Raw genomic sequence first — 72,089 nt, 5'->3', positions numbered from 1 at the left:
AATGCTCATTTAACACTGTTTTGAACCCATTTTTATTTAGTTTGCCGTCACAGGTGTTTTGTTTTTTTCAATTTGAAAAGAAAAATTTTAAAGCCAGTTAGCTGTGAAGTCCCTCCCACAGGCAGCTTTAATTACCTGACAAATGTTTCCCATACTTATCATACCCTTCTACTGCTTAGAGAACAAGGTCCCCTTGAGAGCGGGAAGTACACTTCTGTGAGCGTGTGTGTTTGTGTGTGTGTTTAAGTCAAGGGAAAACCACTTCCGTGGTGTAGACAACCAACTTAATGTACACAACAAGAAATCTGTTTAGTTTGGTCAGATACTAAATTATAAATTACTATTATTGGTGTTTTCAGCACTTCGTATTTTAAAGAACCTAATTCAAATGTTCATTTTTTTCAGGATGTTTTCGTATGCTAAAATTCTCTCTGGTAACCAGATGTCATATTCCATTCTTTTAAAAATCTCATTAGGTGGCCTTGTTCTCATCTCCACTGCGCTGTCTTCCTTGGATATTTAGGAGAGGGCCAGGTGCTCAGAGAAGATCCAAAGGATGAGGTAATGAGACTTGTTCCTTACAAAACAGTACTGGATAGTTAGCTTACTAAAAATGTGGTTTAAAAAATTATACAGTGATCACACAAAGCACATTCAGAAGAAAAATAAAGAAATACACACACACACACTAAACTAGAATAGATATCAAAATGCTAAGATTGGGAATATGAAAGATGACTTTTTTTCTATCTTTCATCTTTCCTTTTATTTTCTTTAATGAATATGCATTTTCTTTAAATGGAAAGTGAAATTCTGAAAAGATTGTTTCTTTCCATCATAAAGAAAACTGCTATGTATTTATGGCCAGGTCACTTTTTTGACAAACAATTGCCACAAGTGCCTCCATGGACACCCTTTGGTTTTACTGACAGGTAGTAGTGATTTTTAGTTTCAAGTCTCTTCAAAGATTCAGAGCTTATTTATTCCAAGACTATAATTCCTTGCCCACAGCAATTTGGAGCCTATAAATTCATTCTATCAATAGAGATAAAATTAACCATTTCCGTCATCAACAACACATTTTCATAGGGAGCCTCCAAGGTAGAGATTAGTAATCTGTCCCTCCTTTGCATTTCTATGGAACTTATTGTCTGTAAAGCTTATTTGGCATTTAGCATTATTACTGACATATTTTATTATTTTTTCATGTACACATTTAATCTACCAATTAAGTAATACACTCCTTGAGAGAGCAGTGATTTTTCTTGCCCAAAGCTTCACAACATGGTGCCTTTGAAATGAGATTCACTCAGTGCTGGAGATGATGTATCAGCCTTATGCACATACCTAGACCAATCGATGGAGCAGGGGATGGAATGAGCATGATAGATTAGAAGCGCTCATGAGTCACCCCCTTGTAGCTGAGAAAGGGGTCGCTTTTCCTGAGCATATGGGAAAGGGAACACGAAACAAAACAGGGGATTCACCAGCGAGGGGCTGAGCTTGTCAGGGATAGCTGTACCTGCAGCAGCAGCTGCTGCTGATGATAGAATAACGGTGTTGACGACTTCAACAGTGATAGGATTAATTGATCAAACACTGGGATCTAAAACATGGAGAAAAAATGGGTAGCTTTGACTGGGAAGATAGTATAACTTCTAGTGCTATATGTAGATAACACAGTGTATATAAACACATACTGGTATGTACAATAAACAGCCACAATATAGGAAATATAGAAAGTCAAGTATGTGCCCTGAATGGTTTAATAATGCTGTGCTATTAAAAAATCCCTATGCCAGAAACTTATTTGTTTTGGACAATTCTTTTATTTTTCATGTGTGGAAGACCTAAGCAACAGAATAAGGAAGACTCCTGCTGTAAGTTTGACAATTATGATTTGATAAACCCAAGAATATAAACTGATTCATAATAGATTCCATTGATGTGTTTTGGTACATTCTAGTCTATTAAAAAAATATGGATTGTTTGTTTTTGGTCTTGTGTATATTTGCATCTTCCTTGGGGCCTTCACAGGCCCTTGCACATGATAAATACTAAATAAATATCTGATGAATGAATAAATTAACAATTTGTAGAAAGCACAGAACATAACTCTCCTGCTATCGTAGCATTAGCATTATGCTCCTGATGACACAATATTATTTTGCCGTCGTTTCAACCTATGAAAAATACACCAAGATTCAGGGAAGATGTGAGTGAGACTGCACAATCTAAAGTCAAGTCAGAGTATTTCCTTCCTTTTCCAAAAAAAGGCAGAGTAATTGAAAAGCATGTACTTCAGAAAACTATTTTTGAATGTAGAAAACTTTTTCTAACTGGCTTTAAGTAGTCTAAAAAGAGATCATTTTCACTTATTGTGTTGGATAAACAAAACAGTGGCATAATAACGACATCCAGGTTGACTAATCAGTGAACAGTTCATTCACAGAAAACACACACACACAAAAAGTAAATATATTTCAGATAAACATTTATGTTATGCTTCTGTACATTGCCAGGACAAGGGAGTGGATAGGAAAAGGGATTAAGGGAATTTCAGCAGAGCAGGTGCACACAAAAATAATACTCTCAAGTAATTTTACTGAAAAATACGGTCACTCAGGAGAGAAAGACCTGGCACCTCGAGAACTCTACAGGACCATTCTATAAGAAAGAGAAAAGTAATTGAAAATGTACATGCTATGTGAACTCTCAAAAGAATAAGTGATGAAACGTTTTTCTCTGGGGACAACTAGGGAATAGCATGTTTCCCTGAAATTGACACTAAAGGGAAACAAGATTTCTGATAACAATGTGCAGATGAAAATGCTTTCATTCAGGAAGTAGCATTGTATTGCGGTGTTCTGTGCAATAGGGACCATGACAACAGAAACGACATGACTAGGAGGTAACAAGACTACCTCCCTTAAGCCACGTTTATAGATGCATCTTGAGACTTTATGGTTATAGCCCATCTAGTCAATTCTTAAGGAAATTCAAAATTGGGCTTTTGGACGGCAGCTGCAGAAGGGTGTGTCAGGAATGTTACCAATTAACCATGGAGGCCATTCGTTTAACAAACTGTTGGCAAACTTTCTCTAAGCATGAAATGGGAATGAAGAAATGTCTCAGTGGAAAAGATGGGAATAAATGACATAATATAAATGAAAGGCTTAAGCCTTTAAAAGAAATGAACAGTAGAAACAGAAGGCAGGAGAATGTTGTAATAAAGAAGCAGGATTCCAGAGGCAAATTGCCTGGGTTCAAATCGTATCTCTACCACTTACTACCTGGGCAAGTTCCTTGAACTCTGAGACTCAGTTTATTCGTCTCTAAAATGAGAGATCAAGTAAACACTTACTTCATGGAGTTGTGAGAATTAAATGAAAACACCGAACCCAGTGCGTGCACATAGTAGTACTCAATAAATGTTAGGTTCTTCTTTCTACTACTACATTCATGAATATAAAAATATTGTGGAGGGACTGCTCTCTTATATGGATTATAAGTATATAGCACTTCTTCCCACATATTAAAATCAACCTCCTTCAGATGTGAATAAACTGATCCAAATTATTCCATATGTTTCAGCAGAATAAAGGAAATGGCTTTTTGTGAAGTAGCATTTCTATTGAATTTGGTAATTGCTCTACAACAAATTAATCTTTATGGCTTAGTGAGTTGTTTCATATGGAATTCCCTTTGAATCAGTGACAAAATATCAATATTCCCATTTAAAAATATTTTATTGGCCCATGTTCTTTAATCAAAAATCATAGACTGTGTGCTATAGCAACAGGAGCTGATTCTGACTATGAAGGTGACTAGAACAGAATTCACATAGACAAAGAGAATGGTATCAGCATCAGTAACATTTGTTCAGGTCCTTCATGTGACCCTAACAATAACATTGTTTAAGAGAAGGGACAAAAAACAACAGGAAAACTAGATGTAAGGATATGAGGAAAAGGAGAAACAAGAAAGAGTAAAACTAAATTTCTTGCATGGGAATATTTGTCAAATACTGTTCATCCCCTACCCTGCAACATACAGGCGCAAGCACACACACACATGCACATGCACACACACACGTTTCTGTTTACCACCCATCTCCAAATTTATATAATAGACAAATCTTTTGTGAGATACAGATACCCCCACCCAATAGCCACTCATTTCATTTATGTCAAATCTGTGCCTGCAAGATAAAAAACAATCAATTGCTCCTGGAAATGAGAAAGGTTAGTTGGAAAAAATGTGCCATCTATTAGTTACCTCATTCCCATTGACATTTAGTGATCTTTTTTGTATATGACTTGAGTCAGAAAATCTTCAATAAGATAAAAATAGAACAAATGAAGAGATAATAAAGCACACTGGTTAATGTGGAGATAATAAAGCATGGTGGTTAAATTAGACGGATACAGCCACTGTTGTGCTGGTAAATGGTGGGAGGGGCAAGAGGTCTGATTTATATCATTTGCCAATTTCCATGGTGTAAATACAACTACCATGCAAATTTCAAATTCCCGAAATATATCAACCATCTCCCAAAATTCTTGAAAATTTAACAATTGGCTCTCGCAAGCTAGTACAAGCTGGCCCCAGCACACCACTGATTGTACTTATATGACTATATGGCAAGTCACTTAATCTCCCCAGCTTCACTTTTCTGTAAATCCAAATCACCATAATTATTAGTATAGTATATTTATCATGATCGTGATCATCATCATCACCATCATCACTATTATTTCTATTATTTCAATCCCACCTACCGCCATAGCTTCTAATTCTCATGCCAACAGCATCCTAAATCACATACCAAAGTCTCTAAGAAATGCTATGGCTTTCCACCGCATGATTAGCAAAGATAGCATGGTCCAGTGTCAAAATCCAATATCAAAATCCAATCCACTACAAGTGCCTATTGCAGAGCATCTCCCGAAATGCCCCTCATTAATATAGTTTATCACTAACTAGAGAAAAGGGAGGAATATGGAAGTAAGAAGGAAAATGGACACATAGATCAATGGAACAGAATAGAGAGCCCAGAAATGAACCCACACTTATATGGGCAATTAATCTACAACAAAGGAGGCAAGAACATACAATGGGGAAAAGATAGCCTCTTCAATAAATGGTGTTGGAAAAACTGTACAGTTACATGCAAATGAGTCAGACTGGACTAATTCCTCACACCATATACAAAAATAAACTCAAAATGGACTTAAATGTAAGACTTGAAACCATAAAACTTTTAGAAGAAAACATGGGCGTACGCTTTTTGACATCAGTTTTAGCAATATTTTTTTGGATCTGTCTCCTCAGGCAAGGGAAACAAAAGCAAAAATAAACAAATGGGTCTACATCAAACTAAAAAACTTAGTGAAAGAAACCACCAATAAAATGAAAAGCCGACCTACTGAATGGGGTAAGATATTTGTAAACAATATACGTGATTAAGGGTTAATATCCAAAATACACAAAGAACTCAAACAACTCAACATCAAACAAACAACCCAACTGAAAAATGGGCAGTGGACCTGAGCAGATATTTCTCCAAAGAAGACATACAGATGGACAACAGGCATATAAAAAGATGCTCAATATCACTAATAATCAGGGAAATGCAAATCAAAACCATCATCTCACACCTGTTAGAATGGGCATCATCAGAAAAACTACAAATAACAAATGTTGGCAAGGACGTGGAGCAAAGGGAACTCTCGTGCACTGTTGGCAGGATTGTAAATTGGTGCATCCACTATAGAAAATAATATGGAGGTTCCTCAAGAAATGAAAAATAGAACTGCCATATGATCCAGCAGTATCACTTCTGAGTATTTACCAGAAGAAAATAGAAACATTAATTCAAAAATGTATATACTCCCCAATGTTCATTGTAGCATTATTTGCAATAGCCAAGATATGGAAGCAACCTAAGTGTCTATCCACAAAGGAATGCATAAATAATATGTGGTATATATACAATGGAATATTACTTGGCCATAAAAAAATAAAATCTTGCCATTTCCAACAACATGGATGAATCTAGAGGGTATCATGTTAAGTGAAATAAGTCAGCCAGAGAAAGATAAATACCTCATGCTCTCACTTATATGTGGAATCTAAAAAACAAAACAAACAAAATGAAAACAGACTCATAGAGAGGGGGTAGGTGGGTGGGTAAAATAGGACAATTGATTAAGAGGCACAAACCTTTCCAGTTATAATTAAATAAGTCCAGTTATAAATTAAATAAGTCATGGGGTTGTAATACACAGCATGAGGAATATGGTCAATAATATTGTATGGGAACAGGTGGTTACTAGACATGGTGGTAATTTCATAATGTATACAAATGTCATATCACTATGTAGTACACCTGAACCTAACATAATATAGTACGTCGACTATATTCGAATAAAAACAAAAAACAAGCCAAGAAAAGGAAGGACTTCAGAGTCAAACTGACATGGGTTCAAATCCTAGATTTGCTCTTTTCCAGTTGTGCTGCCTTCGAAAAATTATTTTAACTCGCTGTGCCTCGATCCTGCTGTCTACAAATGAGATATAGTACCTGTTATACAGTTGCTGTGAAAGTCAAATAAAATAATGCATGTTAAGTACGTAGCACGGTGTCTGGCAAGTAGTAATTGCTCAATAAATGGAAGTTAACTAAAGAAAACTACCACTGCAAGCCCTCTCCTTAACCCCATGCTAGTGAGTGGTCATGAGCCTAACCAAGTTCACCCCATGTCTTGTACTGGCATAACTGAAATCTAGTTGCTCTTTGGGTACCATTTATAAGCCTACCCAGCCACAGAGTACACAAGTGCTTGGTGATTAGGAGTATGGAGTAATTTTGTCACCAAAAGTTTGCTTCTCCCATTCTGCCAGCTTGTCAGGGTAGCAGCTCCAGCCATACACTACTCTGGCCATAACAACACTGCCAGACAGTTCAGACAACTCTAGTGCTGGGGGAGAGGTGGGAAAAGAAGTAATTGAAGACATTCCATTCTAGAACTTTTGGAAACAAATCTTTTACACTGTTACATTCACAATATACACAGTATTTTCAAAAGTACAATAAGAACCCATTTTCTATATATACATTTAGAGGGGAAAAACTGGAAATACTACACTGCAGGAATGTCACATACCAAAGTATTCAATCAAATCAATTTATTTTGTGATAGGACTATTCATCTATATTCTGAATTACAGTTAAGTACTTCAAAGGACAGAACTTGTTTGGAAAGTATGCACATCTTTACAGGATAAAATTAATGGAGCTGGCTTTGACCTATATATGCAGAAATTATAACTGTGCTGATAAAAAGTGCTGTTTTAGCTTCTGACTAAAAATCTAATATACGATTAAGGATAGGCTTTTAAATCACTCCATTAGAAGCATGAAGCTACCCAACAATGATAAACATAAACACAATACTGGGAATGAACTTCTTCTTCGATAGTGGTACCACCATGGTCTCAAATTTAACTCCTTCCCTTCCCCTATATTTTCTTACCTAGGTGCCTTCAAAAATGATTCCTATACAATTCCCTCTCCTTCATTTAATTCTCTCCTCCCTCCCCAGCTTTGTCTATGTCTCTTCACGTCAGCTTGTCTTACTGAAACAGTCTTTTAATAGGTATTTCTTTCTTCTTAGCAGCTCTTTCTTCCCATCTATGATGTTTTTCAGGGCCAGGTTAACCTTCCAAAACACTCTGTTCCTGGTGTTATGCTACTTATTGAGCCATACATGCATTCATTCTTATAATCAACATTTATTGAACTCCTACTATACGCAGGTAGTGTGATAAACTCTAGAGACAGAGGGGTGAAAAGGCCAAATCTCCAATTCAACGCATTCACAAGATGGTTGGGGTAAAGACTGTGGCCAGAATCCCAACATCATGATAAAAGTTCTTGGTCCAAAAAAATCAACACGACTGAAGAATCTTCTAACCACCAACCACTATGTTTCTAAATAAATGAACTATAACTGAACTACAAGGAGTTAAAGAAGAGAAGTTCAAGAAAGATTACAGAGCTAGAGAATTTCCTCTGGTATATATTTAAGAACTATCTATGTCTAGGATCTGGCTTAAGCGTAAACATGTTTTGGATATTTCTCCATGAACGTCTGGGAGTAGGGGACGGGCTATGGGAATATTAAGAAGTCCCTTCCAGAATTTTATGATTCTGAAACTCCTTAAGCAAAGCAAAGACAAATCAAAGGCTGATTTGGAGAGCTATTCGTGATTCATTAAATAACCTTGAGGCTTTCTAGATTGCAGAATGGGGGACCAGGTTATATTTTTGAACCAACTATGAAAATATAAAGTAATCCATTTCTAAATAAAATATTCCCAAGCATAGTCACAAGGCATTAAGTAGTGTTACTCTTAAAGAAGCCAATATGGAAAAAAGTAATAAAACTAAATGACAAATATCCAAAGAATTACAGTGGTCATCTAGGTTCTTCAAGGTCAACATTTCCTTCCAAGGAAGTAATGGCCTGACCTGCTTTGTGTTGTAAGTATTAAATTTCACATTTATTTTATGGTTGCCTGCGTATGTGTTCTAAAAGACACATGATCAAATTCAAATCCTAACAGAAGCAGAGCTTATATCTTCCTGACACATCTCCAGAAAATCATTATATGGCTAGCTCAATTGGATATTCAAGCACTGCATAATTTGGATGGATGAAGGAAATGGGAATGGTTGATCTCTTGCAATGAAACTAGAATTTTGAGAGTGGGATGTGAAAACCCTTCAACACAGAAGAACAGGCCAAGTGTGTGAGCTAGACCAGAATTTTGCTGCATCAAATATTTCTGGAAATAAGTGGATTCATCACTGACTGGGACTTAGATATTTTTTATAATATTATTATATAAAGAATTTTGTTGGAAAAGCATTTTTTGCAATGGGATTTAATGCCAAGACTAAAATTGATACATGCTTAATCAAATACTTAAAACTGACATATTTCTCACTATATTTGTTACCTGAGTCTTTCAATAAGATAATATAAGAACATCCTTGGTTCCATATGCCTGAGCTATGTTAGAATTTTGCAGCTTTAAGAACACCGCAAATATATAGCAGCTGCCCAAACTTAATTACTGTGGTGTTTCTCAAACCCAGTGAGGAATTCTATACAGCCTGTTTTCCACGGTTAAAATTTAGATATATATTCTGAAACTTTTCATGTAAAATCTAAGCTTGGAGAGATTTTTGCATATATGTGAGTATTAAATTTCTTTTAAATTACTACCTACAATTTTAAGACTACAGAGCCCTAAAAGTTAAAATTCTTTTTTTAACTACTCCAATTTATGGCAGGATGGGGAGAGGGAGAATTTACGTTGATATGAAATAGTACGACATATTGATAGTCTTGCATTTAGTAAATTTTTCATCAATATTTGTTGATTTGATTTTTACTCCTTATTACAATATAATATAAACTTAGAAAACTTTGCCAAGCAGAAATTTTTTTTTTTAATTTTATTTATTTATTTATTTATGGCTGTGTTGGGTCTTCGTTTCTGCGCGAGGGCTTTCTCCAGTTGCGGCGAGCGGGGGCCACCCTTCATCGTGGTGCGCGGGCCTCTCACTGTTGCGGCCTCTCTTGTTGCGGAGCACAGGCTCCAGACGCGCAGGCTCAGTAATTGTGGCACACGGGCTTAGTTGCTCCGCAGCATGTGGGATCTTCCCAGACCAGGGCTCGAACCCGTGTCCCCTGCATTGGCAGGCAGATTCTCAACCACTGCGCCACCAGGGAAGCTCAGCAATTTTAATCATTAGAAAAACTTGAAACATGAAATTGGATTTTTAAAACTTATGTCTTAAAATTACAGATCCGTATATACAATTTTTTTAGGGACGATAAAGAACAATGTGTTGTTATTAGAGTGTGCCTCCTGCTGTAAGCATCAGTCACCCAGAGCACAACCCAAAGTGCTTCCCAAAGAAACACAATAAACAAGTAGGTCACTGGTTCTGACTTTGTAACTTAGGATTTTCTCATAAGTCAATTCTGAGGTTTCTTTTTCTTTTCTAATAACCACTTATAACAATGAGATTAAAGTTGGCTGCCTAGTTCCAGACATAAAGGAGAACTTGCACAGGTTGATGGCTCCTTCTCCTGAGCCCAACCCTGGAAATGATCCAGAAGTGTGTCTGTGTTGAGGGGAAGGAGGTTGTAGATCCCAGAATCCAAAGTGAAAATTGTGACGAATTCCTAGGGACAGAGAAAGTGGTTGGATCCCACTGTCAAGGGTAGAGGGGATGGGGGTTCAGTCTAGAGCCACCTGTCACAGAGAGCTGAACATAACTTTCCAAAATGTTGGTAGGCTTTCCAGGCTCACCAACATTTTGCTGGGAAGATCTTTTCTGATCCTGGCATCACTGCAGAATAGGAAACAATAAGAACAGCACCAGTCAGAGGACGCAGGGTAACATCTGGGTAGCGCTCAAGCACAGCTGTCATCATGAGCAGATAACCATAGCCTTAGGAAGAGGCATTCCATTCCACTTCAACCTCGTGGGCTAATTATTCAAAACCCAGGGGAGAGTACATGGGGAGGGGGAATGTTAAGCTGGGACAAAGTGAGAGAGTGGCATGGACATATATACACTACCAAATGTAAAATAGCTAGTGGGAAGCAGCCGCATAGCACAGGGAGATCAGCTCGGTGCTTTGTGACCACCTAGAGGGATGGGATAGGGAGGGTGGGAGGGAGACGCAAGAGGGAGGGGATATGGGGACATACGTATATGTATAGCTGATTCACTTTGTTATACAGCAGAAACTAACACACCATTGTAAAGCAATTATACTCCAATAAAGATGTTAAAAAAAAAAAAAAAAAACACGGGAAAGAGCAATTCCCAGGATAGAGATATAGAGAGGTTTCTTGAGGGTCAGGGTCACTTGAGAGGGGGAGGCACAGGAAACAGAGAGAAAGTTCAAATTTTAACCCAGAGGTTATTATTTATAAACTTGGAGGTCTCCCCCGCCCCCCCGCCGCCAAGCACACAGGCACGCACACTCACACACACACTCACACACACACACACACACTCACACATTAATGGATAGTGGATGGTAGGAGTCAGGTGGTGAGGGAAGTTACAGATAAGCAAGAAAGAGTGGCTAAAATGACGCATGTAGTAATGGATTAGAGTTGGAGAAGTCACTGTAAACTCATGTTTACCTTAATAGAGATACTGATATTTATAGATATGTGGGTTAGTATACACAGATATATTTCCTGGTTCTATCAGCTGAGAGGGTCTAGAAGCAATGGCACTCCAATAGCAACGAGTATACCTAGACTCCAGATCTTGGTTTCTAGTATCATTTTCCAATAAAAGTAACCAGGACTCCTTGGAAAGCTGGTTCATTCTAGGGCTGGGGCAGGGAATATGCAAGATAAGCCTGGAGCATCTTGTAGTAACAAAAAGTAAGGAAGTGGTTAAAAAAAAAAAACAAACGCACAATCATTATGTCAAAGGGACACAGGAGCCAGCCGAAAGAGCTCCGAAAGGCCAAAGCTGGAACAATTTGAACAACAAAATCATGCACGAGTAAAAAATTTATTTAAAATGGTGAGTATTCCGATGGGTTTTAATGTAACAGAGTACATACATTTCATTAATATAATTTCAGACTCCACGATGCAACTTACCTTTAAGAAACTAACCCTTGTCAAGTTTTGGTATATTATCAAAGAAAAATATTCATCACTACCTAAAAAAGCTAAATAACCCTCCCTTTTCTACATCATTTCTGTGTGAGGCTGAATTATCTTCATATACCTTAACCAAACCATTTATTGCAACAGAGTGAATGTAGAGGCAGTTATGAGAATACAACTGTTTTGTATTAAGCCAAACAAAGAAATTTGCAAAAATATAAAACAATGCCACTTGTAGCACTAAATTATTTGCTTTGAGAAATTTGGTTATTTTTAATTTAAAAATGTTATTTTGTTGACATGTAATGGGCTTATAATTATTATATTTATCATGTATATTATAATTAATCAATACTTTAGAATTTTCTGTTTTAATTTCTAATACAATAAATATCAATTGATATAACCCACATGAACCAAAGCTCTCTTTTTCTTTTTCTTTATAAATTTATTTATTTATTTATTTTTGGCGTTGGGTCTTCATTGCTGCACGCGGGCTTTCTCTAGTTGCGGTGAGCAGGGCCTACTCTTCGTTGCGGTGCACGGGCTTCTCATTGCAGTGGCTTCTCTCGTTGCAGAGCATGGGCTCTAGGTGCACAGGCTTCAGTAGTTGTGGCATGCAGGCTCAGTAGTTGTGGCACACGGGCTTAGTTGCTCCACAGGCATGTGGGATCTTCCCGGACCAGAGCTTGAACCCGTGTCCCCTGAATTGGCGGGTGGGTTCTTAACCACTGCACCACCAGGGAAACCCCAAAGCTCTCTTGAGTGTTTGATAATTTTTAAGAGTATAAAGTAGTACTACAACCAAAAAGTTTGAGAACTGTTGCATTGCACCAAGCTGCTTCCCATAACGAATGATGGATATTTAAAAAAAGAAGAAGAGGTTGGCTTAACCGTACCACTGCCACAGTTTCAAAGAAAAAAATTACTTTATATATGCCGTGCAGTTGGTGCAAGTCGAACTTATGGACAGAGGCACACCTGTGCTCTTGAGAGCATACCTTACTCTCCCCAGTCCTTTCCTTCCTATGTATCATTCCCCTCTGCCATTAAGAAAGATGTACCGTTCTCAGCATTTTTACTTTACATCACCCCACCCTTCTCTCTCCAAAATTTAAGTAGCTCTGCCTGATAGTTCTATTTCTTTTATACTCTCCCAGCCTGCCCACATTCTAGCTTCCAGCCCCAACATTATATGGAAGCTGCTCTTTCAAAGATTGGGTATCACTTTTTTACTGCCAAATCTTTAATCTTTCATCTATTCTACTTTCTATTGACCTCACCGCAGTGCTAGATTTGCTACTGGTGGCACTGGGGGACCACCTTATCCTTCTTGAAAGTCCCTTACCATATTATTCCAGATGATGCCTATCTCTAAATGATCCTCTTCTGCTTCATTCACTGTCTTCCTCCTCGCTCTTGCCCAATCCTTAGCTATCAGCTCTTCTCTATGTATGCTTATTTCCTAAGACAGATTGCTACTCCCCATTTTCATCTATACTTTAGCACCTTTTAAATATCTTAGGCACTCTTATCTCAAAGGTCCCACCTTGTATCAGATCAGATATATTAAAATACACCCACATTCTATATTACATACCATGTATGTATTATATGAGTTGAGTAATGCTCATTTTGTCAAATGCTTTCTCTGTGTCAATTGATATGATCATATGGGTTAGTCTATTAATATGGTGGAATACATAGATGATTTTCAAATACTGAACCAGCCTTGCATTCCCAAAGTAGACTCTACTTGGTTGTGTTATTTTTATCATACATTGCAGTATTCTATCTGATAATATTTTGTTGAGTATTTTGCCCCTATATTTATGAGAGATATTGGTCTATAATTTTCTTTGCTTGTACTGTCTTTTTTTGGATTTGGCTACAGAGGAATGCTGGCCTCATAAAATGAGTTTGGAAAGGTTTCCTCCTTGAGCCTGCCACTAGGTCCATCAGTACCATTTTTCTAGATTCCATATACATGCGTCAGCATACGGTATTTGTTTTTCTCTTTCTGACTTACTTCATTCTGTATGACAGTCTCTAGAGTGAAGTAAGTCAGAAAGAGAAAAACAAATATCGTATGCTAACGCATATATATGGAATCCAGAAAAATGGTACTGATGGACATAGTGGCAGGGTAGGAATAAAGATGCAGACGTACAGAACGGACTTGAGGACACAGCGGGGGAAGGGGAGGCTGGGACATAGTGAGAGAGTAGCATTGACATATATACACTACCAAATGTAAAATAGATAGCTGGTGGGAAGCAGCAGCATAGCACAGGGAGATCAGCTCGGTGCTTTGTGACCACCTAGAAGGGTGCGATAAGGAGGGTGGTAGGGAGACGCAAGAGGGAGGGGATATGGGGATATACATATGCATATAGCTGATTCACTTTGTTATACAGCAGAAACTAACACAACATTGTAAAGCAATTATACTCCAATAAAGATGTTTAAAAAAAAAGAAAGAAAAAGGCATAAGATTTTTAAGAAGAGAAATCTTAATCTGATGAGATGAATTTAAGCAAATCAACTTAACATCCTTTACCCAAATTACACCCCTCCCTTTAAATTCCCACAAATAATAAATATAGTACCTTTACAGGATATAGGTGATAGGCTGAACATTTGCACATTAAAAAAAAGACTTAGGTATACTAAGAATCTATTTTAGTATAAGTCCACAGTTTAAATATAAATGTAGCACCCACTTGGACTGCCTTAATAGATACTTAGTATTTCGAATGAAGGATCCAGATATGGGGTTATATGTATACGTATAGCTGATTCACTTTGTTATACAACAGAAACTAACACAACAATGTAAAGCAATTATCCTCCATTAAAGATGTTAAATAAATACATAAATAAAATTTTAAAAAAAGAAACGAAATTGAGTTATTTGTAGTGAGGTGGATGGACCTAGAGTCTGTCATACAGAGTGAAGTCAGTCAGAGAGAGAAAAACAAATACCGTATGCTAACACATATATATGGAATCTAAAAAAAAAAAAAAAAAACGTTCTGAAGAACCTAGGGGCAGGACAGGAATAAAGACGCAGATGTAGAGAATGGACTTGAGGACATGGGGAGGGGGAAGGGTAAGCTGGGACAAAGTGAGAGAGTGGCATGGACATATATACACGACCAAATGTCAAATAGATAGCTAGTGGGAAGCAGCCGCATAGCACAGGGAGATCAGCTCGATGCTTTGTGACCACCTAGAGGGGTGGGAGGGAGGCTATTTGGGGTCTCCTGTGTTTCCATACACATTTTATTTAATAATAAGATTATCAAGTTATCTATTTCTTCCTGAGTAAGTTTTGATATTTTGAAAATTTTAAAGAATCGATCCATTACATCTAAGTAATCAAATTTATGTGCATAGTCATTTGTAGTATTCCCTTATTATTCATTTAACGTTGGTGATATCTGTAGTGACATTTCCTCTTTTATTCGTAATATTTATGCCTTCTCATTCTTTTTCTTTGTAAGCCTAGTTAGAGATTTGCCAATGTTATTCATCTTTTCATGAAAAAAAATAGCTTTTGGTTTTACTGTGTTTATTGCTTTTCTGTTTTCAATTTCAGTGATTTCTGCTATTATTCCCTTCCTTCTACTTTGAGTTTCTTTTTCTCTTCCTTCCTTTTCTAGTTTCATAAATTGAAAGTTTAGATTATTGATTTGAGAACTTTTTTCTTTTCCAACATAATCACTTAAAGCAATAATTTTTCCTCTAACCATTGTTTTAGGAACACAGCACAAATTTTGATATGTTGTATTTTTATTTTCATTTAATTCAAATTATTTTCTCATTTCCCCTGACTGCCTCTTTATCACATGGATTATTAAGAAGCATATGATTTAGTTTCTAATCAATTGGTGATTTTCCAGTTATCTTTATGTTATTGATTTCTTGTTTAATTCCATTAAGGTCAGTCAACATACTTTTTATTATTTTAATTATTTTAAACCTGTTACAATTTGTTTTATGACCCAGGATTTGGTCTATTTTGGTAAATGTTGCATTTGCAGCAGAAAAGAATGTGTATTCTGCCGTCATTGGGTAGACTGTTCTATAAACTCCAGTTAGATACTGTTGTCTGATGGTGTTGTTCAGTTCTATAGCCTTGTTGATAATATGTGTACTTATTCTATCAATTACTGAGAAAGGATTGTTTAGGTCTGTAACTATAATTGGGGATTCACCCAATTCTCCTCCCAGTTCTATCATTTTTTGCTTTACGTATTTTGAAGTTCTGTTTTAGTTGCATGCACATTTGGGATTTTATGTCTTCTTGGTGGTTTGATTCTTTTTTCATTATGTAATGTTGTTCTTTATCCTTGGTAATTTTCCTTGCTCTGACGTCCATTTCGTCTGATATTACTATAGTCACTCCAGTTTATTTTGATTAGTGACTGCATGATATATATCTTTTCCCATTCTTTCCTTTTACCTTGCCTATTTCATTACATAAAAAAGGTTTTCTTGTAGAAAGCATACCACTGAATCTTTTTTTAAAAAATCTATGCTGATAATCTGTGTCTTTTAATTAATGTGGTTAGATCATTTACATATATTTATCGACATGTTTGGATTTAAGTCTACTATTTTATTACTTGTTTTCTCTTTGTTCTGTTTGTCTTTCCTCTGTTTCTCTTTCTTACCTTCTTTTAGATTTATTAATCCAAATATATTTCTTATATTATAAATTAATTATATTAACTATAATAATATTATTTAGTATTCCATTTTAATTTATCCATTGAGTTTTTTAGTAAATCTCTTTGCATGTCTGCTTAAGTGGTTACTCTAGGGATTACCATATACATACTTAACTTAGCACTGTCTACTCAGAATCAATATTTTACTACTTCAAGTGAAATGTAGAAACTTTACCACTATATGACTTCCTTCAACCTCCTCACTTTATGTTGTACTTGTCTTACATATTTTATTTACATACATTGAAAATCGCATTAGGGACTTTCCTGGTGGTCCAGTGGCTAAGACTCCGCACTCCCAGTGCAGGGGGCCCAGGTTCGATCCCTGGTCAGGGAAATAGATCCCACATGCCGCAACTAAGAGTTCACACGCCACAGCTAAAAATCCCGCATTCTGCAACTAAGACCTGTGCAGCCAAATAAATAAATAAATATTTAAAAAAAAAAGAAAATCGCATTAGTCAATGTTATAATTTTTACTTTCCACCTTCATAATATTTTAAAGAACATAAATGAGAAGAATCATTTATTATATTTACCCATACAATTACCATTTCTGTTGCTCTTCCTCCATTCCTGATATTCCAAGTTTTCCTTTGGTATCCTTTTCCTTCCATCTGAAGAATTTCCTTTAGCATTTCTTTTGGAGCAGGTATTCTGGTGATAAATTCTTTCAGTTTTCCTTCATCTGAGAATATCTTTGTATTACCCTCATTCCAGAAGAATATTTTCATTGGATACAAAATTATGCGTTAACAATTCATCTTTAGAGTCATTTTTTTAATGTTACGACATGTCTTTCTTGCCTCCATAGTTTATGATGAGAAATCCACTATCATTGTATCACTATATGTAATGTGGTGTTTTTCTGGCTGCTTTCGATATTTTTCTTCATATTTAGTTTTATGTAGTGTGATTATGATGTGTCTACATGTGAATTTCCTTGAGTTTATCCTGGGTAGTGTTCCCTGAGCTTCTTGAACATGCAAATTCATGTCCTTTGCTAAATTTGGAAAGTTCTCATCAGTTATTTCTTCAAGTATTCTTTCTGTACCTCACTCTTTTTCTCTCTTCTGGGACTCTGATGAAACAAATATTTAATTTATATGTTTATGTTTATATCGTTTTACAGATCCCTGAGTCTCTGTTCATTCTTTTTCAATCATTTTTCGCTATTTTGTTCATTTTTAGATAATTTTTATTTTTATTTATTTATTTATTTATTTGGCCACACCACGCAGCATGCAGGATCTTAGTTCTCCGACCAGGGATTGAACCCATGCCCCCTGCAGTGGAAGCGCAGAGTCCTAACCACTGGACTGCCAAGGAATTCCCAGATAGTTTTTACTGATCTATGTTCAAGTACACTGAACTTTTCCTCTTAAAACTCCTTTCTGTTATCGACCACATCCAATGAATTTTTATTTCAATTATCGTATTTTTCAGTTCCATCCTTATATTTTCTATTTCTTTGCGGAAACTTTTTACCTTTCCATTTGTTTCAAGAGTATTTAAGTTTCTCAGGCAAACAGGAATTGAGGGAATTCATCACCAGTAGCACATATGGCAAGAAATTATAAAAGAAGTTTTTCAGAGAAAAGGTAAGTTATATAGGTCAGAACTCAGATCTATATAAAGAAAGGAAGAGTGTTAAAGAAGGAATAAGTGAAGGTTAAAAAAATCTTTTATTTTTCTCATTCTTAATTGCTATAACAGTTTGTTAAAATAAGTGTAGCAACAAGGTATTTGGTGATTATAGCTTATAGATAAGTGAAATGAATGACAATAATGTTATAAGGGATGGGAGGGAGGAATTGGGAATACTCTTTTATAAGGTACCATCACTACCTGTGAAGTTGTATAGTGTTATTTGAAATTGATGTAGTTGTAAATGTACGTTGCAAACTCTAGGGCAACCACTTTAAAAAGTTTTTTAAAAAAGAAGTATAATTGATATGTTAAGAGAGAAGAAAAAAATGGAATCACATAAAATGCTTAATTAAAACCAGAGAAGGCAGAAAAAGAGAGGAAGACAAAGAGTATTTGCCCTTATTTATTGAACCATGGTTATAATAGATGCTTCAAAGTATTGTCATAATTCCAACATCTGTGTCATCTTGGAGCTGGAATCTGATGATCATTTTGTTTTTTCCCTTGCAAGTTGAGGTTCCTGATTTTTCATATGCTGAGTAATTTTGGATTGCATCCTGCACATTTTGAATATGAGACTCTGGGTCTTGTATGATTTCTAAGGAAAATGTTGTGGTTTTGTGTTTGTTTTCTGCTGTTTTATTTTTGCTTTAGAAGTTAATAGACCTGGTGAGGTTCGGGCTACAAGTTTCAACCCAACTTCTCTGGGCTGTGGTTCCAATGTCAGTTTAGTTTTCAGAGCATTTGCAGTGTTATTTGGATCTGTCTTGCATATACACCACTCAATGGCCACTCTGAGACTAGGCAGTGGTCTAATGGTCTCTGGTATACAACTCAGAGGTGTGCCCAGGCGTTCACACACCACTTTACAGGATCTCTCTCCCTGACAAGTTTCTGCCTCTCTGGGGCCCTCTTCACAGTCCTCTGGGCAGAAAGCTGGGGAGTTCTGATGCAACACTTCCCATTGTCTGCATATGGTATGTAAGGGAAGAAAAATCTTTTCCTCTACCCTCCTAAGTAATAGCCGGCGGTCCCTGTAACCAAAAAGAAACTAACAAGAAGAAACCATACAGATTTATTAAATATAAGAAGTTTTACATGACATAGGAATCTTCATAAGGAAAGAAAGACCCAAAGAAGCAGTTAAACCTGAGTGTTTTTATGCTAGGTTTGATGAAGAGGGGAAAGTCCTGGAAAAATGTAAAAGGACAAAAAATAGTGTGAGCTAAATGTGGTAAACTGGGGGAAACAGCAAAATCTGTTCATTCAAATTCCTTTCAGCATCCCTCTGTCTTGGGAGATCAAGATGCTCCTTTCCACCAGGTATAGGGAGGTGACCTGTCACAGGAGGGTTTTATGACCTGCTTCAGGGGAAAGTCAGAAAATCCTTCCTGCACCTGCCATTTCTCAAATTCCTTCAGCTTGAAATATTCAAATGCCAAGGTGCCATATTTTGGGGGAGCACATCTGAACCCTTCAGGGGCTAAGAGGTAGGAGGGCAGAGAGAGAAATAATGTTTATTTACTCCACACTCTTGGGACCATAGTCCTTCCACATTGCCTGGTACAGGGCTGAACCTGGGCAATCTTCAAAACAGGCAAAGATGTCTTTGGCATCCTCCTGCCGTTCCACTAACACCTGTCTCTCTCTAGTTTATTTTAGATGACTTCTAAGGTCCCGTCCCACAGGGAGAGGCTCTTTGTTAAGTAATTCAAAGTTGTTAATAGCACAGTACCTGGTGTTCAGAATACCTTTGTTTGGATCCCATTTTTATTTGAATCCTGCTTACTAACTGGGTGACCTTAGAAAAATTACTTAAATTACCTGTACCTTGCTTTCCTCTTACTAGCACTTAACTCCTGAGGTTGCTGTGAGTTTTAAGGGAGATATTGCATATAAAGTACCTAGCATAGTGCCTGACACATAGAAATAGTAAATGCTTAATAAACGGAAGCTGTTACTTCTGTATCTTAAGGAGAAACTTTCCTATTCTGGGACAAATTTCAAATTTGTTTTATTATTATTTTTGTAGTCTTATCAAGCAAGAATATTATTTTTATGTGTTAAGTGCTTTTGAATTTTAGCACAAAAGTTCTAACATGGCTTTAAACAGCCACATGATACTTATACACACCAGCATACATACGTATCCTACTGAAGGTATGAATTTGAATTGTGTCAAATCAAAGGTACAGAGTCTGATTAGAGTAGGACTCTACTTTATTTGCATTCACTACTTTTCAAAGTATGAATTTTGGTGATAACCATTTATTTTTTTTATATTGAACATGATTATTGACATAATTACTCTGAACGTATTTAATTCTTGTTTAGGATTTATTCATATGTGTGTTTATTTTTTATTTTGAGGCAATATTCTTTTTAGCAAGGTACAAAGTCCAAAGAGATTTAAAGAAGATATACAGGCAATATCATGTTGATCTTCATGCTTCTGGAATACGGCTGAGTAATAGTAATAATAACTTGCATTTGAATATTGCTTTTAGGGCTTCCCTGGTGGCGCAGTGGTTGAGCATCTGCCTGCTAATGCAGGGGGCACGGGTTCGAGCCCTGGTCTGGGAAGATCCCACATGCCACGGAGCAACTAGGCCCGTGAGCCACAACTACTGAGCCTGCGCATCTGGAGCCTGTGCCCCGCAACAAGAGAGAGGCCGCAGGCTTCCCTGGTGGCGCAGTGGTTGAGAGTCTGCCTGCCAATGCAGGGGACACGGGTTCGGGCCCTGGTCTGGGAGGATCCCACATGCCGCGGAGCGGCTGGGCCCGTGAGCCACAACTACTGAGCCTGCGCGTCTGGAGCCTGTGCTCCGCAACAAGAGAGGCCGTGACGGTGAGAGGCCCGTGCACCGCGATGAGGAGTGGCCCCCGCTTGCCGCAACTGGAGGGAGCCCTCGCACAGAGACGGAGACCCAACACAGCCAAAAATAAATAAATAAATAAATTTAAAAAAAAAAAAATAGAGAGGCCGCGACGGGCCCGCGCACCGCGATGAAGAGTGGCCCCCACTTGCCGCAACTAGAGAAAGCCCTCGCACAGAAACGAAGACCCAACACAGCCAAAAATAAGTATAAAAATAAATAAATAAAAAAAAATATTACTGAATATTGCTTTTATAATTTCCAAAGCGCTTCCACATAACCTCTTTTGAAATTTAGTTAAATCGCATGTTTCAGTCCCAATAGTGAAAAATCTGATTCCACTTTAAAAACAAACTGAAAAATAAATCTTTCATGTTTATACAATAGCACTTTTATTTTTACTAGTAAAGGCTACACTTGTGTCATGGCCAGAACCTACCCACAATCCCAGTGGTATGACCCTTTTTTCTGCACAAAATTAGATGGAAGACAGAAAACCATTTTCACGGTAGGCATCACACAAATTAATGTAAGAGAGAAGAAACAAATAGCTTATTTAAACTTAGAAGGTAATTTATATACATTTAGTACTTTTACATTTGTAGAAGCATTCAACAAATATTTGCTAAATGAATGACAGGTTGAACTTTTTTTAAATCAAATTAAAAGAAGAGGGACTTCCCTGGTGGCGCACTGGTTAAGAATCTGCCTGCCAATTCAGGGGACACGGGTTCGATCCCTGGTCCAGGAAGATCCCACATACCATGGAGCAACTAAGCCCATGCACCACAACTACTGAGCCTGCGCTCTAGAACCCGGGAGCCACAACTACGGAGAACGCCCGCCACAAGTAGTGAAGCCCACGTGCCTACAGCCCGTGCTCCGCAACAAGAGAAGCCACCACAATGAGAAGTCCACACATTACAACGAAGAGTAGCCCCAGCTCTCAGCAACTAGAGAAAGCCCGTGTGCAGCAACGAAAGACCCAATGCAGCCAAAAAAAAAAAAGTGAATCGCAAGAATAAGGTAATATGAAATTTAATTTTTGCCAAACATTTATGAATATGTTTCTCTTTCTGGCTCAAAAGAACAGCCTGATGCTCAACTTCTGCTGGCTTGCTCTTGCCTACCAAATAGGGTACACTTGCTTGCCATTTCACATTCTTCGTTCTCAGACCTAGTCTGCCCTCCTACCACTCCCCTGTTCAAATCCTTGACACCAGCCCATCTTGACTGTTTATTGTTCTGTAGACGCAGCCATGCTCCCCCCAGGTCAGGGCCTCTGTCCATGTGGTTTCCTTTGCTGGAAATGATCTCCCTATCTCCAGCTTACCTGTGGAATCCTATCCATTTGTGTGTGTATGTGTGTAACAACCATTTATTAATGCTCATGAATTCTGTGAGTCAGAAATGCAGACAGGGCACAGAAGACATGACTTACCTCCACTCCACCATGTCAGGGACCTCAGTCAGGAAGACTTGAACGGCTGGGGTGATTCAGTGGCTCGGGGCAAGAAATGTCCAGGGGTGTCTTCACTCACTGGAAATTGCCCCGCTGAAAATTTCACTCACATCTGGCACCTGGGCTGGGTTGGTTGAAAAATTCCACTCAGTTGGGCTGTTGACAGAAGCACCTTTACATGTACTCCCCATGTGACCTTGGCTTTCCACAGCATGGTAGCCTTGAGGTTCCAAGAATGAGTGTCTCAGTTAAAAAATCATACTCATTCTTGGAAGCCCCTCTCAAATGCATTTCCTCCATATGAAGCCTTCCCTTATTTCCCTCTTAACCAGACGTGTTTGCTCTCTTTAGAATTTTCACTGTAGTTTCTTTGTGCCTTTCCTTAAGCACTTTTCTCATTCTGCCTTGGTTTTATAGCTATTTTAATATTTTTCAAAATATTTATTTATTTATTTATTTATTTATTTGGCTGTGTCGGGTCTTAGTTGTGGCATGCAGTATCTTCATTGCGGCTTGCGGGATCTTTTGTTGTGGCGCTCGGGCTTCTCTCTAATTGTGGCACGCAGGCTTAGTTGTCCTGCAGCATGTGGGATCTTAGTTGCCCAACCAGGGCTCGAACCCGCGTCCCCTGCATTGGAAGGTGGATTCTTAACCACTGGACCACCAGGGGAGTCCCCCATTTTAATATTTATTTTTATATTCATCATATGTTCCTGTGTGTTTCCTATAAACACTTTGAGGGCAAGAACCAGGGTTTACTCATCTATGTACTCTCTAAAGCAATTAATAAGGTACCTTCCTAGCATACTGTACATGCTGAACAAATGTCTGTTGAATCCAAAAGGAAAGAAAAGCTGGTTTCCTAATCCTCCATTAAGTATTCAATTTCTTCAGTGTCCACTTAAAAATAAACCCACGCTTTTACTTGACATATATATGTGTTTGGGAGTATGGTGAGTTATGTCAAACCATAATAATCAAACAAACGGGAATACCATTTGGCAGTTGGCAAAGAGGAATCGGGTAACCATTGTGAAGTGGTTATTTCCAATCAACCATGCATCCATGGATGGTTTGTGAACCATGGTTAATTTAATATCCACACATGCTTATTAGAAGTATTCAGCCTCTTGCTATAATCAACTTGTTTATATATTTACAAGTAATGACTTTCTGGTTATTTTAATTAAGAAACCCTTCATTCATTAGAATTCTGTTGACTAATATAATCCTTTCCAATGGGGCAAACTAGTATTTATTGCAGTTGTAGGAAGAGCAGGTTGACAAATTGCCACAGACATCCACGAAGAGGTCTTGGTTAACCTGTTAATGGAAGAATTAAAATCAGATAAACATTCTGGAGAGCAATTTTGCAATATGTATCAACTGATGTAAAATTGTACATATCCTTTGACCCGGTAATTTCTCTTCTATAAATTTATCCTTGACACTTGCACAAGGATAGGAACATGATATTAATTGAAGCATCGGCTATAAGAGTATATATTTGGAAACAACATAAATGCATATCAATGGAGCACTGGTAAAATAAATAATGGTACAGCCATACAGCGGACTGTTACATAGCTGTTAAAAAGATTGAGGAGAATCTATATGCAACAGCAGTGAAAGATATTCATGATGTATTGTTAATCAAAGGAAGTTGCATGACAATATGTAAGTCATGCTACCATTTCTGTTAAAAACAAAAACACCAACATGTGCTTATAAATTATAGAAATTTAACCAGGACCAGAGTTGTGGTGTTGAGGAGGGGGGCAGTGGAAGAAAAAAGGAAGGTGGAAGAGAAGGCTGGGTTATATTTAGTAGTTCTGAGAATCAAAAACATGTGTCATCAATCCTACTCAAAAATGTAATTCTAATGTCAAGGAACTCTTCCCTTTTTCTGTCAGCCTGTCTCCTAGTTAGTGGGGCTCAAATCTCCATTTCCTCTGAGTGCCCTCTTTCAGGTTTTTTTTTGGCCGCACTCTGTGGCTTGTGGGATCTTAGTTCCCGGACCAGGGCTTGCACCCGGGCCCTCGGCAGCGAGAGCGCCGAGCCCCAACCACTGGACCGCCAGGGAAGTCCCTGACCGGCCTCTTTCTTGGAAATCAGTCCAGAGCCAGTGCCCAGGCACTGTCAATTCTAACTAGTCCTATCAACTCTGTCTCCCCACCTCTCTCGATTTTCTCTTCCTCTCTTTTCCTTTCCACTTTCTCTACCTGGTAGTCCAGACCTTTATCACCTCACCCCTCAATTATTGAGGTTTCTCCCAGCCTGTAGTTTCTCTTCGCAGGCCACAAACCTTCCCTCCGTCCTATACAGAGTTTCCTAATCCTCCACAGTGTGCCGGCCCAAAGCCTTCAGTGCTTTCCACGTTACATGTCCCAACTCCAGAGGACAGCTGGGCAGTCGACACCCTCCCACAGCCTGGCCCAGACTACAGTGCCAGGCCTACCTCCCAGGACCCCCCGTGATGACGGACTGACCTTCTGTGACCATGTGGATCCCTACCTGGAAGGCCCTTCCTGCCTTTCCAGCTCTCTGAATACTACGGATTCTTCAGTACCCACCTGTACCACTATGAGAACCTACTTATTTTTATGGGCCCCGGCAATGTCTTCCTCATCATTTTTTAGAATCTTTCTTTTATTGCCATGTGTGTAAGTCCCTAAGCTGTGTGCAGAAGCTCCCTAAGAGTGGAAACCATGTCTCTTACACTGATGAATAGATCACGTAACCTGAATTGCCTTAGGGTTTGCCAGCCTGTGGGCACAATAGGGTCACAGGAATCTATATTTCCCTGACTTTTGTCCCTATCTGCTCATGTGGGACCCTGTCCTCCTGTAAAGTGCCCTTCAGGTATTTCTGGGGGTCTCCAAGCAGCATCTCACCTTGGCTCATGATTAAGCCCCCATCAGCTGTCCAGGTCTGCTTCCATGTGGCATATACCTTTCCTTTCCTTATTTCCTGCTCTCAACCCCTGCCAGGCACCAATGCTCCCCACTGGCACCAATGCTGCTTCTGCTAGATACCACCGTGTTCACTAGGCACCAGCCTCCTGCAGACACTACTACAATTATATATTTTTTTGCGATTGCCACACTGCTGTGAACCTAACAGTCTCTCACAAATATTAGCTGTGGAATGAAGGCTGATATTCACTAGGACATGCTTCGACTTGCTTTTCCGGTGGTGGAGATAGGCTGAACTGATTTATCCTCACGCTCTCTCCAGTCACCATCAGGACCGGTCAGTAGACATTTGTGAGGTGGCTTTTCAGGGCTCAGGATACACTGTTCTGAGCTGTTGAGCAAAGTAATCCTACCTGCCAAGGTTGCCAGCCCAAATCAAGGGGTCCTGCTCTGACGTGTTTTGATCCTTATATGGAAACTTCCTATCTCTGGGTCTTCAAAGTTCAAATCCAAGTAGGAGTTGATCTCAAATTTCAAGAAAGGTCAGCTCACACCTCAAACAGAGTTTCTTTGTGCCCATCTGCTAGGCCAAAGCGAGAGTTCCCTACTGCAGTTCTCACAAGGGGAGAATTGGGGAAGTAAAACAATCAAAGAAATGCTTTCTCCATAAAGAGTGGCACATGGCAGTGCAGCTAGGAATGAATGGACAAATGCGCTACATGCAAGTGTGGTGGAAGGATGGTCAGAAGACAGTTTATGAGTGTTTGTTTCTTAGTGCTTAACAGTATTACCATGCAAATGGTTCTCAGAGGCTTTGAAGTTAAAGCTCCTAGGAAAGAGAAGTGTTCACACTTGGGGTTTCAGTGCACTAGAGCCAAGGTCAAGTAAACCTGGTGGTGTGAAAGGCCCACAATAGAGGCTCAAATGGTAGGAAATCTATCTGGGGCTTCTTTTAAAATACCTGAAAGAATATGGAAATACTCTATCCTTATAGAAGGCAAAAGGTAACTCTGCATATTCTTCAGTAGTAAAAGAAACACTTTCAAATCATATAAATTAGGTTAATAATTTCCCGTGACATCTAGTCATTGGTAAGGTATAACACGTGTCAAGAAAAAAGAAGCTGATGGTCTGAAATATGTGGCACTTTAGTGGCAGATATAACATTAGTAAGTTTCCAAACGTTCTGCAGTAGGCATCAAATTTTCTCAAATGACTTTCATATAACTAGTTTTGGAATTTCTAGGACATTCTCTGTTATATGGGCCTCACTCAAGGCAAATATCATAAATAATTCTACATCTATACAAAGGAGAAACGGAGAGTGATTATTTGCCCAACCAAATGATCTTCATCCCCTATAGAGTAGTATGAGATTTAAGTTACACAAATATATTCTCTCATAACTTTTTGCTGGTTTTATTTTTTAAAAATCCCACTTTCATAGATTCTTTTTGGATTAAAAAAGTAATGCTCATCACTTAAGAGCACTTGAGATTTGTATGACAGTTTGTGCTGTTCAAGCCTTGCCCCTCTCCCATCCACTCTTAATTTGGTTCTGGCAGCCCTGTGAGGGAGGTGGTCAGAGCAGAATTTCCCACCTCTATTTTGTTTCATCTTTATTGTGGTGGTGGTGGGGTTACTATACCATGAACATGTTCTTGTTGTAAAATATCAAAATGATTCCAAGTCTAACATATACAACTCTTTTTATCTTGCACGTCACTCTCACAACTTCTCTCCATCAAGTTAAAGGTATTCTAACACTTCATAGAAAAACCCACTAAGAAGTGGTAGTAATATTTTCAGTCTACAGAAGTGGATCCCAAACCTGATTGTGCATCAGAATCACCTGAATTTGCTAAAAATACAGATTCCAGAACCCTACCGCAAACTACTGAATCGGAATGTCTGACAGTAAGAAACTTTGGGAGAGCCTATTTCAGATGGCACCCCTACTCCTACCTCAAGGAGAGGACTCTGCTGTCCCTAACTCCTTCAGTGCAAGCTGTAATTTTTAACAGAACTTTACTGAATGCTTGGAGGGTGGCATAGAGATGACTGAGGTAGTAGCTTATAACTACTAGCTTGTAATTTATAATCCACGTTCAATTTTTAGCCCACCTCCTGGCAGTATCCTTATAGCAGGTACCGGCTCAAAATCCACACCAAAAGGAATCTTGGGCTTCCCTGGTGGTGCAGTGGATAGGAATCTGCCTGCCAATGCAGGGGATACATGTTCAATCCCTGGTCCGGGAAGATCCCACATGCCGCGGAGCAACTAAGCCCGTGAGCCATAACTACTGAGCCTGCGCTCTAGAGCCCGTGAGCCACAACTACTGAGGCCACGTGCCACAACTACTGAAGCCCACGCGCCTAGAGCCCGTGCTCTGCAACAGGAGAGGCCACCGCAATGAGAAGCCCGCGCACCGCAACGAAGAGTAGCCCCCGTTTGCCGCAACTAGAGGAAGTCCGCACGCAGCAACGAAGACCCAACACAGCCAAAAATAAATAAATAAATAAATAAATAAATAAATAAATAAATATTAAAAAAAAAAAAAAAGGAATCTTTAGGAGATCCTATGGCTAAGATTCCAGACCCAGCTCCCCTTGGCTCCAGCCAAAGGAGAAACTCCTCCTTTCCTGCCACTTAAGATCATTGGCCCACTTTCCCACCCCAGGGTGAAGGACACTGAGATTCTCCATTTCCTGCTAAGGAAATCCTAGTCCCTGGTATCTCCAGACACCATGACCCAGATGGATAATCAGGAGTCCACAGTCCGTTTCCCAAAGGCTGGCATAAACATGTCTCAAGCGATTCCAAGTGAGGCCATCTTTCTTCTATTTTAGCCAGCACTAAGCCAGGTCCAGGCTCACAGCCTTGTCACAGCCTTTCCTCCAATTTAAGGCTAAAGAAAAATCAAACGTACACACCTCCCCTGCTTCAAACTAATCTCAATTCCAAGTCTATTGTGAGAAAATCTCAGGGCAAAAAACCACACCCATCTCCGGGGCTGGGGGTGGTGGGGACGGGAGGGGGGGCACCACGGGGGTGGGGAGAGGTGGAAAAATCCAAGCTTAATCCATCTTTAGAAAGAGGGAAATTCTCTAACTCTATTGGAGAGTAGTTTGTTTAAACCCAATTTACATCACCAAACAGATTGATTAGCATCTCACTCTGAAGTAAGTTTCCTCCTAAACAAAGACTGAAGGCTTTTATGACAAAAGGAGCTCATCGAAGCGGAGCTCCCCCAAACAAAGCCAGGACCTGCTACCCTTGGAGTGCGAATTGTCCTCCTATCTAAAACCTACCCAGCTCAAATCCCTCTTCTTCCTGGAAGCCCTCCTCGACCATCCTGGACCATCATGATGTCTCCTTCCAATAAATCGCAACAGTTACTATCAATCTTGTTCACCTGGCAATTGCTCACACGTGGTCTCGAGACTATTCTGGTATTATGGCCATGAACTTCTGAATTCTTTTATCATTTAACTTTGGGTATAAATATCTGTCCCCACCACCACCACCCCCATTTGATCCTGAGCTACTTAAAGAGCGCCAGTGAGAGCATCTCTCAGGCTGCTTTAGACACTTCAGAGCCGGTTCTGTATTTCCCTCCAGGACCAGCTCTAGCTATACTTATCACACAACAAGTAACCATTGGGTGGTTGATAGAAATAATCGAAAATATCCTGTTACTCCCCAAAATGTCTGAAGTTTACATCATTTGTTCAGTCCTCACAACAACCCTATGCAGCAGGTGTTTGTATTATCCCCATCAATGAGGACACTGAAATTCAGAAAAGTAAGCAGAGGCACTGAACTCACACAGCTGGATCACACAGAAGCAATTGTGATCTGACTCCCAAAGAATATTCTCTTATCTATTATCTCAAACTACTTCCCGAGGAGTCTATTTCGACTGGACCATTGGATGTATGGAAAGGTATACAGCAAAATAAGGTCGGCCTAAGTGAGAAGGGCCCTATGTATCAAGCTATGAAATTTGTACTTAATTTGATGAGCAATGGGGTGCCATTGAAGGCTCTGGAGCACAGAAATGACAGGATCAGTGTTAGGTGTTAGGAAGATTAATCCAACAGTAGGGTGGAAAACGAGAGTGGTGAGAGCCTGAAGGGGGTAGGTAAGTGGGGGAAGATCAGTTAGTGAGGACAGACAACAGTCCGGGCGAAACATTCCTTAGAACCTGAAGGGGAGAGGCAGATTTGCAAGAACGAAGAGGGTACTGATTATCTAAAAATTGAGAAGGAATGTCAACACAACCCTCCTAAGTCAACTTCTGGAGCCCAAGAAGTGAAGAAAAGGATAATCTCTCAATATTATACAAAATGAACGTAGTTTTAATTTGCACCCTTTTCCTCTTATTCTAACCCTTGTCTCCTTTCTCCCCTTGTGACTGAGCTACAGTCACCTTACACGAGACTCTTCTGTTAGGTGTTTCAGTTTTCCCTAAGGAATGCAAACATTTAAAAGTGAGAGCTATGATTATTCCAACTTGGAGCAGAGCCACAGTATTATATCTTCACGGCCGAAATACAGCAAAACATGCCCAACGTTTCTGCCTGGTTCAGACACTTCAGCTTGCATAATGCCTAAGACAAAGATATTGAAAGCAAAGGTGACAGTGTGAACCAGGAACCTCTTTTAAAAACAGTATGTTCCAGAAAATAAGAGATATTTAACTTGTATTCAAGTCAGGAATTTGAACCTAACCTAGAAGTTTAAACAAAAAGAAAGAAAAGAATTGCACATGTGTTTTTGTTTCTTAATGAGGACCTAATCACTAATCTTAAAGACATCTAAACACCTAAATTAAATGTTTTTTGAAACCTGATGCAAACATGAGTATTTTCGCTCCTACTTACTCTCTGGTCTTTCCTATCAGGCCTCCTGCAACTGGATTTTTCTAGATCTCTTTTGATTATTTTTATATCTCTAGAAAAGTGCATGGTTAGATGCTACGCAGACAAATGTTATCCTCTGATCCCCAGTGAGGAAGACCCACTGTGCACCATGTTTTTACACATCAAATACATTTCCATAGCTTCAAATATTTGGAATTACTAATGTTCCAATAATGCGTCAGGCACATTGTGGTGGTATTGAAACCACAAGAAAGGAATATTACTTTATTAAGACAGGGTTGAAGATGTGCTCTTTCACTGAGGGAAGGAAACGCCACAGTAAAAAGCACATATGCTCTGCTTCTCTGATACCAAGGAATCCAGAGGAAAGCTCCTCACACAAAATTAGCATAGATCCCGGCTCCACAGAGCGGTCCTCCAACTCCACCTCCGTTCTTTCCCATTTCAGGAGTAGAATGGTTAGTACCAAAAAGGCTTGTGCCGAAATGCGAAGTTCTCCTATTTACTGCGTTCTGAGAGCCTTACTGTACTGTGCCTCTATTTGGTGTGCATAGTATAATAAAATCCATGTGTGAATGTTTATATTTTAAAGATGTTGTGCTCCAATATGTTCTGAGTTAGGGCTTTTGAAAATACGGTACAGATTCAACACAATGCTGACTGAAAGGCTAATCTTCCCATTGTTACACTTTAATTAGTGAGACCTGTCATTACAACTTTTTATGATGAAAAGTATCAGGTCTTTTATCTTACTTTTAAGCCCTATTCTGAAAACAGCAGAAAAGGAACTGAAGAGACAAAGGAAATTGCATTTTATGGAACAATAAGGAGAGTGTTTAAAAATCCAGGGAAGTTCACTAACTGCCAAGGAAAACTACTCGGAGGCAGCAGCACTAAGAAGGGGGCCGTCTACCGAGTATACAATATTAGCAGTCAGCTACCTCCCTAATCCTCTCCAGAATCCAAGGGACAAGAAAGAATAAGGACATTTCATAACAGCAGCCTGTAAGGGTGGCCTTTCAATTGCATCTCTGAATATGTAGGAATTTAGAGATGAGTTCCAAAGCTATTAGAAAGGTCTCGGTTTGCCATACCTGTGTTCTCTTTAACAGCAGGTTGGAGTCAAATGGCAAAACATTTATTGCGTCTTACTGCAAATTTATTACATCTATTCCATTATTTGCTTCACTAAAAATTGTTCTGACAGCCTTAGTAGAAAATTTCACATTGAAAAACACAAAAATCAGTACTAAAAAAAGTATAAGAAGTTGGAAGATTTACAGAATTAGCCTAAAATTAGGAAGCACAAAGAGTTCTCAGGAAATGGTAACTTAAAAAAGCCAGAAGCCACAGACAAAAATAGAGCTTCCTTTCTGATTTTGTACAATTCCTTTCTGCAAACACTGTTTAGGTAAACATTATTGTAGTTTGTCCTCAAGATAGTAGAGGCTTGATATGAATTAAGGTGCTGTTTTAAGGAAATGTGCCTGTTTTGAAAGCACGTGGGACACAAAGACAAACACAAAGTTGAGAATGCAGTTTCTGTTTTTTGGAGTGAAAAATAATTGGTTACCGCTAAAACAAAAAATACAAAAATTAACTCAAGGATACAGTTCCTTTTGTGAAGTGAAAAATAACTGGCTACTGCTGAAATACTCTTCCTTCACTCTTTCATTATTACCTAGTTTGGGGTAGATTCAGTTGGTTTACTTTGACTTGGAAACCAAAGCTTTAAACTGAGATAGGGAGAGGTTTTCAAAGCAGAATAGGAAAAAGAGCAGTGGGGTGGTTCTGAAAAGAGGAAAGATGCTGCCTTACAAATTCCAACACTCATGGCAATTTATTCCCTTTATCTACTCCCTACCTGCTGTTAAAAGCTGCATCCTACTTCAGAAACCCAGTTCAGCGCACACTCCAATTCCAGAGCTCTCCTCAGCCCCACCCCAGACCCAAGGGGGTGAGAAAAGAGGGTGATACAAAAGAAGAGGAGGTTGTCTCCTCTTTTCCTCCTTCCACCATTACTGCCCTGATTTTGTCTGGGCAGCTGGGGAAGGAGAGCCAAGGTATGCCTTTGGCATCTGTACTTGGGTCACCAAACACTATTACGGTGCCATCACCCGACTACATTGTGAGTTAAAGTTCAAATAGAAGAATTTTAAAAGAACTTTTGGTGAGGTAATCCAAGGATCCTATCACTGATTCTAGAGAAAAATAAAATTGTGAATTGAAAATAACCTAAAACTTCAAAAGTAAATTCTGGAACATAACTCATTTCCAACTCATTTGTTGGAACAGCCTGTATTGAAAAGACTCTGCAGAGAGCTCTCGATGGCTTAGAAAACTCAGATGAATGAAATATCTCGACTTGCCGCATTCAAGCAGGTATTTTCTTTAATATAATGGAAAAAACAATCCTTTAGCACCCGTAATGCTAAAAGTTAACTTTAGAGTTGCTTTTTCCTTCCAACTAAAACTGTTGTAACGTCTGTCTAACAGAAGTGTAGGGAAGGTGAAAGAATTATTGTTCTTACTCATTACAGAAAAAAAGCAAGGGCAGAGTATTTATAACGTTACCATTTTTTTTTAACGTTACCATTTTTAATATGTCATGATCATTGACACAGAAAGCTGCAGAAATCTGGAGGAGGACTTTTGGCATAATGAATGGGAAATGATCAGAAATACAAAAAGGCTTGGGTTTTGCATTTAAGTTAAATGTTAAATCAAACAAACACACGCTGAGGAATCTACCCCCTGCTTGTAGATACCAATTTGTCCTCAGATCTACGTCTATGTGTCTTTGAATGGTTGGCAGTTCTACGTTGGCAAAATGAAGTAGAGAGAATTGAGACAATTGTCCGCACTGGAAAAAAAGTTTTGCCTCAGGCAAAAGTCATTTTGGAGTTTATTAATTGAGGAGGCCATACTGATATACTGAATCTTAAAAGACCACTGGTGAACAAGTAGATAAATTGGTAGGAAAGAGTTTCAGGAGTTTTGCTTTTTGCCATTCTCTGTAAAACAGTGGTTCTCAAACTTTCATATATATCAAATTCAGCTGGAGTGACCACTTGTTCTGTTTTGTTTTGTTTTTTTTCTTTTTGGCTGCACAGTGCAGCTTGTGGGATCTTAGTTCCCAGACCAGGGATCAAACCCAGGCCCTGGCAGTGAAGGCACAGAGTCCTAACCACTGGACCACCAGGGAATTCCCTGGAACCACTTGTTTTGAAGGCATATCCCCAGGCCCTGACACTGAGAACTTTGGTTTTGTTTATCTGAGCGGGGTCCAAGAAATTTTGATACAGGTGACCCTCACAATTCTGTGGACATACCTAAATAAGCAAAACTAAAATGTCAATTAAGTTACATAGTATATTCCATGCAAACACTCTTTGAGTTACATTCATCCATTTATTCAACACTCATTTATTGGTTGGACATTGTGCAAGCCAGGCACATAGTAGGTGCAAAACTCAATTTCTTTAACACCCAGCTCTCTGTATAATTTCCTGACTCCCACTTCATCTTGTCCATATAAATACAGTTGTCCCTGTACAATGCCAGAACATCCAGTTGATTTAATGTATCGACCAGTTTAAATATACACAATAACTTCCTGACTAATACTGGATGTTTTCTGAGATGACTAAAGTTTTGGCTTCGATTAGATGTAGCCACTCTCTGAGTTTTAGAATGCCTAACGAAATCAAGGAGGAAGGTAGTGAAAGTCTTGCCTGAGAACATTCTTCAAAGCTTGAAGTAGAACATAAGAAACAATGACCGTCTCTTGAGACGGAAACAGGGAGACTGGGAGTTGTCGGTGGGCAAAGAACATTCTTTTCACTGTGTACACTTCTGAATTTCTCATCATGTACATGTATTACCTATTCAAAAATAAACATCATTTTTACATTAAAAAAAATGCTTAAAGTAGAGAAGTTCCTAGAATGGTCCTTGGATTGTGCCCTGAATTGAACCATTTAAGTAAGAGGGGGAAAAGCCCGTGATCCACCACACATGCTGGAGGCTAATTAATGCTCAATTTGAGGACAAATGAGGTTCCCCATTTCTTTCATTCGAGACAATACATTTAAAAATCAAACATAAATATTTGAGCCATTCAACCTACACTTAGCACAGCAATTGCAATATTTTTCTAGCACTGAAGAAATGGTCTTTATCACCTATTTTAGCTAAAGATGCTCTCTCCGGATTCTACCAGGAACTTCAGCTTTGAACACCCGACGACGATAAACACACGCTTTTAGTCTAAATGAATGTTATATGTGTGCACACACAAGCCGCGATTCCTTTATTGAACAACACATATGCACCAAATAAGTTTCAATTAGCACAGGCTACAGAATCCATCCTCCCCCATGCCAACACAAAATGCCCCAGGCCATACATTTAAAGAAATGAATGCAAATTGAAAACAAATGCACAATTACCTTTTCAAAATGATTTAATTTTAATTAACATATTTATATTGCATGTGGATGTTCAATTTAAAACACTTAAAAGAAGCAAATGTAGAAGATTTGATAAAATATTACATATGAAGATTCTGCATTTATCAATTACTGATTCATTTTCTGATTTTAACATTTGCCCAAGAGAAAGCATTACTGGTTAATTTATAAATTCAAAGTTGCTTTTAGATTTTTCCTCTTTTCAGATAGGAAAGCGGGTATTGTCCTGCGTTGTGATTTTCAAGCACTGTATTCCAACTATTCACTTATCCAAAGCGATTACAGTGCTAATAGAAGCATTTGGGTTTAAATTCAGTGTTCAAATAGCTGTATTATGCAATTAGTCAATATGCAATTACAGGGAATCTAATGGAGCCAGATGCATGCAGTTCAGATACATGCAAACTAGAGATTAAGACTTCCTCGGTTTTATGCATATAAGCAAATTATGCAGTTAAACAGGGCTCACTAAAGAATGAATTGCATCCATTTTTAACCAGTTGGACTATGCGAATTTTCATTTCACCAGTTCAGAGAGATGCCTTAAAGCTCTGAAGCTTTTCAATACTGTAATAGTGGTGTGAAGTTTCAAGTACCCATAGCAAAGACAGCAAAAAAAGATGTCCTTAATGTTTTTCCTAAAGTAGGGCTTCTTTCCCCTCCCCCACTCGATTTCTTTCACAACAATGTCTTATCAGAAAGTCTTGTGAGAACGCTTCCCTGCCGTCTCATTCACAAGATTAAATCTAGTGCCTTGAACATAAACATTGTGTTTCGCTGGAACATTCAATGGAAGAAGCTTCATTTCACATCCTTGAAACACCCGCAAATCAGGCTCAAAAATCATGGAAGGCTGAGAAATGATCAAGGAATAGACGCCTGATGGAACAGATGCACAGATGCTGTGCCGGAAGAAAAGACAAATGCTGAAGTGCATAATGATTTTGAAAAGATTTCTTTATCAAACATGTCATTTGTTTGAAAGACCAGACTTGTTGGCATCAGATGTGGGATATCAGCTTGTTAGCAAAATGAAACATGATGGCTGCTAGATACTGGCGACTGATGAATCAATTGAAATCACTCATGTTGCTCAACTGAACATCTTCATTTAATATGTCAATGGTCAGAAGTTAACGGAACACCTTCTGTATTGGGTTATCACCACAACCAATAAGATGTCACATCTCAGTGGATACCCTGGCTGAATATTTTTGTAAAGAAGAGTGAAGTCGCCAAAAACATGTTATCAGCTGGCCCAACCAATTACATACTCTGTGGATGATTAGCTGCAAAAACAGAATATGAGTGTAGCTTTTCCGTGTAAGTTCTGGCTGGGTAACATTAGTGAATCATTTGTAAGCAATTTCCATGCACTGGATTTATATCAAGATGTTAAAATACATTTATTTAGCTGTACTACAAATAGCCTCCTATTATCGACTCTGGGATATTTACAGAGGGAATCGTTGGCAATAACATTTTTCTCATTTCTTCAATGAAGTTTCTGATGACCCAATTTTTTTAAAAAGGACTTTTTTTCCCCCAGAGTACAAAAAAAAAAAAAAAAAACCAAACCACACACACACACACACACACAATAGGAGCAGGAACTTAAATTCTTTTCTAAGAACATAAGAGGGTGTTCTCCTGCCCGCCCCCACCCCCCGTCCCGGTTCTATAGGAAAAGGCTGTACTGAGCGACTTGATTTTCGGACTCCAGAGTGATATCACCTATAGGAGGATCCGGCCACGGGAGGCACTACAGCACTGCACTAGACATCAGTTTTCAAACTGGTCATTTAATATAACCTTGCTCCTACTCGCTGACAACCAACCAATACTCAAAATAACGTTAACACCACGGCGAACACCCGCTTCTAATAGGGCAGCCTCAGGAAGAAAGAAATAGACAAAGGTGATAAACCGGTGAAAAAAGGAATAATGAAAAGTCCCCCAGGCCTCCGTACAAAAGCCATTAACATTTAGCAGTACAGCCTCTCAGGGAAGCTCCAAGCCCCCAAAATCAGTGGGAAGGAAATACTTCCCACTCAGACCAGTTCATCTGGGAAGAGCTTAGTGTGTTGGTGTTTTTGTTTTGTTTCACCGCATAAATAGACCTATGCTGAGAAAAAATACATTTCATCATGCTATAATAGAGGATTTCTACACTTTCATTTAAGCCTCAATTTTAGTAACATAAAATAATCAGGGTATTCTTTAAAAACATAGTAAAACCAAAAGCATGGCTGTAAAGTAATGACTGGTGGCTGATGTTTGTTTTGTAACAAACTGAAGTGAGGCCATCACCTAGGGAGTCCATAAACTTATTCTAAGGATGCTGACATTGGTCAAAACATTTCAGGGACTCCTCTTTGGGAACTGCCTTCAGAGCTAGCTTCCAAGCCCCACAAGAAAATCAGTCTCATTCCTCTATAGTCACACCCGCACAATACTAGCATAAATTTAGTAGGGGGAAACTGAATAATTTAAGACATCACAAGATTTAATCTTATCCTTAAATGTGAATGCCAATTTTCACATTGTAAAATTGTCATTTAATTTAAATATAGTAAGAAGCTGTTGCCTCGAGTAAAAATTGTGTCAAATTAAAAGTAAACCATTAAATTGCTGTTTACAGATTTTTAAGTACACAACTTATTTTTAATCTAAGAATAAGTGTATTCATCGGAAGATAATGAACAACAGGCATTTAATAACATTTTAATTTTATGTGTTTAAATATTCATAGCTATGTTCATAAACCCATATGCCTGATCTAGTGATTATGCTTATGAAATGCAGTATTTCTTATATGCCCTAACTCTCCATCTATTGTCTGAAAACTGCATTAATTTGCATCCCAGTACAAATCACTATATGTTTTTAGTAAAATATTCCATAATATTAAAAATAGGAAGCTACCCCAAAGCAATGAAACAATAGCTACCTGCAAGAGGAAAAGAAGCGAATTAACATTTGTCCAGGGCCTACTCTGTGCCAGGCTCTTTATGGACATGTTCTTGTTTAATCCTTAGAATAACCCTAGGAGGTATTATTATCATAGTGCAGCTGGCTCATGCACAACTTGGTAGTTTACCTTTCCAAGGGCTTTTTTAATAATCCCATTATAACACTCCACTGCCTGTCTGAAAGAACGCAGTTCTTGTTCTTAAAAACAAAACAAAAAATTCTACCAACATGTTTCTGGGGGGATATAAGAATGTCAAGTTCTAGGGAGCTAAGAATCAAAGAATCATAGTCTTTCTTGACCGGCCTGTGTGCCTACTCTTGATGTAAATGAACAACAAAAATCAGAGGGAGATGAGCAGTTTTCCCCTCTACTTAAAAAAATATAGTATCATCAGTCTACTTAGCAGAAATTTTAATAAAACTGGATCTAAAGAACCAATAGCAATATACTCTATCAGTCTGCAGTTTTACAATACCTCATCATGGCATAATCACGTCAAATAAATAGAATGATGGCCACTCACAGATTACATTAGATTACAGATGTTAAATGTAAAATGAGAAATCAAGTATCTGGAGTTCGAAGAATTTCTCTGAAGTGTCTTCATCTTCTCTAGCACTACAGTTAATTAACGACAACTTGTGTTTTAATAACACCTATATTCCATGATTCTATAAGTGTTCTAATCAATGGTTGCCAAGTTGTCTGCCCCAAGAACCACTCTGGAGCTTCTGAATAATGTACATGTAATGTGCTATGCTGCAATGTCCCCTTTCCAGAGGCCCTCCTTTCTCCTTTAAGGTTATTTTTGGCTTTGTCTTTCCCTCTCTTTCTCACCCAAATAGCGGTGTTCAAATGCTCTTTTTTCTCCAAAGTCCTACCTCCAGTACTTCCTTCTAATCATCCCATTCAATCCTTGACTCTGAATTCTTCCCCTGACCTCCCCAGCACCTGGCCCTGAGTCCCTCTGGGAAAACACTGTGAGCTCAAAACAGTTGGTTGGAGTTTGTTCAGTGGGTTTTTTTCCCCAAGTTTATTGCTCAGTGAAAGCCAAGGTAGGTATATCATGAAAAATGTGAATAGAATATTAATTGTCCCAATTCAACAGGTTAATCAAGGTTATTTAGGGGCTATAGTTGTCACTGTAATAAAATAATCACAAAAAATAATTTAAATGGTTTTATTTAAGTCAAACAACAATTGTAGAGATCCTAGATATTGCTTTTTGAACACAAACATAGGAAATTAACAAAACAAGCATTCATACTTCTAGTTTTAAACACTTAAGTTCTACATGTGGAATGCAGATATTTGAAAGAGATTTTCAACAAGGTCAACACAATGTATGAGATAATACACACTGGGTTATGGATTAGGCTAGTCTTCACCTCCATCTTCCCGTTTATGATCCTAAATTGGCTGGGGGAGTGTGTGTGTGTGGGGGGGGTGCTTTTTTGCTTTTTCATTTCACAAATGATTGCTCAACACAGAATGAAATACACCAAAAGAAGAAAATAGTCTTTTTATACCTAGGGAAGAAGCTACTACTCTTAAAATGATCACTTCAAGGTAACAGACATCCAAATTGATGTGGTTTTCTTTGAAACCTCATCAGTAAATCATTTCTTGCACAGTAGGTTCGGCATTAACCCTGCATTTAGGATAGGTAGTGTTATGGAGGGCTGGCTGCTGCACACCAACGTCAGTATCAAGTTCTTCATCAGGAATTAGAGACTGTCCCGGATACCAAGCAGGACAACACTGGCAAAAAAACAAAAAGTGAACTGCAGATAGGTCAAAACAAGCTACATTTACTCTTAGAAAAATTTCATAAAACATTACTGGATATGTCATTTTAAATGCTAGCTTATAATAAAACACGATGGAATCTTTTATTTTTAATACCTCATGTTCAAAGGTATTAAAGGTATGGTCTTTACATAGGTTGTGTTTTAATAAAACACATTAGACAACATACACATCTTATTAGAGAACAAACATTAAAAACTTGCCATCTGGTGAAGGCTATTTTTATAGTTACTATAGAGCTCACGTTTCTCTATTCAATCAGATCAGTAAATGGGTTGAACTGTCATCACATTGAAAATATACAAAATTGTTTGCTCTATTAGATGATTTTTAAAGAAATATATTTTCTTTAGTTTTAACAGATTCTTGGCAACAGGAATCTTATTCAAAGAAGTTTTGCTCCTGTGTTAAGTTACTATCAGTCCAAGTGCTCTGAACACTCCCCCCTTTAAATGCTTCCTGCAAACTTAGTATTTCAAGCTGTAAATTTCAATAGTTATGGTAGAAACCAAACCTCAGTGGGAAAAGCAGTGCCCTTTGGAGTTGTCATTCAAACAAATATAAGAGTTCTACCAATTTATCACTTGTCTAGTTTTGCAGAAATTCCATTCACATAACTCCTATGAAAATCAACCACAGTTTTACCATATCAAATGACCCAAAGCACACCACAGGTATCCAGGGGAGATCGTTCACCAGTGCATCTTTAGCTTGATTTTAAAGTCAACCTTAGAGACAATCTGGGCGCTGCAGTTCTCAGAGACAAACTGCCTACCCACGGGCTAAAGATTTTTCAAGTTAATGAACTTTTCATGTGCCACACTTCTGGTACCAAGAGATTTAACCAGGAAAAAGCTCAAACCTCAGGGTTCAAACTACAGCATGAAAAAATAAAGTATACAGCAAGCACCATCTACTTCCTTTGATCTCTCAAAGATGTCAACACTCTATTCCAGTCCGGGGGTGGGGTGAAGTGGCTGAGCCCTGGAAGGAAACTTCACCCAAAGGGGGAAAGATCTGTTTGGTGGCAATTTCAAAACAAGTTTCCAAACTGCAGAAGGGACTCCAGCCCCTTTGACTTGCAGGAACCACACATAAGAAAAGGACAGAAAACACTACAAGGCAGGCTTATTTTAATTGCCCACGGGTTTCCAATGCAAAGCGCGACAACTTAAATGCATATTCCAAATTCTTGCTCCAAAGCCGTCTTCTTTGTGCACTGAAAAGGAGGAAAGACAACCCCATCAATTGTTCTCTGCAGATAAAGGCACTGTTTTGTAGATTTCCCCCAAATCTGAGCCAGCTTTGCTAATGACCTGCCCACCCACCTGGGGCCCTTCCTAAGGTGGCCCACGGGAGCTGCCCCACACCTTCAGGAGCCCAAATTCTCGACAGCGGGCAGCCCCAGAAGGCTGTCTTTTCGTTTAGCTGCTGGCCTCCACGAAGACGCAACCTGAAAGAATTCGTGCCGCTTATTTTTCTAGAGGAGACGGGGGTCAATGACTACATTTTTAAAGCCCCACATTGTTTTTTCCTCACGAAAGACATATGAAGGCGAATCTGCAACATTTTTCTGCAGAGAAAACACGGACTCGAGATCCCAGAGCTACCAGGGGTTCTTTCACACGCCAGTATTAAGGCAGTTAAGCAAAAGCTGAATGAAAGTTTTCGGAATCGCGGCCTTTTTTTCTCTTTTTTTCGTTAGACCACCAGCTGTTACAGCACACACAAAAGCGTACACAGTACTGTTTCTCATAGGCCCGCGTTTAAATGAGATATGCAGAAAACGGGGCCTGACGAACGTGTAGGGTTCGAAATCGCAACGGCACCTCCGTGTCGCTAATCCAGGGCATTTGGTTTGGAAACGGTGCCTCCGTGCTCCGCTCACGGGCCCCGCCATTGTCCTGGAAGAGAACGGTGTCCACTCCATGGCATTTCGAGACTCGAAGGTGCTGGGGGATCCCGACACGGTCACGAAGCTCAAAATGGCATCCCCCACCCCAGAGGGCCCGGGAGAAACGATTTCAGTCGGGACTGGAGGGCGTGGCGGCCTCGAGTGGGTTTCAGGTCCAAGCCCCCCCCACCCCGGGAACCCCAGCCCCCAGAAGACTCGCCAACTTCCCACGCCCAGGATGCCCTGGAAGAACTTCTTCGCTTCCGTTTTTTTTTTTTTTTTTTTTTTAAAAACAATTTTGCGCTCGGCCGCCACGCCCTACATTCTCCCGCAAGGCGCTCCGAGCCGAGGAATAACAAGGGAGTTGAAACCACACAACAGTTCGGCAGCCCGCAGTCAGCGCTTTGCTGCGCTCCGCGGGGGTTCGCATCCGGCCGCCATGTTCCTGACCCGAGAGCCGTCCCCAAAACCAGCCCCCCTTCTCCCCAGCCCTCCCCTCCGCCCCCCTCCCGGCCCGGCCGAGGCCGCGGTGCTGCAAAGCCGCTTTCAACTCTTCCCCCGCCGCCCCCTCGCAGCGAAACCCGACTCGACGGCTGCGGGCTGTGCGCCTGCGCGCGGCGCGGGCTCGGGAGCGGGCGCGGGGGCGGGCGGGGGAGGCCGGCGGGCTCCCGGCCGCGGCTTGAAAAGGCCGGAGCGACGGGGAGCGGGGGAGGGGTTGGGGCCCAGGCCGGAGCCTACTCTTTCCTCCCAGCGGGTCACCGCTCCAGCCCCGGCGGGGCTCTCACACGTGCGCGCTAAAAACCCACTTCAAAGTCTGTTCTTGGCGCGGGGGCGGCCCCCGGGCCCTCGCGCGGGCCGCCAACCAGGCCCCGAGCCTTGCCACCCCCTCCAAAACCCTGGCGCGGCGACGAGACCGGGAGGGCCGAGCGCGAGAACGCTCGCTTAAGAGCCCCGGGCGCCGGGATCGGCCTTCGGGCGTGCGGGTACCTCCCTCCCTCCCCCACCCCACCGCCGCCTTAAGAAAATGAATGGAACACAAAGTTTGCGGCCAGCGCTGCGCTGTGGCCATCGGAGCTCACCATTGTTTGGGCTCGTATTGACCCCAGGTCCGGATTAGGTAGCGGCTGATTTCTGCTTTACAGCCCCGCCGGCCTAATGAGGCCGGGAAGGCGATGGGGCGCGAAGCGTCCTCGGAGCCCGGGCGACCGCCGGCTTACGGCCGCCAAGGGCCCTGTAGGTGGAGGTCAAAGGGTCAGCTGGCCGAGACCGCGAGAGAATTGACCCTAGGAAATGAGGTCCCCTCCTCCCGGCCCCAGCTTCGAACGGGCCTTGCAAGAACTTGGTGTGTGGACAGGGACCCCGGGCGCCCCGACGAGGGGCCTGAGGACCCCGAGCGGGAGCCCTGACTTCCGCAACGCCTGGCCTCATCCCGGGGCAAAGCCTGACTAGGCTTGAGCCCCGAGGGGGCAGACAGCCCGAGAGAAAACCAGCCTAGCTGCCGGGCGGAGATGCCGCGCTTCAGGGGATGAGCACGCCGGTAGCGATTCTCTCAGAAACTTAAGTGGAAAGAAGCCCTTAGACTTTTTTCGTTTGTTTGGGGGGTTTTATAAGGGGAGGAGAAGGAGCCAGGGGCGAAGAGGCGAGGAGACAGCAGGCGGCAAGGAGGGGGGGAGGGGCGAGGAAGTCCTGAACACAACTTTCCTGGGAGGCTTTGTGAACGGAGGAGGTCCCTGCTAACTCTCCAACCTCCGCAGTAGCTAGGACCGACTGCCCTGCTTAGCCTGGACCCTGATCTTTAACCTTCCAAGCTGGATGAAGTCCAGACTTCTGTCTGCGTGGAAATAGACACCTTCCCCTTCCCCACCCAACGTGGAAATCTTAAACTAAACCACCCATTTTGGAAAAGATGATGGACTTTTAACAAAGGTCTTACCAGGTGCAAGAAGTAAAATAACAGGTCGATTACTGAGAACCCAGCTGACATTCATGGTTTCCAGCTGATCTATCTTTAGGGCTGCAAGGGTTTTTTGTTGGGGGGTGGGGGGTGCGTATTCTTTAAGGTATTTACTGAAAATTCAAGAATGTCAATGTGCACTCCCAGAGTCAGATTATAGGAAGAAAATCTGTGAAAAGTTTTCTACTAACGTAAACTTTTCTTTGCAACAAATGACAAGGGCAGAGGGATAGACTATTTGAGAAATACGATGCTACACCCAGATTAGAGGAAATCATGTAGAGGGGCAAAACTTTTACATTATCTTAATATAGGTTATCGTCATTGTTCATTGGCATCTTCCCCTCTTAGGACACAATGCTCTACTGTAAATTTTTATGGTAGAGTAATTTCAAGCCTAGTAAAGAAAGAGCAAACTCTTCTTTATGTGTCCTAAGGAGATGTTTAATTGTTTAATATATTTAATGCGGAGGGGTGGGGGAAGCAAGTTTCTGAAATAATCTTTCAACCAACCCATCATTCTACTGCCATTTAAGGTTAGGTTACATTGGGGGTGGAGAGGGAATTCATAGAGAAAACAGTAAACTGTGGAAGTTAAATGCATATTTCGGAAGAAAAACATTATTTAGACTTCAGTTGGAACACATTTAGAGCCAATCTTATGAGTATGCACTTTCTGAAAACTTGCTGAGCATTTAAAATGGTCTCTGGTTTGAAGTGAAGGAAAAATCCTGAAATAGGAATTTGGTCCAGCACCCTCAATGTCAAGGTCAAGATTGGAATGTCTGGGCTAGGAGTGGTAGACTGACCAGGTTACCTGCTCATCACTTGTGAAGTCATCCCAATCCGTTCATGGCATTCAGACCCTTGCCTTGTCTATTGGTGGAGGAAAGTGCAAAAAAACGCATTCTCCACAAACAAAAAATCGCATCCAAAGCATTTTGCAATTCGAAACTGTCAGTAATTAACTGTTGACAAAGATCAGTAGCTAACTTAAAATACACTGCTTCAACTGTGTCCAGGGAATCAAAGTTTCTTTTAATCATCAGAACTTCTCTGGGCATTTCAATTTAAGGTCGATTTATTTGAACATGGAAAAAAATCAGGCACCAAATACAAAAATGTTATAAATAGATGTGCCAAGACTTTATTTCTTCAAAAAGAACAATAAACAAAATTCTAGAATTCAAAATGATTATGTATAATACCAAACTGACTGCCACCAAAAATCCTAGAGCACTGCCCCTTCAAGAGAAGGAGGTACTTGGCCTATTCATTACATTTCTAAATTCTTTACAGTTCCTTATCTCCACCATTCTATTTGCTGATTTGCAAGTTGGTTATTCATGAAGAGATTGGGCTCTCAATATTAAACAGCACCCTAAATTAGTAAAAAAACAAAAAACAAAAAAACCTCTCTCAGTACTCTACCCACTCCACCCCCCCAAAATAGCAATCACTTTCTTTTTCATATAAGTGTAAGAGAACTGTTTGTCCAAATGAGTTGCTTCGCTGAAGATTAAATGGATTGTTAATATTTTATCACAAAGCAAACAACCATTTTTCATTGTTATTGATTTTAATGGAAACAATGCTCTTAACATCTTTGCCTACAAACCATGAACTTTAAAAATACATATTTTGCAAATTTTTTTCTTTCCATAATATTTCAGAACCGCTGCAGTTATTACACCGCTATAAAAATGTTATGAATAATTGTGATAATTACGAATTGTACTATATACAGCAAAACAAACCAGCCTTTGCCTTCCAAAATTGTAAATGGACTATGGTTCTTTTAAGAAGCACTTTAATCATAAGTAAGCACGGCTCGACTGGCCTTACTCATCACCGTTTCAGACACATGCTTACTTTTGAAAATATATAGATAGCTAGATAGATTTGATAGGCAGATTAGATAAGTCATAGATACAAACATATATAGGTATATGGGTGATCTCTCAATAGAATAGACAGACATGCATCTTGCCGCAATGTTCATTTTTATGTAAGATAATAAAAAAAAACTAAGGGACATAAAACTCATTAGGTTACCTTATGTTTATATATGTAGGGCAGGGATGATTAAATCCAGCTTCTCAGTCTTTGAAGTACAAGATTGAGATGTCATGGCCACTAACTGAATTGATCAGTAATATTTGATTTGCATGCCGAAAATCCAGGACAAACACATTTAAACTCGCAGTTAAACAACCATCTGAGCTAAAGAAAGGAGGGTCTTCCCAGATGGAAACTGACACTGTAAAGAATCTATACTGCAATAGAAAAATAATTTAACAATTAAAAAAGGGATCTGAGTGAGTTATAAATACCAACAAACAAGGTTTCATTTGCTCTCGTCTCCTCTTTGTAGAAGGAGGCTGTTACAAAACAAGAGAAAGGAGTCAGTGGTTCAAAAATTGTAAATTGTGTTCTTTCAAAACAATAAAATTTAATGCTAAAGCGGTTATAATCAAAAGCTGTACAGAATTTGTTAGAAAACATTTTCCATAAATATTGTTCAGTTCCCGGCACTTGTAGCAATAATTAAATTACAAACGATAAATATGGCATCAATGGATATGTATTTACAAAAAAAAAAGTTATTACAAAAGGCAACTGTATACTAAACGTCACAATCTGTGTAGAGTAACATCACATCCTCAGCCTGAAAAAATACTGAACAACAGTTTCGACCCCATTAGACAAAAATACATTCACAAGTGTAATGCTTTGAGGAAAAGTTCAAGACATAACAGGACTTTGGCACGGTTTAAGACTGTGAGAGTTTAAACAATCACCACTAAGGCGAAGATTTTTCCATCAGTTTTAACATCACCACCACCACCAATAAGCCTTCTATAACTTCCTCTCAGGAAACAGGACAAGAGTTAAAATGAACTGAAGGCGTTTAGGGATGGGGTGAGCAGAGAGCAAGAGAAAAGGGAGGAAAAAGCAGTGAGAAGATTTTTTTTTTTAATCCTGAGATTAAAATTTTTAATTTTTAAAATGCCAAAACATATTTTCTAATCCTGAGAAAAAAGGGCATGGCTACTTTTGGATCTTGCCCCAAAACCTTCCTGGACAATTGCAATTAACAAGATGTAGCCCTATGTATGGCCTCTTGCCTTAAAACTCCATTTCCATCTGATTGGTCTCAGTTTTCTTTTTAAAATGCATTTGGTCCATTCTATGGTTAACAGGGTTTGTGTTTGTGTTTGTCCTCAGACGTACCATTCGTTAAAATTGGGAGGAAGTCCAGGGTTGTGGCTGGTGCTAGTTTGAACTGCAGAAGGGGTTTTAGTGGTATCTTTACTGTTTGCAGAAGCTATAGCGGGTGGAGTGGAAGATTCATAGCCTGAACTGGCAGCAGGGGAGGAATCTGACCCTTGAGATTCATGAACCTAAAATTAACATGTATATATTATAATGAATATAATTCCAACTGGCATTGTGCAAGCAAAAACAAGAGCAGAATTAGAGCACTGTAAGAGCAAGACCGCCCAGTGACCCACTTAAAAGAGAAATGCTGCTGATTTGGGGGTTTTGTTTTTAATTTCCACATTATCGATGTCTAGAAAACCCCAAGATGTTCGCCAACAAAACAGTCTGAGTCCTAAGACTGGCATTATGGAAAAGGAATAAAGCACTCTGATTTACTCATGCCCCTTCAGAAATGCTTTCTCCGCGGATGGAGCGGGGTAAGCACGTAGTCTTTGGGGCCCTACAAAATACTCCGGGCCCAGGTTTCGCCAAGCCCGCTTTGGCTTGGGAAAACAGGTACAGAGAAAGGTGGCACGGGCGCCCTGGGCGCTGCGAGGTCTCAGACAAATGCGTGGGAATCCCACCGCGCTCCTCGGCCCTATTGTTTTACCGGAAGCCGAAGAGGGAATGAACCACCCGCCCCCGGGTTCGGCGCGGGCACTCTCGGTTCCCGCCGCGGGCTGAGCCGGGTAGAGGCGGCCACTGCGACCTCCAGCCCTGGCGAGCTCGGTTAGAGCTTCCCAGTAAACAACTGATTGTTCCCTCCGCTCCCTCCTCCTCCCCACTGTGCTCTCCCCCGCCCCCCTCCGGGTCCCCAAAATGGGTTCAAGGTGTCAACGCTGGAGCAAATCGGATTTAACGTGGAAGATACAGAGTTGGCAGCGCAGGCGCTTCCGTTCCGCGACCCGGTGTCGGGCCGAGTGTTTATAAACCGCCGACCGCTAATAAAGAGGTAATTACCTTCATGTGCTTGCGCAGGGAGCTGGGGTGCGTGTAGGACTTGTCGCACACTTTGCAGATATAGGGCTTGTCCGAGGTGTGCACATGCATGTGCTTCTTGCGGTCGCTGCTGTTGGCAAAGCGTCTGTCACAGCCTTCAAATTCACATTTGAACGGTTTCTCACCTGCAAAAGGCAGAAACGCAAAGGGGGGTAAATATGGTCAGGGGCCGCGAGCTTCCTTGGGCCGAGCAGCGGGAGACAGAGCGCCCGGCGGTCTTCCCCGAGAGGGAGCGCCGACTGGGGGCGGCTGTGGCATCTCTTTTCCCTGGAGAAAAATGGAGAGCGCGGGTTGAGCCTGCTGGGGTGGGGAGTGGTGGTCGGGGGCGGGGGTGGGGCAGGGCCGGCCCAGAACCTGCCCGGCCCTTTGTTCTCGCGCGGGATGGAAAGCCCCTGGCTCCTCCAAAGTTGCCCCTGAGTTGCGGTACCCCCCTACCCGGCCCGGGGCCTCCAAGCGCAGCCCCGTTGTGCCGATATCTCGGCGTTGCAGCCAAGGCCGGGCGGGACAATGGACCGGGGACAGGACAATCCCTTTTAGTTCCTCCTTTGTACCTTTTAATTTGCCTCTTTCAAATGCAGCGATTTTGCTAAGCCCAGTATTAAAAAGCTTGGGTCGTCGTACTTAACGTTCGAAAAGAGAAAACTATATAAATCCAGGGGCTCCGGACAGTTTTACAAGATGCTCTGAACAAACCACGAAACTGTCGTGCCTTTTCTACTTTAGCTTTCCTCCCGGAGGACTGAAATGAACCTGGAACTCCAAATAAAAATAGTTTGACAAAAGTATCATTTAATTAGGAGATGTGCCAATCAATGGTAAAAAAGAGCGGAAGTAACCGAAAGTTAGTTTTCATTAGCATTTCTATGGTTGCCTCCCCCGACTGTGTGCCGAGACTAAGTCGCTTGTAAGCAATTCCTCTCCACACGTTCGGAGTCCCTTCATAGTAACCCAGAAAGAGACAAAAAGAGGCGGCGCCAGTTTGTTCCTGGGCGCGAGAAGGTTCCAATTAGTTCCTGAGACCGCAGAGCCGTCTGCCCGGGAAGCTAGAACTGGGCAAAAGCGCCGCGGGGCGGGGAAGGCGAGAGGTAGAGGGACAGTGACAGCGCTACTTTTTCGAGCGGCCCCGGAGGGGCGCCGCCCCTCTCTCTCGCCTCCACCCCTCGCTCCCTCGCGCTGAAAGTCGGCTTCGTGGCGCGGTGCCGCGGCGGACCCCGCGCCCGCCCTCCCCCTTACCTGTGTGGGTCCTCTTGTGGATCTTGAGGTTCTCGGAGCGAGCAAAGATCTTCCCGCATCCCGGGAAGGGGCAAGGGAAAGGCTTCTCGCCCGTGTGCACCCGAATGTGATTGACCAGTTTGTACTTCGCCTTGAAGGACTTGCCCTCGCGGGGGCACTCCTCCCAGTAGCAGACGTGGTTGTTCTGCTCCGGGCCCCCCACATGCTCCATGGTGACATGTGTCACCAACTCGTGCATGGTGCTGAAGGTCCGGTCGCAGCTCTTCTTGGGCCGGCTCAGCTGAGCCTCGTCGATCCACTTGCACGACAGCTCCTGCTTGATGGGCTGCCGCATGTAACGGAAGAAGGCGCCGGGCCCGTGGTGGGCCGCCACGTTCACGCCCATGTTCATGTTCATGGGGCTGTAGTTAGGGAACTGCGCGCCGGCCGTGTAGGGGTCCGTGCGCGGGCTGGCCACCGGGCGGTACGGGTCGGCGCGGCCGAACAGCTCTCCGCGCAGCCCCAGGTGGACCTGGTTGTTGTCCACGTGCCCGGTGGGCGACGGGTGCCCGGCGCCCTGCTCGTGCAGCCCGGGGAAGAGCAGGTAGCCGGGGGGCTCAGGAATGCCAGCCGGAGCGTGCAGGCTGCTCGCCGAGCCGGCGAAGAGCCCGTGCTGCCCGCCACCCGAGGCCGCCTCGCCGAGCCCGGAGCCGCGCTGGCGGAACAGAAAGTCGCGAGTGGAGTTGAAGGCGGTGGAGGCGGCACCGCCGTAGCTGGGCACCTGGCCGGCGTGGTGATGGTGGTGATGGTGGTGGTGATGATGGCCCAGGGCGTTGGCGTAACCCGAACCCTGCGGCGTGAACGCCGAGCTCTGGCCGGAAGACAGATCGTGAGCCGCGGCGGGGCTCAGCTTGAAGGCGGCGGCGGCGGCGGCGGCGGCGGCGTGGGGCGAGTCCCCGAAGGGATTCAGCCCAATGCCCGCCGGCTCGCGGTTGGGCATCTCGTGGTGGCGCGGCGCGCCGAAGCTGCCCACTCCCAGCCCGGGGAACTGCGGGCCTCCGTCCAGGAGCATCGTCATGGGTGGGGCGTTCTGGTCACCAGCGATCCGGCTGAAATGAGCGAGGGTGCGGGCGAAGGAGATCTCCGAAGTGTCGCAGTCGGAGAGGGGTGGCGGCGGTTGGACACAGTCGGGAGACCCCCAAGGCAGTACCAGGGGCTGCAACTTTCCGTCGCTGCGAGAGTCTCCTGCAGAGGGATAGGAGGGAGGAGGGGAAGTAGAAGGACCTGGGGGGGGGGAGGAGGGGGGAGAAGGGAGGAGAAAAGACTCTGGGACTAGATCTGATTTAACAAACTAACAAGCGCGCACAAAGAAAAATAAGCAAAATAATAAGTGGAGGGCGGAGTTTGCCAATCCTGTCCAGGGCACCCCTCCTCTCCCCGAGAGCGCACAACCGCGGGGCCAGAAGGCTCCCTCGGCACGGGCCTCACGGCTAGACTGCGCTTAGAAGCAGAGCCAGCTCGCGGCCGGCGGGCAGGAGGCAGGCTCGGTCCTCGCGGCTCGCCGCGCCAGTCCCAGCCTCTTCGCCTCCAGAGTAATGTCCTTGGACTGATAAAGTCACTCACTCACTCCTCTCACATAAACCGAGCGGGAGGCCGCGCGGCGAGGGCCAATGGGGAGCCAGCTGGCCCGCGGTCACCTGACCCCCGGCCCCGCAGCCTATTGGCCGTCGCCACACTGATTGGCAGCGCGGAGCGGGGAACATGGCAGCCGCGGCCGAGCGGCCGCCGCTGATTGGGCCGTGGCCGGGAGCCTGGCAGGTGAGGCGGCGGTGGCCGGGCGCCCGCGAGTGGGGTCCGCGGGGCTGGCGCTGCCGTGGGGAACTGGAGCCAGGCTCAAGCTGGCGACCGGCGGGGCGGAGCCAGGGCCTCTCCCTGGCTTCCCTCCCGCCAGAAGCGGGCGAGCACCCCTCGGGCGCGCTTTACCCGCTTTGACCAAATGAACTCTTTGCCGCGCGAGGATCGTTCCCACCGTCGGCGCGGCGCTGGACGTCCAGCCCCGCTTGGGCCCCCTCCGCCTCAACACCTCGAGAATGTGCCCCCTCCGCGGCCTCAGGGCGCGGATCCCAGGGCGAGAACAACAGTTACACTCTCGCGGCCCATTAGCCGCGTCCTCCCCACGCGCCACTGTGGGCCCTGATGTCCCCGAGAGCCCGGACCCAGGCCGGCCGGCTCGCCGTCTGTGACCCAAGCTGCTGCCGGCCGGCCGAGGCCCGAAGGAGGAGAAATGGTTACAGTTAGAGCCATCTCCCTTACTTCCGTCTGAGCCGCGCATTGACTCTTTGGTTTGTGAGTCGTGGCTGTAGTATACTGTCCCCACCACTGTCCCCGCCATCCCCCCCACGACACACCAGGCACAAGACGGCAAACACATATAACACGGTAAACTCGCACACACCACAGTAAACACGCACACAACTAGCCACAGTAAGTACACACAACCCAGTAACGCAACAAACTACACATAAAACAGTAAACAGGCACACAACAAATTAAACACACAACAGGATAAACACACGCACGTAACAGCAAACACACAGAAGCACAAATACTAGACATGCACAGTGTACACTTAGCCTGTGCACACCAAACATGCACACAGCACACTACACAGCAAACTCACTAGACACACACAGAATCAGTGCCGTTTTCAAACCACAGGGCTAATCAGCTTCGAATTCTCAACATTTTCAAATGCAAAAGTGGGGGGCGGGAATGGGGATTGTGAGGTGGAATTTTCTTCCCTCTGAACTGCCAAGGCTTTGCCCTCTTCTACTCCTACCCGGAGAAGCATACAGTGACCTCGGGAACTTCTTACCCTTAAGGATTGACTTTCCAGGGTTGTGTGTGGGATCACTGTCCCCTCTCCTGTCTGGTGCGAGGTCTTTCTGGACATAATGACCAGGTTCAGACAGGGCTATAAATCCACTCATTTTTTGTCCAGCGGGGCATTTGCGAAGACTGTAGGAGAGTGAGAGTGAAAAGAAAAGGCGGCGAGAAAGATGGCTGTGATTGTCACACCCCGAAGAGAGCCGAGCCCCAAAGTCAGCGCCTTGAGGCAGCCTCACAGCCTGGCCGCCATCTCTCTGTAGGAAACCGAACATCTGATCAAGTTCAGAGGCGCTTGGCGAGACCGCCTCAAGCAGCGCTTTATAACTGCAGCCTTTCACTTCCTGCCCCCCCAATCCGCCTGGCCTGGTCAAGACTTCACCTTCTTTCTTTGCCAGTTTGCTGGGGGGAAACCCTGCCGGTAGCGCACTTACGTAGTCACCCCCTCCCTTCAAACTCGCCCCAATTCTCCCTCTACATCAGAGCTCTCTCCCCAGGTTGGAAGGTGAGTTCACTGCTGACTTAAATTATTACATCTACTGAAAACAGGCTCTCCAAGACTGGCTTCCGTGCTGCTCAGCAGAGGGTTTCTTTGCGGGGGGGCGGGGCGGGGGGAGGAAATGTTCACTGAAGAACAAATAAGCCTAAATCATGCAAATGAATTCCCTGGAGTCAGGTTTACAAAAAGGGATGATTGCTTTTCTTTCTTTTTCCCATTTCTTCCCCCTTCCCCCTTTTATAGTCTCCCTTCCTTCTACCTCTCTTCACCTCCCACCAAGCCGCACGGACCCTGGGCGCACAGCTGGTCTGAAAAAGTTTGGATTTCCTACCGGCGCCATCCCCGAGGAGAGCGGGGCCCGGGCGCGGAGAGGAGGTGGCTCTCGAGCCCTAACCCGGCCAGCGCTGATGCGAGGGTTTCCGGAGAGCCCCGCCAGGTACCCCGAGAACCAGGGGCCCGGCGCGTTTGGGAGTCCGGGCCGGCAGCGGGGCGAGGAGCCGAGGAAGGAGGGCGCCGAGGGAGCCTCGCCTGCCCCTTTGCGGGGAGGGGTCCCGAGCGCAGGGCAGGGGCTGTCGCCGCCGCTGACCTACCCGGTGCCCAGTGTCCGTTTTGATATGGCCACATTCCGATAATTAATTGCCTCCAGCACGTGCTCTGTAGTCCCAGGAACAAAAAGGCATAATTCAATTAGGTCATCAACCGAGAAGTGGGGAGGGGGGATGCTTGTTAAGGGGCCGACCTGAGGCGGTTCAGCCAGGCCAAAACCCCGGGCGGTGGAGCCCTTCCTGGGGCAGCCCGGCCCAGCCCGAGTGTGCGACTCTGAGGGGGTGTCGTTGCTCGTTGGGGCGCAGGGACCCCCGATGCCCCCAAGAGGACGAGGCTGGGGACTTTGTGAGCAGCAGGGCAGAGGCAGGCCATTTCGAATTCTATTTCGGTTGGTCTGAGTGGAGGTTTCTTTCTGGGGAGGGGGAACCCTGACCCTTGGAACGCGATAGAAAGCGAAATACCTCCAGATACAGCAAGTTGCTGCAAAAGAAAACAATCCCCCCCCCCCCGCAAAGCAAACCACTTCTGTTGGGCAATAATAATAATAATAAGCGAAGTTCTCCTGATTACCTGCAGCCCCCGCCCCTCAACTTACTTTTCGGAGGAGACTCTGAGAACAACTTCGGGGGACAGGGGGCTTTAGGGAGCTGAGTCTGAGAGCAGAGTGGTGGCGGAAAGAGGCAAGTGAAGAAAAGTTTTTTTCTGCACACAGGCTGGGTCGAGGCAGAAGAGAGCTCTGGTTTCTTCGTTTCTCAGGTAGAGGAAGGAATCACTGGGCAGGGCAGGGCAGGGCAGGGCGACTGGAATCCAGGGGTCGTGGTTCTTATTTTATGCTAGAACCGAGGCTCCCTCGGCAGCTTTGGCTTACTGGGGTTTACATGTGTATTAGGCGGCGTAAATTAACCAATAAATCTCTTTTATGCGTCCCCCAGTTGTATGTGGTCTGGTCTAAATATCCACATGTCTGTACGGATAGGAAATATAATGGGATCCTTTCCCTCACACTGAGTTCAAACAGTAAATAGGAAAAAGATTTATTTTCATGCCCAAATCTGAAGCAATAAATAAAATCAGAGAAACTGATCATTGCCAAACGAGCAAAGCATTTGAGCCAGAATTTTAGGATCCATCTTGGAGAAGCAGGAGGGAAACAGAACGTCCAGAGGGGCAGTAGGGACGAACTGGTTTCTCCATACAACCCAGAGCCCCACTCTGCAGCACTTTTCTCTTCAATCCAGCCTACTAAAAAACAAAACATGTACAGCAGTTGTGCTATCGGGCAGAATTTCTTCCTAAACACATTTTCCGTGGCGGACATGAAATTATCCTAAGTCGGAGACCTAGCAATTTTAAGTCCAAGGGAAACACTGCGGTCTTTTCTTCTGTTTTGTATTTAGAAAAGACTTGCAATCTAACACTCGCAACATTTTAAAGACCCTTTAAACCCAGCAAGGGGATTTCCGTTCTGCCAATGCTTCCTGATTTATTTCAATAAATGAATCTTTGAATCCAGGAAAGGAATTATTCCAAGAAGCTGAATTTGGTCCCCCTGCCTCTTCCTAGCGAAGCACAAAGTGTTTCTCGTTGAAACATGTCCTTGAAACTCACCATTATTCGCAATTTTTTTTCCTGGTAAACGACAATTTCTTTACATCAATCCCCACCCTCTCTTCAGAGTCCCAGATCTTTTTAAAAGAAAAACTGCAAATCGCAATAAAAAATGAAGGGGGAAGAAAGCTGGGAAAGGAATGCGTTTTTAACTCCTCTTTATTTTTATGCTAAGGTAAAGCTCTTAATTGGCTTCAGGGGCCGAGCTAAACTATCGATCTCGGGAGCTCCGGGACTAGGGGACACTCATCAACCGCTCATTTGGGGTCCAGATTTTATTGGCTACATCAGAGTTTTCACTACCCTCTCATCATTTGACAAAAATTTTATAAGTCCTGGATACCTTTAAATTCAATATAGAATGAACAAATAGATATTGTTAACCAACCCTTTTTAAAAATCCGTTTTGTCTTTGTCCTCTGCAGTCCACCACATATCGCTGCCCAATGTAATGAAATGCAAACCAGACAGGAATGAGACATTTTCATTCATTGTACTTGTCAATCAAGGCTGTGCAGATAGATAGACAGATAAACGATAGATAGATATTTGAACTTCAGAGACACAGGCTGAAGTAAATAGGGTTGAACTTGGAGAAAGGCAGGAAGTTGAACTAGAGCTATCAGAATCTAGTTTGAGATTATGAAGAGAGCCCTGGAAATGCAGGAAATGGAGTGAAACCCTAGGCAGTGGGCAGTGTTCTGTCACTAGCCAAGTCTGGGTGCCAGGCTCATGGTGAGCCATGGTCCTGGCCCACCAGGACCTGCAGCCAATGAGTACCTTTATTGCCCTGGGGGTGCCTAAATGTTAGCCTCCAGACTCTAAGGTACACTGGGAGGGGCTCTGGATGCCAGAAGGACAAGTCACATTGAAAGAAGACTTCCCCTTCCCTTGGGATCAGAACCCTTTGTAGGTAGGAAAGCACTTAGGCAAGCGGAGAGGGAGATCCAGGCAGGGGCAGAAATACGCAATGATGCATTTGATATGTGATTCCAAATCCTCCCCCAGTCACCTGAAGAGATGGAGGAAGGAGAATGGATTTGGGGTGCAAAGCTTGCCTAACATTCTGGAGCTCTCATTTACCCAGGGTCCCAAGTTCCTTCTAACTGCTAAATGCTCCATTAGTCATAGTAAATGATTTCGGCTCCAAAACAAGTGGAGAGAAGCCTTGACTCTCCTGAGGTACTTACTCATTCATTTCCCTGCTTTGAGACAGGATCCTGCAGCCAAGGTGACAGGAAGGGTACCTCTGGAGCACATCATGGCTTCTGGCAGTGACTCTCATCCTTGATGCCCCCGGCATCCCAGCTCCACTTCCCTATTCCAGGCCTCTTCCACCATTCGCTCTTCCTCCTTCCCTTCTCCCTGGGGGGCAGATGCTGCATTACCTGAGTTATCTTCCCTTTTGCCCAAATTGGAGTGAGAATCCCTGCCACCTAAAGAAATGCTGTCCCTGGCTCATTCAACTCCCAAGGAACTTTATATAGTTCAGGAGCGGCATTTTTAAAATCGAATTGCCTGTGGTTTTTGCATTTGGTTTGGATTCACTCCTCTAGTCCTTTCCTAGTGAAGGGACAGGAGGAAAGGGCTTTGATATTAAAACAAAGCATGGGGGCCTCCCTTCTCACCTCTTCCCCCACCCCCAAACAGAGTGGAGGTGAATTAGACTAACTTGTAGCATGAATGTGATTTGGCAACTGGCAAACCGAATCTGGCCTGTTGTATTTGTATGGCCCCAGGAGCCAAGAATTTTTTTTTAATCTTTAAAGAGTTAGAAGTAGAAAAAGAAGCAGGAGGAGAAGGAAGGGGGTGGGGAGATTATGCTACAGAGACTGAATGTGACTTGCAAAGCTAAAATATTTTCTATATGACGCTTTACAGAAAAGGTTTGCTGACCCCTGGACTTAGAGGTTGAACGGCAGCCTTCACGGAAGCTAGGTATTCCTAACCGGTGGGTTTTATCCACCATCACTCTCCTACTTTTCAAGCTTCATTTTGCATGAGATGATTTTTTTTCAGCCTCACATGTCAATTATTTCCGGGGATAACTTTGGCTTTGGAGAAAGGCGAATAGTAGAGTCAAGGGAGGATGAGCCCGAGGGAGAGTGAGAGGACAAGAAGAGAGGAGAAAGGAGAAAGAGTTGTGAATATCTCAATCCGTGACTGGGTGACCTCTGACCCTGAGGGTGGTTTTATTGTCTTTCTTCTTTGGCTAGAGATACATAGTTTATTGACCCTTTCTGCATGATTGAGCCCTGAGGGGCAACTGCAGCCGCCAAACCCAGCGACACTTGTGAGCCCAGGCTAAGGCCGTTGAGCAGCCTGCCTTCAGGAAGCCCAAGGGAAGCGACCCCAGTTCCCCCGGCCTGAGGGTCTCTGAGGAAGAGAGGTCAACTCTTCCCCAATTCAACTGCTCCTCCTCAGCGAGGGCCTGGACTTCATCCCTCGCCTCTCTCTCTCCCAGAAACACTCCCTCCCTTTCTCCCATGGACAAATGCTGTCAGCCAGTACACTTGGGCAAGGATTTTAGGCCCCCTCCCTTTGAATGCCCCTCCTTTCTTTAAAACTATAAAGGTAGGTTAATATAAAGATCCCAGGGTGCTCCCAACAACCTTAGCTTGTCCTCTTACGTTTGTCTCTCCCCTCCTCTTCTTTCCTCCCAGACTCCAGCCCTATCAGGAATTTCTCTACAAGGTTGAAATTTCTCCCTGCCCTCAACCTTTGTCCCCTCAGACTCAGTTTTTGTAGATCACACTTCACCTTTTGAACCTGGCCCAGGCTGGCAAACAGAGTCAACAGTTCCTCCAGACACAAGGAGTCACTCCACTCTGGGATGCTCAGTTAAATTTGAATGTCAAATAAACAATGATTTTCTTAAGTATGTCCCAAATATTGCATGGGAGATACTTACACTGAAAGATTAGTCCTCCTTTGTCTGAAATTTGAATTTAACTGAAAGACCTGTATCTCATCTGGTAACACCAAGATTCAGGCGCCTGGCCTAGAAGGCCTAAATGAGCTGAGGAGCTAGGCTAAATTGCCTCAACAGGGAGAGGCGGCGGACCAGGTATCACGTGCCTAGGGGAGTGGAGAAAGAGGGACTTCCCTGAACCTAGGGTTTTCCACAGGCGCCATTTGCGAAAAATCAGTCTGGGGACCCGTGACCCCAGCAAGCCCAAGGGTGCCATTTCTCTCCAAGCGGGCCAGGAGCCATCTTGGTGGGGCTATGCAGAAGACCGACTTTTTTTTTTTGGCTGCGCTGAGCCGCTGCGGGATCTTAGTTCCCCGATCCCTCAACAGGGATCGCATTTGTGCCCCCTGTGGTGGAAGCGTGGAGTCTTAACCACTGAACCACCAGGGAAGTCCCGAGGGCACGATATTGACAGCAAGCCCCCTCCTGGCCCTGCCTAGAGAAACCCTCAGCTCTCGGAAGGCGGGAGGGGGCCGCAGACCTCTGGGACTAGCCCCCTCCCCTGCTGCCGCTCCCAAACTGCGCCCCCTAGGGCTCCCGCCTCCCCTCTCAGAGCAGGTCCTTAACCCCTTGATGGAAACCCCGTGTGCTACTGACTGCAGGGCCCCCGATAAACAGCAGATGTTGCGGAAGGACTCGTGCACTGGGGACCTTGAGACCCCGTGCCCTGCAGGCCTCGAGGTCCCGTGCGGTGACCTCTTGCCACCCCAGCGGGACCGGAGGCTGGGATTGGTCGGCTTGTCCTTTCCTAATTTGCTCTGCCTGTGTGCACCCGAGGCCCCCTCCCCAGGATCCAAATTCCACACCGACCTGGCCCCCAAAGACCACTGTGCCTTGCCCTCTCCCCCCCCCCCCTTTCGATTTGAGCAAGAACGCCCAATGGGCCCTTGAGGAGTTCCCAGAGCCTGGGGTCCCTCTGCCCAGCCCTGTCCTTCTCTCAACCTCCACACACACACACACACACACACACATGCTTCAGTCAACACCAGTTGTGCAGAAACCCCTTTACAGCCTTCCAGGGCAAAAGGTCAAGTTTTCCTCAGGACCAAGGCCCTTGTGAAATGCATTTTATCAGCAGACATCCATTTTCCTCCCCTCCTGTTTCCCCACCCCATCCCACATTTCTTGATAGAGGTTCTTATCTATCTACCTATAAAATGTAGAGGAAAAAAGCACGGCCTAGAACATTCTTTTCCGCACTCCCTCAGTACTAGTTCCACAGGCTGAATCTGTCCTCAGCTCAGTGGCCTCAAGAACATTCCAGAAGACCCCTCTACCCCCCATCACCTAAGTACCCCTTTCCCACTTAGAAAAAGTTCACTAATTCTTATTTCTCACCTCTCCAGTCTTCCTGAAGTGGTTTTGGCCTCTAAGTATTTCTGAAGCCAAGGGCGCCTCCACTGCCTTCTGATGCAAACTAGCCTTCTTGGTGGTTTATATATAGCCCTTTACCACTGTGAACATCAGTATACACATGCCTGACCTCCCCAGTTTCTAATATGCCCCCTAGGAGTGGAGAGGGACCCATTTCCTTTATGCACACACTTAAAAGCTCCAACTCTGGCCTGATCTGTTATTTTTGTGGTTCTCAGAGAGTTATATTGCAATATCTAGTTTCCTTTGCAGACATCACACCTCCTCAAATTTGGAAGAGGGAGGAGTTGCCTGCCTTCTGCCCCAGAAACAGTAGAATGGAGCCAGGGTTCCCAGGATTGGAAACCCCGGCTCCACACTGGAATCTCCCGGGAATCTTTGAAAGATTCAGATGCCCAGACCACCCCGGAACTTCTGACTCGCTTAGTCTAGGGAGGGGTACCATATTACTATATTTTAAAGCTCCCCAGGTGATTCTAATGAGGGAATCACTGAGCTAGGGTAGGTCAATGGCTGGAGCCTCTTTACTCCAACCCTGCAACCTCCCCCGGCACATTTTGGCCCTGGCGTCACTACGCAGGTCTAAGCTACACAAACTTGTTGTGCTCTGAGAGTAAACGTGGCGTCCCCGCCGCAGACTGCTATCCCTGTCTGTTCCCTTTGCCCACCAGATGTTCCCATGAAGGAGAACCTCACCTTCAACTCCTGCCTCACTCTCTGCTTTCTAGAAATGCACCCTTGCCGTGCCCTGGTCTGAGGTGGAAGAAATCACGAGCATCTGATCAAGAAATGGTTTGCTCTTGGCTCTGGTCCCATTTGTTTGATTTCAACTAAAGAGCTACAGTTTTGCTGTCACAGAACAAAATGTCCACAGGAAGACAGTGAGGGACGGAGCTACTCGAACAAAAGAGCTGTTCTGATCCCACTTCTCTCCATCTTACCCAGTCCAGTCCTGACTTCCTGCCAGAAGAAAGGAAAAGTGGATGTGGATGGGGAGGCATTTCCTCTCACTTGGAACTGTTCCTCAGGAATACTTTCTCTGCTTCCCCCTCCCTCCCCTAGGTGGACTCCCCACGACTGGTGAGGGGGCCTTAGGCCTCTCAGGTTTAGACAGTTACGAGGAACAGAGCTGTCTGGGGATCGTGCAGCTTGGTTCAGGCTCCAGGGACATCTCCGCGAAGTTGTGGAAGGCAGAGAGATGGGGGCAAGTGGTTGCAGCTCAAGTTGCAGAGTGATTTGAAACTTAACTTTTTTTCCTTAGAAAACTTTTTTTTAAAATTCACACAAGCAATACATTAGCTAGTTTCACTCTATTCAAAAAATATTTATAACTTCCTGCTATATGCAAGACACTGTCTTGGGCGCTGTGGGGGAGATAAGAGTAAAGGATGTCACATTGTGACACAGTCTTGCACATGGACCAACAAAACATTTTAATACCTTAAAAACAAATGCTAGGATTTGAAGTTTTAGAATAGGTATTTCATCAATACTATACTGATTGCTTCGAAGTTTGGAGTAACTAATAGAGCTTATTTATTTTTTTAAACATGCCTCTCTGAGTTATGTCTTTTCCAACTCAGATATGTTACTGGAGTTTGCTGGGATGAATACCCAAATTGAACTTTTACAGAAGAGTTTATCTTTTTGTGAGAAAAAAGAAATCAGCTTGAGTTTATTACTTTCTTAATTTGGGGAGTGGCTTCTTCCATTGTATTCTTCTTTTGTCCTGTTCTGCAATATAAAGTCTTCAAGGTCAGAGGCTTCATTTAATATTGCTTACACTCAGGCCCCTCTAAAACAATTTTAAAGATCACTTGGTAACAACTGGAGGCTTATTTTTTATTATTATTAATTTTCCAATTCCGTAACTCCCTGAAATACACACACACAGAGAGAGAAAGAGAGAGAGAGAGAAGACTAGCATGGGAGAGTCCTTTATAGCTCAGTTCCATAGATGAGCTTCATTTCTTGAGCTATGTTGTTATTCTACAGCTGTGGTAGGTTCAAATCATTACTTTGAGTATAATGCTCAAAAAGGTTGGGAGGCAGACTGCTCTGGAAGTGGGCTTGGCACTACTTTGTCATCACACATGTCAGTTAGTTTTTGTTAATTGTTTTTATAAGGTAGACCCATCACAAATACTTTAATGAAAGAAAGCTTTAGAGGATAATACAATGGAGAGAGCATATTATGCATATGCTCTGTAACATCACATTTTCTGATTCATAGAAACCACATATGAAGTGAATTATTTTGATTATTATCAAATGGTCTTTGCAGTTGTCTTTTTTACGTTTCCATCCAAACATATCATATGTTGCTTATGTATGCTATTACACAGAGAGTGTATATGATTTTAAAAAGAGTCCTTGATATTGAAGATCATGACTTTCAGACATTTTCACAAATCCCAATATTCAAACTCCAATACTTGAAAAAAATATTGGGAGTTCCCTGGTGGTCTAGTGGTTAATATTCGGCGCTTTCAGCCCGGGTTCAATCCCTGATCGGGGAACTGAGATCCCAAAAGCTGCGCGGCTCGGGCCAAAAAAAAAAAAGAAAAAAATTTGGTGGGAGAAGTAACAGATCTTCCCCTTTTCCAAAGAGAGGCAACACTGCAGACCTCCTTGCATAGTCAAACATGCTACAGAGGTATTCAGCAGCCCATCCTGCCTTCTGTCTCATTTCCTTGAGTGGAATTAGGTCAGAAGGAAATTTTCCTCTGAGCAAAAGGTGGAAAGGAGGCATCCCAGCCCTGTGGTGGGTCTCCTCACCCCCATCCCTGCTCCCAGGCCGAAAACCTTGACTTTCATTACTAGTTTCAGTAGAAAGAACAAATTTGGTCAGGAGAGGAGGTCTTATGACTAGTCCATCAATTTATGGGGTTGTGTTTTGGCTTTGTCTAGAGGGCCAAATCTACATCTCTTATTCCGCCCCCCAAAGGTTTATATTTTGAATTTTCTGGTCTCACCGCAGAATGAACGAACAATGCTCTCTGAGTGTAAGGCTACAACATGCCTACCATCATTACCTCCCAGCTGGAGCAGCAAATATTGCTGAGAGAGTGCTGCACGGGCCTGCTCTGTGTTAGGCTCAAGGGTTGGGCTGAGACTGAAGCCAGGCCACGGCGTGTCTGGGAGGGAGAAGGTAGTTATTGGTGGAGCTCAAGTCTGCAGAGCTTCTCAAGAATTAAGCGCGTTGTGTGAGTGTGTGTGTGTGTGTGTGTGTGTGTAAGAACATGCCTTGCTTAGGCTCACAACACATCCTACCTTAGCTTCTCCCTCGCCTTTCTTGAGGCGTCACTTATAACAGCGCTTGCGGCGCCCGCGCTTTCAGTGAGCGGACGCTGGCGAAGTCTCCTCTTCCCGTTGGTCCGGACAGAGGAGCCGCTGTTTCGGGACCCAAGGAGGGCGAAGGAGCCGGAAGTCGGAGCCCGAAAGCCGGGGAGTGGGCAGAGCCCCCAGTGCTTATCCTGGTGCCTATCGTTCGCCCCTACCCGCCCAACCTGGAGACCCGAGAGGGCCCGGGGGAGGAGGGACGTCGGCCGCTAGCAGGGGCGGGGGTAGTGGTGGTGCTGGGGGGACGCCGGGGGAGGGGTAAGATGTTGGCTCAGAGCCCGAGCTACTCGGACGGCCTTCGTTCCATTCTGTTCCCTGAAGAGGGACACCTCCTCCCCTTCCTCTCCTCTCCTTCCCCTCCCTCCTCTCTGCCTCCGTGGGGCGCTCAGGTCCTGCCGCTTCGCGAAGCCCCAAAGCCTCAGCCGCCTGATCCTGGCCCAGAGGGCACAAGGGCCTGCGAGCCTAGCTCTGGGGCCGGCCAGCCCTTCCGTTTTCCCTAAAGGGAACCAAGGGGCGCAGCGCCTCGCCTGCCTTCCTTGCCTGCCGCCGCTTGAGAGGGGCTGTTTAATTAAAGGGGAACCCGCAATGTATACGTCAGATAAAAGCAACGCGCAGAATAAACTAATTAAAACATTGTGTTTGCAACACATTTTATTTCTCTCTCTCCATTTTTTGATCTTCGCTGTGTTTTAAAGAAATGTCATCGCACCATAAAGCGAGCCGTGAAACGCTATTTCCTTATAGTGTGCGGCGCTTTTCAAAGGCTAGTGTGATATATTTTAGAAAAGGGATCCCGCTGTGAAAGCTTGCGTGTCTTCCCTTTACCAAACTAAGCTCTTGTCAATCACACGGAGCCCGGTCCAATCACCGAGATCCTTTTTGGAAAGCAGCTCATCCCGCTGTGCTTTTATACCGCGCTCCGCAGCCTGTTTTGATGCATTTTTACCAGCACGTCCAGGGAAATGAATGATGAGGCCGCGGACAGTGCAGGCCTGGCTCCCTGAGCACCCGCCCGGCCCTAACGAGGCGCCGGCGCATTGTGCGCGGCCTGGGCTTTCTCACGTGGCGGTCACTTGGCGGGGGTATCCCGACGCTAACTCGGGTCAATGCTGGGGACCCGGCTTGTCATGGCCGCGCGACAGCTTCCACCCAGCAGCCCCTGGCGTGGATCGGCGAGGCTCAGTAGCCGCCCTCCTGGCCGGTCTGCCCCGGGAAAGCAAGTCCCAGCGCAGCCTGACGCTGCATCTCGACTACAGGGAGTCTTGGGGCCCTCGGGATGCGCCTCCCCTCCAGAGCTGTGGGACCCGCGAGTTTGGGGAGGGGGAGGCACGGCCGGCCACACCCACGAAAGAGGTCTCCTGCTTTGCCCGGTTTAGCCTAGGGCATTGGTTCCCAGCAAGCCTCAGGTTTCTCCTCTCTGTCCCCCTCTCCCTGCCCCATCCTAGCCAGAGGTCCGGGGGGCTTCCCCAGCCTCCTGGGAAAGGCCGTTCCCGCCCCCGGAGCGGCCACGAAACCACTCAGGCCCCAGCAGCTCTCGCAGAACCCCAGCCGTGGAAGAGGGCCTCGGCTAGGGACGCCCACCGGTAGTACCGAATTGGTGGCCTCGGGCCGGACAGAGCTTACAGTTCCCCAATTGGGACGCTTACTGGCCTAATGGACCACGGAGCCGCGGGGACGGCGCGGGCGGCTCTGAAAGGCCAAATATAAACTCGTAAACCACCGCCGAGAGCCCACGAGGGTGAGGGCCTACGCCCGCGCCTTCCCTGGATGCAAGGAAGGGTTGGAAGGAGCCGCCCAGCTCCGGAGTCCCACAGATTTCCCCCCTCCCCCCGATCCCCCACCCTTTAGTCAGTCTCTGTCAGGGCTGGGGGCGCGCGCCCCGCCGGGGTGATGTGGAAGCTTTTGATCTTCACATTGGCTTCCCGGCTCCGGGAGGGGAGACGGGGGAGGAGGCTTTGCGGTCCTCCTTTCCGGCAGCGCCGGAATTGTCGCCTGCTTTTGTTTCCAGTTCCACTTCGAACTTGAACCAGGAGAGTGCGGTTTGGCTAAGGTCTCAGGGGATGAACAAGTGAAAACTGTGTGAGATTTATGCGTTTGTAGAATAGACAAAAGTCTGCATTTCGGAATAGTCCAGAGTGAGTCCATTCTGCCTCTCTGCCTCTCATTTCTCTCTCTCTCGCTCCCTCTCTCTCACACACTGGTGCAGACCCGCCCCAGCCTCCAGTTACACGCGCCCCCCGCGCACATGTTCCGTGTCCACCGGACTGCGACACTTCCCCTCCAGCGCCCAAGAGCACCTCTTTCCCCCACCTGCCACTTTCTTTCTTTAGCATTCCCCAAAGGGCTCACTTGTGGGGAGGGGCCTGGGTCCATCCGGGAGCCTAGGGCGAGGAGAGGAGGGGGCCCAGGTTCCCTGGATTTTTGCTGAACCCCTCTCACCCCACCCCCCGGCTCTCTCCCGTGGGAAGGGGAATCGCCGTTCCCCCTGCCCCTTCCCAGGGGTCTCTTCAGTGACGACCAGGTCCTCAGGCTGACTCTAAAACGAGGGAAGAAGAAGCCCTCAGCCCTCCCCGCCCCCCTTCAGCTGGGCCTCGGGTTCCACGCGGTGCCTGGGGTGCAGAGCAGCAGGAACCCTCGCCCAACCCTGCCCGGCGCTCCGCGACTCCCAGGGGCTCCCCTCCTCTTCTCCCCAAGGCCCCGCCCCGTGGAGCGCAGGCCCTGCGGGCCGGTAGCTTCTCCAGAGTTCCCTTCCCGGACTCCCGCAGGTAGGGCCGCCGGGCGGAAGAGGGACGCCCCCCCCACCCCGGGGAGGAGGAAAGTTGCTGCTGCCTGGTGCCCTGGGGGAGGCCTGAGGAGCCCGCCGGCAAGCCTGTGTCGGGGCAGTGCTCCCCTTCCGTGCTTTGCAAGACAAAGTGTGTGGTTTTGCCACAGCCTTTGGCGAAGTTTGCAAGTGCGAAGGTGGCCCCAGTGCAGGCGCCGGGGGCCGCAGAAGCCTGTGGACCGGGAGGGATGCAGGCGCGAGGGGTTTCACCTGCCTCGGTTTAGCAAGGTGACAGGGGCTGGGGTTTTGCTGTGACTCCCGGACCACTCCAGTCTGTCTCTGAGCGGCAAACCACACAGAAATTTCTGAAATGCTTGATGCAATGGGGAGCGCGGTGAAATCTTGGTATAGATGTATGTACAAAAAAAAAAAAAATCCTGAACATAATGGGTCCTTGTGATGCGGGGAGTTGCTTGTCTCCAGTGAACACGTTATTACCCTTCTTTTATATTGCATCGTGGCTCTGGGAAGCCGGGGTGAACATTTAGGTTTCTACTTCCAGGCGTAAAGCAGTTCAAGTGTGAACTCGACGGCTGTGATAGGCAGCTTGCCAACAGCCGCGACAGGGAGACGAGGACTTCCGCGTACGCAGGGGACAAGCCGCGGTCCGCTGGGAAGCCTGTGGCTCCCCGAACCCTGGCGGAAGAGCCTGAAGCAAAGGCAGCGCCCAGTCTGGCCCAAGCTGTCGTCGCCCGCCACCCCGGGCCCCGACTGAGCCCCCCGCACGCGTCCCTCCCAGGCTCTCTCCACGGCTTGGGTACCAGTCCTTGCTGAGGGTCCCAGGGCCAAGCCAGGAAGCCCAGACCGAACCCAGGACCTTGCGGATAGCGTTTACCTCCAGCAGCCGCGCTCTCCCCGGCTGGCAAAGCCCGCCCGCGCCACCGCCACCCAGGAGCCCGCTGTTGTCTTAGGCCGTACCCGGAGAAGCGGTTGGCAATAAAGGCCGGAGGCCAAGGAGCTCCGATGATTTACTGCGTCTACCTTTGAGAGAAGGGACAGTGTCACACATCATTCAAGTTGGAATTAGGACCTGGCTTCCAGTCTCAGCTAGGCTCCTACAAGTTGACTGACGTCGGGACAATCCTGGCTCCTGTCCAGGCCTCGATTTCTTCCCTGTAAAAGGAAGGGTCCTTCTAGGGCATTCCGCACAGCGCCTGGTCTTTTGCGGTAGACGCGGGCTCACCATATGTTTGTTCGGCAAACGGATGGACTCCTGCCTCGCCTCTTTGCCCTCCTCTCACAAAGACGCCTAAAAACGTCCTTTGAGCCCTTCTGTCCCCTGAACGGACTTGATCTTCTACCACCTCCTCTGTCCCCAGAGCCCTGCCAACGCGGGAAGTTTTTCACTGCAGCAGCCAGAGGTTGCTGGGGTCTTGGCGGTGCAGCGCCCCTCACCTCAGTCCCTGAGCCCGGCGATCCCGAAGGACAGGGATGGCCGCTCAGCAGCTGCAGGGCGGAGTGAGGGCTCATCGGGCCATCTGCCCTGCCCTGCCTGGACTTCCACCTAAAGGGGCTGACCGCGCCCCTTCTCTGGGGGCCAGAGGGCCACTTTGATCCCGGGCTGCCTCTTCAAAAAACGGGGGGCTTTAAATGTTTAGGGATCGCAAAAATAAGGCTATCCAAGCTCCTGCTAAGAAGCCAAGGCCAATCCCAGGCTGTGCCCAAGCAGTTCCGAGCGGTCCAAGAGCGTGCAGACTCAGCCCTCCTGCTCACTCTCCACTGCCGGGCTGAGATCGCTGTCTGGTTGTAAAACCTCACGGGTCGAGAACACCAGACACAAATAGCTCCTTCCCCGCACCTTGTGACCGTTTTCTCGGTGGGACTTCTTCTCCGCACAGGCCAGAGAGAGACGATAGGCGAAGATCCCGGCGGTCGGCTGAGCCCCTGCCCGGCGGGATGCTCGTCCACGGTGCGGGGCTCCCCACTACCCAGCTGTTCCGCCGCTGCCCCGGCCGCCGCTTTCCAGCCCGCGTCTTCTCATCTGGCTTCCCCCTGCCTCGGCGCTGCGCACTACCTCCCCAGCCAAGAGGCAGGTGGGAGGAACGTGTCCCTTGCTCTCCCGGGGTTGAGAATTAGGAACGAGCACGCCTGGGGCAAACACTTGGTGCTCTGCACAGGAGGCCAGAGGACCCTCAAGGGTCCCCGGCACGACCGCTCTTCCCACAGCCCCCAAACTGGCTCCTTTCTGCCAAAGTCTGGCCACACACACACACACACACAAAAGCCATCCGCTGGCTTAATCCAGTTTGCCCAGTGCACCGACTGGCCCTTCTGCCCTTTGCGCTTATAATTTTTTTAGACTTCCATCCATGTCAACTGGTTGTCCCCCATTAACATCTGCTTCCAGCCAGTTCAAAGTTGCCTCCTCTCTCAGCTTCCCCACCTCACCTTGGACTTTCCAGTCGTTTAGAAAATGATTTCACAACTTTGTGAGACTTGGGGTGTTCAGAGCGCTCCGGGAGAGCAACGGAACAGCGATTTATTTAACACCTACTAAATATAAGGCGCTGAACGTACATCGTGCCAGGAAATCCCCTCCACAACCCTCCGAGGTTGGTACTATTATCCCTCATTTTACATATCAGGAAACTGAGGCACAGGGCTGAAGTGACTTGCTTGCAAGTGTTTAGAATCTAGTAGGCCCCTCCACCACCTAACTTGACCCAACTGTGAAGCCTCCTTTCTTAACCGGTTTTAGTGGTCCCTAACCTCTTCTTTTCCTCCTGAGGCTGGAAGGGAAGGGTCAAAATTAAAGAGGCTTTGGGTGGGAGACACAACTGCCCACCGAGTCTGCCCTCAGCAACTGCCTGGCATGAGGTACAAGATCTAGAGCCCTGTCTAGACCGCTGTTGACCAGCCCTGGGCCTTGGGGGAGTCACATCGCCTCTCTGCTTCTCCCCCATCTTTATATTGGGAATAATGATAATCACCTATCCCTTCACTGGGTGGACGTCAGAATCCGGGGAGAAAATGTCTGCAATACTGTCAAGTACAATGCGCTGTTGAAATTAGCTGATCCCGGGAGCAGAGGCAGGATTAGAGGGTCCTTGTCTGCCCAGGACGCTGGGCAGGATGCCAGTAGCCCACTTCACGGGGAGCGGACTTGCGGGGACTGCAGCTGGGAAGTCCCCCGACACTCCGCCCGCCCCGGAGCCGCCTCTGGAGCAGGACTTGGTCCCACTGTCCGGGCCGGGCCCGCACAGAGTCTGGGGGAAAGTTTCGGGCGCACCTGGCAGCCTGAGAATCGCCGCCCCTGGTGACCGAGGCTGCTCTGAAAATGCTTTGCGTTCCGGCTGGCCCAGCGACTCTGCTTGCTATTTCGAACTTACTTGGGGCCACACCCAGCTTGGGGCTGCAAAGTGCGGGGTCAAGTGTAAACAGAAGTACCGACGCTCGGTTCCGGTAGACATTCCAGAAAGCTTGTGCACAGGGCGGGAATCAGGGTGTGCAGGCTAGCGCCACCTGCACCCAACCTGGCCTTGAGGGCCCCCGACTCCGGGCGGGGGGAGGGGCACAGCATTTTTGCTTTGGAAAGTTCAAGTGGGAAAAGCGGTGGCGCTTTTTTGCTCACTCTGAAGTGTCTCAGGCCGGGGACGGGGCGGGGGGCGGGGCGGGGATCTAGTGAGGGAGGGCATAAATACTGCCCTGGCGTTGACAAGCTTGCCGGGTGCAGGTCCTGAGGGGCTTTGGGACAAGACCTCAATGGCGCCCTGGGGGAAGCAGTGGCTTTTGCTGTTAGTCTTCCTGGTTTGGCGGACAGTGGCCCACACTGCCACACCTAAAAATGTCCCATTCCTTGCAAAGTTTTAACTGATTCCCACCCTCTGGTCAAGCTGAGATTATGGGGAATCCAGTCTAACCTCTCCACCCCACAGAAGACCCAACACAACTCTCTCTCTCCCCCCAGCCCCCCGTCTCTCTCCCTCTCTGTCTCTGTCTCTGTCTCTTTCGCTCTCCCTCTCACACACTTCATTCATTCATTCACTCATTCTCTCTCTTTCTCAAAAGTCCTGCGATCAGTGCACAGACTTTAGTCAAACAGTTTTAGGAAGGTTTGATTCTCTACATCTTGCCATTAACTAGCTTCTTGACCTGGCACAAGTGACTTAAGAACTCTGAACCTTAGTTTCCTCATCTGTGAAAGAAGGTTAATAATGGTGCCTATCTTTATGGTCTTCGGGTAAATTAGATGAAATAGAGCCACATCATAGTGGCCACTCAGTGACGGTTACTAACATGAATAAAGTAATCTCTGGTAAAGTGGCTTCCTCTGTAATGTGTCAGAGCAGGCAAAGTGGCTAGAAGGGGTTAATGTGCTTCACCATCTTTGTGGGGTCTTGGAGAAAAGTGTGTTGTATGAAGTTACTTTTAAAATCTCTTCCAAACATGAATCTATGACTATAGCCCCTTATCCTACCTGCCATCATACCAACTTAGGACAGATGCTTTTGTGCCTCAGATCCCCAAAGAGCAACTCCATTGCCAGCTGGAGATACCCTAACTGAGCCCCTTATCCGTTCAGACCTAGCCAGGGCCAAGCTGGAAACCCCTCTCTCTATAATAGGGCAAGTCTTCCCTGATCCAGTGGCCCATCTGTACCCAGGGCGGCCAAAGACCCAGCCCCAAGGGGATGTGGACCAGCAAAAAGACTCTGCCCTTCCCTTCATTTCCATTCCAATGTGTTCCCAGGTAAGTGAAGATAAGAGGATTATCAGTAGCAGTCCAGAATGTGTAGGAGGAGTCACAAAATGCAACCTAAGGAGCTGGAAGTACCAGGTGAGGAAGGAGAGCCCACTGGGCAAGTCTTGAGCTACATGCATGGTGGGGTTGGGAAAATGGAACTCCTGCAGCCCCATCAGTTTTCCCTTCCTTAATCACTGCCCAGTTCTCAATAGCTCAACTCAACTCTCACCCTAACAAGGTACCCAGAAGAATGACAATATTCCAGAATGCCTAGAGTCAGTCCTGGGCCTGAGCTCTGCCAGTAGCAGAGTTCTGGAAATATGATCTCAAGACAAAGAAGACGGTGAAGTGGAGACACAATGGGCAACTGAATGGAGTGCCCTAAACTAGCCAAGTGACCTTGGACAAGTTACTTAAGCTATCTGGGTTTCTATTGAACTCATGTGCAAATCTGAGGCAGCTGGACTGGATGATCCCTACGAGCCCTTCCATTCCTAAGGATCTGTGACCATAGTCCTGCGTAAAAAGTCAAGATCAAGTTTGACAGCATTGAGAGAATAACTGGTGGAGCCAGAACGGGACTGAGGGAGAGTGGCTATGGCATTTCTAAGCCCTTTGGATTATTTCTGAGTAGAAGATTTTTCCTAAGAATGAGATGAGAAATCTCCATGATCCATTACTTCAAGAATCCAGATCAAGAGGAAGTGCAGCCTAACAGAGAAAGTAGAAGCAGGTTACCTGAGAAGGATGTCCTGACCTCCTTCCTGGGATCATGGTGATCCCAGGTTCCAGCTGAATCTGTCAGCCATAGTCGAAGAGTCTATACACCTTAACTGCACCTATATTGGACAGCATTATATGCCTCTGGGAAATTATTCTAAACTCTTGTGGTTTTGCTTGGCCTTGGTTAACCTAATTGCAAGGAGTGGTGTTGGTTCCCCGGGGAGTTCACTGGTGAAAAATCAGGTGGGATCTTTTCTCTCCATCCTTCCAAGGGAGGGCGCATCTGTCTCCCAGACCTTCCAGAACCATCCGACAGTGCCCAGGTTAGCAATCCTAGCCAACTGATATCTGTCAGGATCACATCCATTTTCACTTATGAGCCACGGACTAAGTAACTCTGGAGTCCCCAGATGCCTATCCACATAACTGAAAATATCAAACACAAGGAGTATTGTGACAATTAAAAATAATCTCCCAACATACATACAAGTAATGAGACATGTAAAAGATTTCTCAATTAAGAAAAAGATTTCAGTGTAGTCCCTGCATTTGGATTTGGTTTGTACCATTTAGGTTCTTATTAAATCTCTGTAGCACTCACTTTATTTTTTTATTTATTTATTTTTAATTTATTTTATTTATTTTATTTATCTTTGGCTGTGTTGGGTCTTCGTTGCTGTGCGTGGGCTTTCTCCAGTTGCGGCGAGCTGGGGCCACTCCTCGTTGCGGTGCGCTGGCCTCTCATTGCAGTGACCTCTCTCATTGCGGAGCACGGGCTCCAGGCACATGGGCTTCAGTAGTTGCGGCACACGGGCCCAGTAGTTGTGGCTCACGAGCCCAGTTGCTCCGCGGCATATGGGATCCTCCCAGACCAGGGATTGAACCCGTGTCCCCTGCATTGGCAGGCGGATTCTCAACCACTGCGCCACCGGGGAAGCCCAACACTCACTTTAAATAGCTCATTCTGGAATCAATGACTCCCTAACTTTAAATGACCGTCACTTGAGTCACAGCATATTTTCAGTTGCATTTTAATAGCTGTTACATTTCTTTGTGTCAAAAAGTCTGAACACGTGTGTGAAGAAAGGAAAGAGAATTCTAAACTCTTTTGGCATTAGGTGATTGTAGTTTGGCTCTTATCTCTGTTAGACTGAACAGTAGGGTATTTAGACAGGCAGCCTCACTGGATTCAGGAAGAATACATCCACACTTGGGTTCTCCTCTGCTTTGGACTTTCTGAGGAGAAGAAGAAACAGTGTGGTTAGAATAAAAGGCTCTAAAAATATCATGGCTTTGCCCTGGCTACTAAGTAGAATTATGTGGCTTTGGCCTTGTGAGTTTAGTGTTCATGGTTTTGCATACCTTATGCTCAGATATTTGCTTTGAATATAATTTTATTTCTTTATTTTTATTTTTTTAGACTTATTTATTTATTTTTGGCTGCGTTGGGTCTTCGTTGCTGCATGCAGGCTTTCTCTAGTTGCGGCGATCAGGGGCTACTCTTCGTTGTGGTGCATGGGCTTCCTATTGCAGTGGCTTCTCTTGTTGTGAAGCACGGGCTCTAGGCGCACAGGCTCAGTAGTTGTGGCGCGTGTGCTCAGTAGTTGTGGCTCGCGGGCTCTAGAACGCAGGCTCAGCAGTTGTGGCACATGGGCTTAGTTGCTCCACAGCATGTGGGATCTTCCCGGACCAGGGCTCAAACCTGCGTCCCCTGCATTGGCAGGCAGATTCTTAACCACTGCGCCACCAGGGAAGTGCTGAATATAATTTTACGGAAGTGCACTTTGCTGAGAACAGTCTTTTTCTGT

General features: G+C 44.5%; 1 protein-coding gene across 3 annotated transcripts; it reads right to left on the bottom strand.

Annotated features, from left to right (window-relative positions):
• Positions 1–38,984: 38,984 nt before the first annotated feature.
• Positions 38,985–50,420, bottom strand: ZIC3 (Zic family member 3). Of its 3 annotated transcripts, XM_059910199.1 has the most exons (4): positions 48,850–50,420; positions 47,578–47,741; positions 46,588–46,757; positions 45,022–45,734 (listed from the first exon to the last, which is right to left on the bottom strand). In XM_059910199.1, exons 1-4 carry the CDS (start codon positions 49,904–49,906, stop codon positions 45,701–45,703), a joined length of 1,425 nt encoding a protein of 474 aa, XP_059766182.1. In that variant the 5' UTR covers positions 49,907–50,420; the 3' UTR covers positions 45,022–45,700. The 3 variants fall into 3 exon arrangements, with proteins under 3 accessions (XP_059766183.1, XP_059766182.1, XP_059766185.1); XM_059910200.1 differs by lacking the exons at positions 45,022–45,734; positions 46,588–46,757 and adding an exon at positions 38,985–39,457; XM_059910202.1 differs by lacking the exon at positions 46,588–46,757.
• Positions 50,421–72,089: the final 21,669 nt, after the last annotated feature.

The sequence above is a fragment of the Balaenoptera ricei genome, chromosome X (assembly GCF_028023285.1).
Source record: "Balaenoptera ricei isolate mBalRic1 chromosome X, mBalRic1.hap2, whole genome shotgun sequence".
Lineage (NCBI taxonomy): Eukaryota > Metazoa > Chordata > Mammalia > Artiodactyla > Balaenopteridae > Balaenoptera > Balaenoptera ricei.
The sequence above is the reverse complement of the archived record's forward strand: the minus strand, read 5'-3'. Positions and strand labels throughout refer to the sequence as shown.

Bases quoted from the DNA above. Each gene is read 5' to 3' on its own strand.
- ZIC3 (XM_059910199.1), bottom strand. From the start codon at position 49,906: ATGACGATGCTCCTGGACGGAGGCCCGCAGTTCCCCGGGCTGGGAGTG. The intron at 47,742-48,849 runs GTAAGGGGGAGG...TGCCTTTTGCAG, and splicing joins CCACAAGAGGACCCACACAG to GTGAGAAACCGTTCAAATGT. The intron at 45,735-46,587 runs GTACGTCTGAGG...GTTTTGTAACAG, and splicing joins CCTCCCAATTTTAACGAATG to CCTCCTTCTACAAAGAGGAG.